This window comes from Anopheles arabiensis, chromosome 3 (genome assembly GCF_016920715.1).
Source record: "Anopheles arabiensis isolate DONGOLA chromosome 3, AaraD3, whole genome shotgun sequence".
Classification (NCBI taxonomy): Eukaryota; Metazoa; Arthropoda; class Insecta; order Diptera; family Culicidae; genus Anopheles; species Anopheles arabiensis.
Window position 1 is genome coordinate 62,960,528 of NC_053518.1, and position 60,948 is coordinate 63,021,475.

Consider the following 60,948-nt stretch of genomic DNA (forward strand, 5'->3'; position numbering starts at 1 on the left):
TTTTAGTACCTCTGCATAACACTTTTACTCACGTTATTTGCCAACAATTGCCTGCGAGAACGTAGTTTCGATTCAGCAACACTCCATTGCAAGGGACGTACTCTGTTGTGGTCGGATTTGCCAGTATCGCCATCCAAGGATATTGGTTTAAGATGGGTTTGCGATTCTCATCTAACTCCTCCATATGCTCATTCCGTCCACAGCTCCCTTGGTTGATAAGTCGTATGTTGGGGTGTCTAAGTATCGGATCATCAATACCACTGATTGGTGTATTATCGTACACCCAATCGATGTACTGTGATGCGTCAGTAAATCCGATATATTGTTTTAAATTGCACACTCCAGAATAATCGTTTGTATTGCTAAATGAAACCACTCCCTTGAGATACCAACGATTTTGAAAGTGGAAAAACATTCCACCACCGCTGTCTCCATTGCAAACACCAGTTCCTGTAAGTGAAGAATGCAAGCAAATGTTAGCATCTGTTCTACGCTCACAGCCCCACAAAATGTCTTACCATTTTTGTATCCTGCACAGAATGCTTTCGACTGTATGAATTTTCCAAAAAACGCTCGATCACTCGCCAAACACGTCCACGAATCGACCACCGGCATGCGTGCTTCATTCAGGGTCGTGCCTATCGTATTATCTTCCGAAAGTCCCCATCCAACTACCGTACCCGGTTGGTTGTAAAACCACGGTAAGACAACCCCATCGTCCCGCTTCCATAGGCACACTGGTTGAATGTAATCATTGAAGATTATTGGAATTTTCACCCGCAGAATGGCGATATCGTTCTCGAACGTTGTTGGACGATATCCCTCATGCACTATTGCCTCGATCACATCGACCTCTTCGGCATACTCCTCCTCATTGTTCATAAGATTAAACCGGCCCAACCTTAGCTGCATATTGTCAGCCGGAATTTTTCGACGGCTGGTTGCAAGCGTGACGCAGTGTGCAGCCGTCACCACCATATATCGGTGCACAATGCTTCCACCACATGCATACTCAAACCCAGCACTATTGATGCCCCGATGATAGAGCGCCACATGCCACGGCCAGTCGCCCGGTTGCGTAGAATATCCACCCTTCACTAGCCCTTTACGTTTGACCATCCGTTCCCCACACTCGTTATCATTATAATCGTTGATGTGTAGCTCGTCCTGTGCAAAACTGTAACGCACATTATGTAGTAACAGTATAGAAAATAAACCAGCAAAACAAACATGCCACGGTCCCGTGCCGTGGACCATGATGTGATCTTCTCGGACGCACGTTCCAGTTCGTACTGCCAGTTCCATTCGATCAGCAGTTTGGTTGTCGGTTTAATATTTAGTAGGTTAAGAACCTCGGGGAAATCCTACATTAACTTTCGGTGTTGATTCTTAAATAAGGGTAAATCGTAAAGAGTCTTACAAACAAAAAACGCTAACATTTTTATTTTTCAAGGCATTTTACATTTGCTTAGGTTCAAATATTGTGTAGCTGAAAATGTGCACAGACTCAGATAATTAATTATTACAAGGTGTACTTCGAGATGTCGGAATGTACGTCAAGAGAACAGGAACAGATACTTTTCGTGCAACCTATTCAAGTTCTTCACCTGTAGCTTCTTCAGAAACTGATGCTCTGTTTTGTTTGAAACCATCTCAATTTCCTAGAGAGTGCTAAACAGGTTTGGGTACATCTTTTACACAAAGGGTTTTTGGCACGATGAACAGCAGCGACCTTGAACCTTTTCTGTGCTGTGTGTGCGTGGTGGCACAGTGCTACTTGATCCATCACTACGATAGGACGTTACGCCAAATAGAAGGTCTAGGTCTACATAATCATAAGGTCTCTATCAGCTGAACGGGGTGCATAACCATTTAAATCATTATTTGGACCTGCTGCTCTCCAACTCTGCTGCAGCTGCTTGTTGTTCTGTGTATCCTGCTTCGTCACTGCTCCTGCCCCAGGATGCCCATCATCCTGCTCTAGAAATTGCGTTACCGTCTTCTTTATTTAGGGCTAGTAGGGTTAGGAATGAATTGCCTTCTGCTCCTAATTCATTGAGTGTTCGTTATAATTTTCGTCTTACAGACTATCGTAAACTTAATTCTATTCTATCTCGTGCCGACTGGTCTTTTTTTTTATCAATGTACATCGGTCGACGAGGCTGTCCAATCGTTTAATGCTTTGTTAACCTCTGCACTCCTTTCATGTACACCTATTTTTCGTTCCCCTCCTAATCCTCCCTGGTCCAATCGTACTCTTCGCAACCTGAAAAAGGATAGAATGAAATATCTTAGGAGGTATCGTCTGAACCGATCTGCATTCAACTTTCGTTTATTTAAGTACGCTGCCTCTGCGCATCGACTATACAACAGGGCTCGTTTTGAGGCCTATTCGAGTAGACTGCAATCGCGTTTCCGTTCTGATCCAGCATCCTTCTGGCAATTTGTTAGGATTCGAAGAGGGTGCAATACGTTACCTAATGAAATGGTACTTGATTCTCGAACTGCCTCTACGCCTGTTGAGATCTGTGAGCTATTCTCTGCACATTTTTCCCAAATGTTTGAGCCACCGGTTAGTGACCCTAACCTTATTGAGGGTGGGCTACTCTACACGCCTGAGAACTTAATTAATCTCTCCGATATTTCGGTTAGCTCTGAAACAGTTGTACAGGTCTTATTTGGGTTGAAACGTTCTTTTACTCCTGGTCCAGATGGCATTCCTGCCTCTGTTTTAATAAACTGTAAGGACGTGCTTGCTCCACATCTTGCTAAAATTTTCAACCTTTCACTTTCTCTTGGGGTTTTTCCTGCTCTTTGGAAATCCTGTTGGCTTTTTCCGGTACACAAAAAGGGATGCCGTAGCATTGTTTCTAATTATCGTGGGATAACCCAAACTTGCGCCACAGCCAAAACTTTTGAGCTATGTATCCTTCCAACCATACTTCATAGTTGTAGTTCAGCTATTAGCCCTAAACAGCATGGGTTTATGCCTGGTAGGTCTACTTCAACTAATCTCATGTCTTTTATTTCCAATATTTTTAGATCTTTTGAGGCCGGTACCCAACTTGATGCAATATACACCGACTTTCATGCTGCTTTTGATAGTTTACCTCACTCTTTATTATTAGCTAAATTGTCTAAACTTGGTTTTGGTGATGGCATTATTAGCTGGCTGTCCTCATATTTAAGTAATCGATCATGCAGGGTTAAAACCGGGTCGTACTTATCTGAGGAGTTTTTTTGTACGTCAGGTGTCCCTCAGGGTTGTGTGCTAAGTCCACTTCTGTTTTCTTTGTTCATCAATGATGTTTGTAATGTTTTACCTCCTGATGGTCATCTCCTTTATGCGGATGATATCAAAATCTTTTTACCTGTGTCTTCTTCTTCTGATTGTCTGAGACTTCAGCATTACCTCAATGCATTTGCTCATTGGTGTTCATCCAATTTACTTCGCCTGTGTCCCGAAAAATGTTCTGTTATTTCTTTCTCTCACTCTCTTTCTCCTATTTTATTTAACTATACTCTCTCTAGCGCTCCCTTTCTCGTGTTATGTCCATCCGTGACCTTGGTATTATACTTGACTGTCGTCTTAACTTTAAACTGCAGCTTGATGAGGTTCTACTAAAAGCTAATCGAACCCTTGGGTTTATCTTACGTTTTACCTCTATTTTTAGAGATCAAAGCATCCTAAGAATCCTTTATTGTGCTTTGGTAAGGCCTATTCTTGAATATGCTAGTATCATCTGGAATCCTCCCACTATTGATGGCTGTTCGAGAATTGAAAGCATTCAGCGCCTCTTTACCAGGATTGCCTTTCGTCGTTTGTTCGGTGCTGCCTCACTACCTCCCTATGAAACGCGATTGCAGTTATTCAATCTTCACTCCTTAAGCTTCCGCCGCCAAGTGTTTCAGGCTTGTTTTATTGGTGGCTTATTACTTTCTGCTACTGATGCTCCTGATTTACTCTCGTCCATCTCGTTGTATGTTCCCTCTCGTTCTCTTCGTCCACGTGATCCTCTGTCAATTGAAACACGTCATACTCTTTATACTTTCAATGACCCTTTTCTGTCCTGTTTCAGGTTGTTTAACCACTTTTACTATCTCTTTGATTTCGACTCCTCTCTTAACTCTTTCCGTAACCGTATTTTTTCTTCTAATTCCCTTTAATTATTCTCCTTAGTTTTCTATTACTCTCTTATTTTTTTTTTTGTTAAGTTTATGATAGTCTCTACGCACTACTCTGGTTTTTTTTTCTTTTCTTTTTGCTAGGTCAAGACTAGGTTAGTTAGGCTTAGTTTTTCATGAATTATTTTGTTTATTTGTTAGTATTAAATTAGTTTTAAGTCTATTATATTTAGCCTTGATGGCGGATATTGTATTAAATAAATGAAATGAAATGAAATGAAATAATACCTATGGATGATTTCCTCTACCGGGGTACGGGCTCAGAACCTGGACTGGAATAAAACTGATAGCAGTTCCTCGAACGATAAGGGCATTTGATCAGTCCCAGAACCGATATGGGCCTATTATCACATAATCTCGGTACCACGATGCATATTTTTATAATTCTTCTTTTTTTTTTGGTTTGCCGTAATTGTCTCGTTTCTCTAAACTCTTTTTTCGCTGCTCTCTCTTACCTATTCTTTGCTACTCTCAATCGATTTACCTCATCATCGTTAATGTTAGACATACTTGAGGGGATGTCTGTTTCGCAAAGAGCCACCTACATGACTGTGATCTTTGTATATAAGCTATTAAACGGCCAATTGCCAGATTATCTGACGCAGCACATCCAAAAAGACTCGTATATTCGTAACCATAAAACATGCAGTGCCACTATTCCTAGATTACCATACCAGGCAGTAATCCGCTGTAGCATATCTGTTAAACAGAACTTATTATAAACCACACTATCAACTATAGACTCATTGTAACACACTTCGGAAAGCCAAACCACACTATTGCAACACATTCATTATAACACACTCAGCAAATCAGATCACACCATAACAAAGCAACCGGAAGAATTCAGGGCACACCGTTAATAAAAACAATTGTGACACACTTCTTGAAAATACCCGAAAGACGCATAATAAGCAAATCAGGCGTTACTGCAGGCAAACTAGGTGAACCGAGAACGCATAGCAAGTAGTGATGGGAATATTTCCGAAAATTGAGAAACGGAACGAACCTGCCAATCTGGAGAAAAAGAACGGAACGCGGAACGCAGGTTTAAGATGACCTGCGATGGTTACGCTTTTTCAGTTGCTCACTTTATATTTGGTTAACTTGAAAGTATTGAATATTGTGTAATATATTTTTTGTGCAGTAATCACACAGTTTCAATTAAACAAAGCTAAGAAGATCTCAGGTAATAATTCAAACGAATTCATTGGAGATGCATGCGCAACGAAGCAGCTTAGCACCCAACACATAGCAATTCATTGACTACCACAATACAGTCCAAATAACGCACCTATACTGATAACATCCATATGGCAGAAGAGAGACATTTCATTCATTGCGCTTATCGCTAGTGCAGGATTGTCTCTTTAAATTTTGGCGATTAGCTTCCCACCAATCACAAATCTCTATCCTTCTCTGGCTTCACGGCTCAGGTGTTGTACCGTTATCTCTTGGACTGAGAGAGTATGGCTTGCGCTGTTATCACTCATATAGACAGAATGTGTGTGTGTGTCCATACTAGAAAGAAGCAAAGAGAAGAGAACGCCGTTCTTTAACGGAACGAAAAGAACGCTGAGAGAAACAGGTTCAGACTTTACCTGCTTTCTTTGTACGTACCAAATCGGCCCATCGTATGAAAGAGAGCAGATGATCGTGCGTTCCAGACCGGATCGAAAAGAACACTGAGAGAAACAGGTTTAAATTGAACCTGGATGATTTGTTTACAGCAAACCGGCTCATCAATACAAAGAGAGTAGAATGTCGTGCGTTCTAGGCCGGATCGCAAAGAGCACTGAGAGCAACCGGCCCAGCACAGATCACAGAGAACGCTGAGAGCAGCCGGTTCAGATCGGATCGATATGATCGTTGATAACAGCCGGTTCAGGTCGGATCGCAAAGAACGGTGGGAGCAACAGGTTCAGTTTGAACCTGCTTGGGTTAAAAATAAGGATCGCGGTCCGGATGCTTGCATGCTGGAACGGATCGCACCTGGCAGGTTCGGAACGCAACGCGCATCACTAAAAAGCAAGTCATAAGCTCAACGACGAAAAAATCCATTCTGTAGCAACAATAGTTGAAACCTTCTTTCACAATACAGTAAAACCGAAGCATAGGCACACATCGACAAACACCCCACACCATTTCAATTGATAAATTGTTACAAATAACAATAACATTTAATTAGGACAAAAACATATTCCAAAACCAAATGTACGAAACCCATATCTTGAGTATAAATAAAACCAATTCCGACCATGGCAAGTCAGATTCGTTCGGATGGCCAAGATAGGACGTTACGCTTCCTGATACTTCGCCTTCCAACTTATTTCAAGAGTTTAATTATGTCCCCCTACCCAAGGTAAGGCTTCTAAACTCCAACGTTTCCAGTAAGAGAAACCTCCTAAAGGTTTCTATGATCGCCTGGATGATCGAGTGTCGAAAAGTCCGCTCGATCGATGTTTTATTCCACCTGGGCTCAGGCTAGTAAAAACTGACCTACAGCGACGTTGATCGATGTACAGTATGTACCGTATGTACGCTCATCACATTACATGGCGACCGTAGCTATCTTCAAAGTAGGCTGCACACTGTTCACATTGTCTCATTGCTATACTAAATAAATACAAAGTTCCTAGCATCGTATTATTTTGCTTCAACGCCCCTCAAATGATGATTTTTTTTCGGGGAGGAGGGGGAGGATTTTTGATCAAAATTTCGCAAAATACTATGGGTTTCCACGCTCTCCCTCCACTCATCAACTTGTGAGTGGAGAATGAAATCCTACATGCACACTACATAGGGGAAAAGCTGCAAAAGGTTGAAAATCTTTTATTTAAAAAATAAAGCAGTCAAAGGCACCTTAGAACGATCCACTAGATCACAGGGACCAAAGAATAGTAACAAGACCGATAATTGGACGCACTCGACGCACGCATACCTATAGACTAAAAAAAGGAATCGCCTTTAATCTGCCCGTTGTATGGATGTGATACTACTGTAGGGCACATTATTATGGATTTTGTGACATTCTGTCGAAAGGAAAAAGCACAAGCTGGAAGAGCATTTGGACATTGTTCTGTCAAAAAATAACAATGATATTGAAAAACTTAATGGATACGAATCTCTAAAAACAATTTAAGAAAGTATACGGTTGAATATATATTTACTACTGTGTCCAAAAAGTAAGGTGACATTGGACGTAAAATTTAACGCGCCAAAAGTAGCCCCATGTTTTTATTTTTCATTTGTAAATATGTATGTTTTTTACATATCTGCCAAATTTCAAGTCACTACATCATCCCGGCTAGGAGTGACAAATTGTTTTCGGAGCTGCGTCAAGTACCAGTGTCGTCGGTCGGTCGGTGGATGGTCTCCCCGAACGGACGGTCGCCAAAGCCGGTCGAAAATCAATTTTTCGCAAAAATCGCAAAAACTAGCACCCATATTGAAAGATTTGGCTCCAGACGACTTCTGGCTATTCAACAAGCTAAAATTGGGTGCTAGTTTTTGCGATTTTTGCGAAAAATTGATTTTCGACCGGCTTTGGCGACCGTCCGTTCGGGGAGACCATGCAGCGGAAGCAATGCAGCGCAGGTCCTAGGGGAAGGCAGGTAAAGACGGACACTGCGGGTAAGATGGACACTTCTCATAAATGCATCAAAATGGTAGTTTTCGAAAAAATCAACAATGCAGCATCCTAACTTAAAGTTAAACAACACATTTGAGAACATTTTTGGCATAATATATGCAAAATTGGTTAAATCCACGAACAAAATAAATTTTCAATCATGAGCATCCTTGTGGATCTAATTTGACTACTACGGATCTTAAGCTCTACAACTTGTATTGTTTATATTTCAGGAAGTTTTATTTCATGAATGAAAGTTGTCGTGATCATTAATGAAAAAACTGGCGAAAGATCGAGAATGAAAGCAATAAACGTTTGACGTTTAATTGTTCGGCCGCATTTCCGTCGCGCTCCGTGATTTTTCAGTAATTTTCTTGTGTTTTCTGCGTCGCATCGCATTATTGCCTATTCTACGGACTATTAAACTGTTTAACATCATCGTTTCGTCTTTGCGAATTGTTTAGTTGCATCACAACTGTGGTTTCCTGCTGTTTTTTCCTGCTCGGCTTAGCAGTGTTGTGCTGTGATTACGCGTGATTTCGCGATGGCGGCTATTTGCTTCTCGTGTGCTGAACCGCTAGAGGCCACCGGCTGCATCATCAGTTGTGCATATTGTGACGCTACGTTCCACCGCGGCTGTTGCAAATTGCCCCCCGAGCTGATTGACGCAGTATTGTCCAATGTCGACCTGCACTGGAGCTGCATTGGCTGCACTAACATGCTTAAAAATCCGCGCTGCCGTTCGGTAAAAGAAATAGGCGCCCAGGTCGGTTTCCAAGCCGCCCTCAACTCAGCTGTAGCAGCTATTGGCAAGCTCGTTGAGCCTATTGTCGCCGAAGTTCGCAGTGGTTTTACCCTCCTTCAAACTGCATCCACGCCTCACAATCGGAACTCTGATCCTCGACCAGCTACTGGTAGAAAGCGGAGGCGCATAATCGAGGATTCGGCATCTCCTGGTGTAAACAGAATTGTAAACAGTAGCGGTAACATCCTTTGTGCCGCGTCATCGCCAAACGCATACACCAACACCACGATTGCCATCCAGCCGGCACCTACACAACCGCATGAGCTGGTGGGAACCGATCCGTTATCATCACCGCTTCAAGCTGCACCTCGTGAGCCATCCACAGATAGGATCTGGATCCGCCTATCCCGCTTATCAACGGCCGTCACTGTGGAACAAGTGGTCGCTTCTGTAAAGCGTCGCTTAGCCACCGATGACGTTATAGCGTATTGCCTGCTGAGAAGAGGGGTTAGTGTGGACAGCATGAATTGGCTTTCATTCAAAGTGAGGGTCCCGGCTATCCTTCGAGATGCGGCACTCACACCATCCACCTGGCCCGTCGGTATCGGTGTACGTGAGTTTTTTCAATCCCGTCAACACGACCACCAAACCTCATCTCCTATAGCCACCCCAAACCGCAACACGCACACCAGCTACTAGTACTGATCACCGCTACACCACACGCACACCAACAACGACTCACCGTTTAGCCGCACGCAAGTCTACTCCACCTGGTCCTGAAACAACATCATCACATCAGTGTCACCCCCCGGTGAATGATACCTTGGAAGCACCCAACTCAACACTTGTTTCTGGACCGCCCCAAAACCACCGTGCTTCATCTCCGCACCTACCCCAGTCTACAATCGATCGCTTTTTTCTCAACTAGACGAAGTTCCGCTCATTGCACGCAACAAACACGCCAAGCCTCATGCTCTGACAACACAGCTCAATTGACTTCCCGTATACCCGCTTTATCCAACCGCCACAATGACAACGCTACCGCTGAGTATTTAAGCTGCTATTATCAAAACGTTAGAGGTTTGCGTACTAAAACAAAAGAATTTCACTTAGCTGTATCGGAGGCTGACTTCGACAAAATCATGCCAAAGACCTGAGCGTTCTGCTTGACTCTAGTTTGAACTTTAAACAGCCTATCGATGACGTTGTAGCCAGAGGAAATCAATTACTTGGCGTGGTTATCCGGACAACTAATGAATTCCGCAACCCCATGTGCATCAAAGCTGTCTACAACTGTATCGTTCGTTCGGTTCTGGAATATTCGTGCGTAGTCTGGAGCCCAACTACCGCTTCTTCAATTGCTCGACTTGAGGCGATTCAACGTAAACTCACGCGATATGCCCTACGCCTACTTCCCTGGCAGGTTCGCAATAATCTTCCTCCGTATGCTGCGCGGTGCCGTCTTCTAGGCCTTGAACCTCTTTCGGTTAGAAGACGCAATGCACAGTGTTCTTTCATCGCTGGATTGCTAAATGGCTCTATCGACTCATTGCCTTTGTTGCATCGAGTCGATATCTATGCACCATCCCAAACACTTAGGACTAGAGAAACTCTACGGCTCGCTCAACCCCGTTCCAGCGCTGGTCGGTCTGACCCTAAGTTCCGCATGTCGGCTGTCTCCAATACTGTCTCGGATTGCTTCGACTTCGACATCTCGACTCAGTGCTTCAAGGAACGTCTCCGGCTTTTGCCGTGGCCGCAGTGAATTGCGATGCAAATCTTGTTTTTGCTATGTATTTTTTTTTTTTTAATGAACTGTTACATCTTAATTAGGCCATAGGGCCCGTTGAAGATTAATAAATAAATAACAATAATAATAATAATAATAATAACAATAATACAAAATATTGTTTTCTGGTGGTTTAAACATCCTGACACCAAAGCGGGAAAGACGGACACTTTGTTGTAGGGAAAGATGGACACCAAATTTATCGATTTATTTTACTTCTTATATCAATTAGTGATAAATAGATTTCTTCAAATACCTTAAATATGGGTATTCCGAAGCTATAAACCAATCAGCAACTAGAAAAAGTATTAAAATAAGCGAGAAATGAAACACCGGTCAAAATAGTTGTCATGCGTTATGCTATGACTCGCTCGACGCTGATGAGGCGCTTCACGAAATCCAATATCTTGTCACGACTTGGACAACTTTAAACAAGAAAAAGATGAGGCATTGATACGATTTTGTTCAGGAATAGATGAGAAATTCTATGGGATTACAAATATCAAATGTTGAATTTTGACATAGTGGAAAATGGATTAAACTATTAACAAGTCCCTCAAAAAATACTGGGGTCGTGGTCTTTTCGCGTAGTAATTTCCTTAAAGGTAGTTCTAGACTGTTGTTCTGTAAGCTGGAGCAACGTCAGCTGTAAGTGCGTGATATTTCAATAATGCTTTAGATCCTGCATTCTACGATACATTAGAAGCGGTGCCTACAATTCCTAAATCCACGGCTGAATGAATCGTCGTTGCAATAGGCCAAGAATTGGTTTATAAACGTACCAGGACGTGAAAAGCGATAGAATTTGTTAAAATACTGTAAAACTCTTAACTTTCCAACGTTTTCTACAGGTGTCCATCTTATCCTTCATGGTGTCCATCTTTCTCATATCAGGTGTCCGTCTTACCCGAACATTTCAAAACCACACGAAAAAAACCATGTTTTTCATTTATGAAAAAAAACGCAAAAATCGATGGAAACTTAAAAGTTTTAACACATTTTCTGATAAAATATGAGTGTAAGATAATGTATGCACATTTTCATGGTCATTGCAGTTATATATCCCTAGATTTTTACCATTTCCCTTAACGTGTCCGTCTTTACCTGCCTTCCCCTACTAGCGAACATAGACGAACTTTTTGCATTGAAGGCCAAATTGACTCACTCGGAAAGGAAAAAAAAATGAGTTATCATGAAGAGGTTATTGTTAGGATACTGTCTATAAAAGGTATCAAGTCCGTAATTCGGTTTGTTATTGATGTGTGCAGTGATGCTGTTGCTACGGATGTAGCTATCTATTTATTATGAGTAGCTTGGTAGAAGTTTTTAGAACTGGCTTATTTGGACTTTATTGCGCAGTTTAAAAATTCGTCTGTTCTTTCTGACTAAACTTTTGCTCCATCTATTCGAGCTGTCCTTGACAGCTCGTTGTTGTTATCAACACTCGCTTGGCTAATCCACACGAGGTCGATATCGTGCCAACACTCCACCCCGTAAATCCTTAGTGAAGCAGGATTTGCTTAAAATACTTACTTACTTATCCGGCGCTACAACCGCTTTGCGGTCTTGGCCTGCCTCAGGAGTGTCCGAAACCGCTCACGGTCTCGCGCCTTCGTCTGCCAGTCCGTTATCCCGGCCTTAATGGCGGACGCCTCCACGCCATCTTGCCACCTCAATTTGGGCCTACCACGCCTCCTCTTTCCTTGTGGACGGCCTAAAAAGATTTTACGGGCTGGGTCGTCCGCTTCCATACGTACAACATGGCCAGCCCACCGGAGCCAGGCGAGCTTGATACGCTGCACGACAGTGAGTTCGCCGTACAGCTCGTATAGTTCGTCATTATAGCGGCTCCTCCATTGTCCTTCCACACATACGGGGCCAAGTATCCTTCTGAGCATCTTCTTCTCGAACGCTGCTAAGAGGGTTTCGTCAGATTTGGACAGTGTCCATGTCTCAGAGGCGTATGTGAGTACTGGTACTATATTAGTACTATATAGTCCCAGCTTCGTCCGTCGCGACAGGTTCTTTGAGGTAAACTGTTTTTTCAGGCTGTAGAATGACCGGTTGGCAGCCAGCATCCTTGCGCGCAACTCAACTTCCATACTGTTGTCGTTGCTGACCTTTGACCCAAGATAGGTGAATTCTGGGACGACTTCAAAAGTGCGTTCACCTATCTGTACATCACGCCTACGTAGATTTGGATTATTTGTTGGTAGGTCCGCTGATGTTGCCACCATCAGTTTGGTCTTTGCCTCGTTTATCTGCAATCCGAGGTTCTCTGCCGCCTGCTCAATCCCTTGGTAGGCTTCTGCTACATAGGAGAGCCGCAGACCAATGATGTCTATATCATCAGCGTATGCCAGGATCTGGGTTGACTTATAGAAGATGGTTCCCGTAGTCTCCACCCTCGAGTCGCGGATGGCCCTCTCTAGCGCCAAGTTGAACAGGAGACAGGCAAGCCCGTCCCCCTGGCGCAGACCCTTGGTGGTAGCAAAAGGTCCTGAGAGTTTTCCATCCACCCTCACCTGGCATGTGACGTTGGTCATAGTCATTCTAACTAGCCTTATCAGTTTGGCCGGGATTCCAAATGAGCTCATAGCGTCGTACAGTTTTACCCTGGCTATGCTATCGTATGCGGCTTTGAAATCTATGAAGAGATGGTATGTGTCGTTTCTGTATTCAGCCATCTTCTCCAAGATCTGCCGCATGGTGAAGATCTGATCAGTGGTTGATTTTCCGTTTCGGAATCCTCTTTGATAGTTTCCTACTATCTCTTCGACGTGCGGGACAAGGCGATCCTGAAGGATCAGGGAGAATATTTTATAGGCAGTATTCAACACCGTAATACCCCTGTAGTTGTTGCAGTCCAACCTGTCTCCCTTCTTGTATATGGGGTAGATGATGCCGAGATTCCAATCACAAGGCATCGATTCGCTATCCCACACCTCAGTAACAATTTGATGAATCTCGTTTTCTAGTCGTGCACCTCCATTCTTGACCAGTTCGGCCGCAATTCCGTCGGTTCCGGGTGCCTTGTTATTTTTCAGCCGACGGATAGCCTTTCGTGTTTCTTCTATGCTAGGTGGCAGTAGCATGACATTATCTGCTAGTGGCGCTTCTAGCTGTTCGCTAAATTGGTCATTGAGTAATTCATCAAAGTATTGAGCCCACCGCGAGAGGACCTCTGGCTGGTTACTGCCCAGATCTCCATCCTTGTTGCGACAGCAGGTTACCTTAGGTACAACGTTGTTTCGGTGACCTGCTATCGCTTGGTAAAACTTTCGTGTCGGTCCGTACGCCTCTCTGGTTTGCTCGAGTTCCCGCATGTTTTGCTCTTCCAAAGCATGCTTCTTGGAGCGGTGAACTCGTTTCTCTTCGCGCCTGAGCCGTGAATATTCCTCTGCGCATGCCCGCGTTCTATGCCGTTGCTGCATTGCTCGGTATGCAGTATTCTTACGTTCGGTCACTAGTCTGCATTCATCGTCGAACCAGCCAGATTTGGTGTTGCCACGACTTGGTGGGAGTATATTTCTTGCACAGTTTATTATTTTTGTTTTTAGAGCGTTCCACCTCTCGCTCGTAGTTTCATATCTGTTTTCTGGTAGTAGAGACTCGTCTAAAGCGGCTTTGAATTCCTGTTGGACAGTAATGTCCCTTAGAGAGTCCGTGTTGAGCCGAGGCTGCGTGTTTTCTCCGCCCCCATTGGCGCGGGGGCGGGCGATTCTACAACGTATCACTAAGCCAACCAAGTAGTGATCGGAATCGATATTGGCTCCTCGATAAGTTCTGACGTTTAACAGGCTCGACTGTCGTCGGCGGCTTATTAACACGTGGTCGATCTGGTTGAAGGATTCGCCATCCGGGTGCGCACACGTCATTTTGTGGATGTCCCTCCGCGCAAATTTGGTACTTCCTACAACCAGATTGTTCGCTGCGGCGAACTGGACCAATCTAATACCATTATCGTTACTGTGCTCATGCAGACTGTGACAGCCAGTGTATTGGCGGTACATTGGCTCCCTACCGACTTTTGCGTTGAAGTCCCCCAGGATGATTTTGAGGTCATGCCTGGGGCACGCATCTATAGTTCTAGCGAGGCGGCCGTAAAAAAGGTCCTTCTCCTCTTCCTCTTTATCTTCGGTAGGGGCGTGAACGTTTATGAGGCTTATATTAAAGAATTTGCCTCGCATACGCAGGGTGCATAGCCTATCGTTTATAGCCTTGAAATCTATGATTACGGATTTCAGCCGGGGACCTACGGCGAAACCCGTTCCGAGCACGTGGTGGCGGTCGTGGCAGCTGTAGTAAATGTCGTAGCATTGCTTACCACGCCCGTTGTGCACACCGTTCCCTAGCCACCGAATCTCTTGTAGAGCTACGAGGTCCATGCTCAGTGTGGCTAGGGCGTCATCAAGTTGTTTCAAGGCTCCGGCTTTGCTAAGAGTGCGTACGTTCCATGAGCCCATTTTTATCGTTGTCCGGGGGCATTGCGTTGGGTCGGTATCGTTAAGTCCGTTTCGTATCCTTCTGATGCTTTCTGTAGTCAGTTGTTACGTGAGACTGGGTGACTGGCCCTGCGCCCACGTGGCCGTTTTATTTTTCGTCGGGTTGCCCCCCGACGTTCAGGCACCAGTTTCCCGGGATACCCACCCCCTCCTGGTTCGCCATATGCCACCATCCGCCCAAGGGGTTGGATCTAGCCCGTGTACCCAAGCTAGGATATATGGAGGCACATGTTACCACTCTGCTTAAAATAAGCACGATATAAAAATCTCCTGCTTTCGTTAAGGCCTTCAAATACCTCATAAGGTTTCGTATTTCACCGGGCTCCTCCGCGTTTCGCCGGTATAGAAATTGTTTTGAGGGTAACCTATCTTCTTTTTCTAGGTGTGCTTTGTGCCTTTCGTATTGCACATATATAGGATAACGCTTGCGCTTCCCTACATTCAACCTGTCGATCAACCTTCGTCGATCTGGACATGATCCAACGTTTTGCAGCTTTTCTCTACCACTTGCTTGTGGGATACAAAAACGTAGATCAATTCGACCTGGGGTACACCTGTCTCGCAACGCGCATGGTGTAATCATAACCTTATTTGTGATCGTGTCGGTGAGTGTGTGTGTCGTTTGATCCCTAACTTGCACTTTCTTCTGTTTTAGATTTGTTTCAACAACAAATTGTACTGTGCTGCTAATGGATTGTATTCGGCTTTTACGGTTTTCACTGCCGATACTGCAAGCTGTCCATCTCAATCTGTTTCTCTCCGTCGTGTGCTTGGCGATGCTGTCGATCTTGGGTGGTGCCGTCAATTCGGTGGGATGTGTTCCGGTCAACAACTTCAACTCCCCTTTCAGGGAAGGCAGAGTCAACATTCCCTGAAAGTGAGTAAAAGTTTGGGTTAATGATATAACGGAAAGTTCTTGAGACGGCAAACTTAGCTTTATGTTGCTACGAGTGTGGATGCTGAGTTGCTGCTGAGGATGACGAGTTGCTGGATGTGTTCCGAAAAGTTTATTAAATTTATGGAAACAAATGATTTCGTCCATGAAATGAACAGGTTATAACCACTCTTAAAGAAGGTATGAAAAAGTATGTGGTAAAATTAATGATATAATTGCTTGACAATAACATTCCCCACGAATTTTACCATCTCGTCTCATACATGAAACCTACAAAGGTTTTCTCCATTAAAGCAGAGGAAAAAATGTTGAAACTAGCTTAAAATGTTGATTTTAAACTCGACAATGTTCGTGTCTTTGAAGAAATTGTGGTACTAAAAAATTTGAAGCATTCCCTTCCATTTTATAATGATTATTTGGAGTTTTATGCTGTTCTTTTCCGGCAGCATAATTTCATTGAACTCAAAAACTGTTCCAAATTGTCATCACTATTTCCCATTCCAATGCTGAGGCTGAACGACGCTTCTCGTCTTACAAATTGGTGATGACAGAAAAAAGCTCATGTATGTCAAAAGAACTCTTCAACCATCGAAAAAACATAATCAATGGAATGCATTTTTTACAATATGCTATAGAAAAGTTTATTCCACCAAAAGAATTATTATTAAAAGCAAAAATGGCTAGGCAGACACACAACAAAAAAATTGAAAAAGAAAAACAAAAAAAGAAGAATGCAGATTTACGATTGAGCAGCATGAAAAAGAAAGTTGAAGAACAGAAAAATGTAGTTAAAAAGAAACGTGAAGCAAGTGAGGAGTTAACTAATATTATAACTGCTCAGTTGAAAAAACTGAAAAATGACAACCCTCAAGTTGTTGTTGTTGTTTTAATTTTTTACGAGGCTTTTTAGCATTCGCCTCTCAAAAACAACCCTCAAGTGGCTTGTTTAAAAATAATGGTGGAACAACGTGAAAAGTTACTGAGTGAAGAGGCAGATGCGCAGAAAAAACTAGTTGAATTGAAGAAAGATAAGTGATGTAATTGACTTTTTTTGTAGTGGCAAGCACAGATTATGAAATAAGTATTAGTTAGGCATAGTACGTAACATTGAACTTCTACCAAATATTTTGTTTAATAATTATGTGAATTCGAGAAATAAGCAGAATAGATCTCTTCAGTAATACAACATTCATAAGTAACGAGTTGTTGTCACATAAGCAAGGCGTTTTTTTAAATTAACAAGTGTGAACAGTTAATTTACTACATTTTGTTACAAAGGCTCTAACCTCGCAAAACATTAAACACCAAAGGTTTTGTTCTATATTGTTGAGTTTATTTTATATTATCAATACCTTGATTTAGCAATACGACCAGGCCCTCCGTTATGAATAAAAAAACCCTAATTCAACAATTCTGCCGGTCTCGTAGTACAGTCGTCAACTCGTACGACTTAACAACATGCCCGTCATGGGTTCAAATAGACCGCGCCGCCATACGTAGCATTGACTATCCTGCTATAGGGGGGAATCACTAAGTCACTGAAAGCCAAGCCCACAAGTGGGTACAGGCAGGCCTTGACCGACATCGGTTGTTGAGCTAAAGAACAAGAAGAAGAATAATTCAACAATTCTATGTGTTGCTTTCGTATAGGCGCGGATTTTACATTTTGGCGCGGATGAATTTGCTTGCCCTACGTGATAAATTCATTGATCTGATTGACCTCTGATCTGATTGACGGATGAACCACCCACCAAGTGAACCAAAACAAAAGCGAAAAATATGTTCCATTAGTCTTCCGATCAAAGAACCACAAGAACCACCGTGCAAAAATTTGTCACATCACTTTCCAGCCTCCGATCCCGCAACCGAACCGATGCTTATCCTGCGTAATAACTTATGAGGGTTTATTACTTTATCTCACCAGTGAAGGTATTACATTTCTTTCTTTTTCCGGATCAAACGGATGAGTCTCATCCAGACTCGCCAGAAATTTTCACGAGATGGCAGAGTCGAGTTTGGTTAGGGTACGGAGTCTGGCTCAGTTGGGTACGACTGACCGGCGGATTACAAGAAAGATGTTAGTCATTTCACGAGAATGTTTTAATCAAATAACACTGTGCAGCATTTATTTTTTAATACATTTTAAATCCCCGCATATGTTTTAATAAATGACCGAATGGTAGGAGCTGAAACTTTAGCAAAAACGGTAGGTGGACTACTGTCACAGGGTATTCCACCAAAAGAAATGACACCTGTTAGCTTGCCTTTGCAGATGGGCCTCCACTATCGCCGTTACATAAATCTCCGTCTGTGCCTTGCTTAGTGCAAATGTTCCTAAAAGTAAAACAATTGGATAGAAAAAACTTAATGTTACATTACAAAAATAAACAATAAACTAAAATAATAATCTCAACATACGCGGACATAATTGAACCAGGCCAAGCAGCAGAGCATTGTTGTTGTGACACTGTTAGTTGGGTGGCATATTGTAGATTATCTGGATTAGTCTTTAAATTATAGCCCCATCCAGCTACGTAACATTAAGTATTGCTAGGAAATTCAGCGTCTTGCAGTGGTATGCGAGCAATGTTTTTGTATCCTTCTAGAGATTTTTTCACTTGAAGTATTGCTACGTCGTAATAGTTTGTCTTTGGATTATATAAAGGATGATTTACGATTTTACTGAGATAAAACACGATCCCACCTTTGCTCAGCGACGCACTGCCTCCGTACAACGCAAACTGTAGAGAAGCAGCAATGTTAGAAGCAAATGAACACAGCTACATAACGATGCCATTCTTACCTTAGAAATGTTCGGATTGGGGTACACACAGTGAGCTGCAGTCAACCCGTGATAGTACGTAATAACACTAGCTCCACATTCACAAGATTTGTTCTCAAGTAGACACACTACGTAACGGTATGATGCGATATTAGCATTCTTTCCATTAAAAATTCGTCCTGAATGGGAATAATTGCTGGTTTCAAGCTGTAGTGAAGTTGTGAACGCTTTTTGAACTGCTTCTTCAGTATGGTTTTTCATATTAATGTCACTAGCAAACACATGACTTGGGCACGACACCAAAACCACGGCACAAAGGACCTTTACCAGTGATACCATCTTGATACTGCAGCAACTGTGGTACTGTGGTGAAGCTCTCATGGTATTTAAAGCACATCAGGATTGTCTTCTTATGTTCTTTGGCATTTATTTGCGTGTCAGCTTACAACAGTCGCACGCCCAGACACTCTTTTAAACAAGTGTTGTATCTCATCGCACAGTGAGATATGGCAAACATTAATGACTTGTTTTTAAGACAGATAAGCATATAACAAACAGTAGCACCAAACTCCTGGACAGTTCATATGTTCACCGATCGGGTGGTCCTATGACTTCCTGGACTGCTCATTGAAACAGTTTTCAGAGTTTCTTTTATCACACATCGATGAGGATACTCTTTAGTTATGGTCTTACATCCATCTAATTCAGATCGAAAGTGCAATACACTTTCTGTGTAAGTGCCTTCAAGATAATAAATGGCTAATTTGGCTTTTTATTTAAACTATTCCATTTACTTTATAACAAACATCTGACACTCAAATATTTAGCAGAAGCTATAAAAATAATCAAAAGCATGCAGACCCTCCCTGATGTACTTCGATAAAAAACATTTTTCTACGAAACTTCATGATCTTAATGTTAGTTGTTGCTTAGTTCAAACATTTGTTTGAATTATTTGTAATATTCTTGGGATTCTGCATACTCTTATTTGATTCAACCAGTTTTAGTAAGCCATAGTCTCACTGTGTATGTAATCAGTTTTAGTCAGAGTTCCAAGGTGAACGTTAAATCTGACAGACATTATGCATTGACGTCAGATATTTTGTATTTGTTGTTGTACGTTCCGGAAATTTTCGTATATTTACACAGCTGTACAGCTGTTTCGTAATGCAACATTCGCTTTTACATTTCATATGTTTTGGAGCAAGAGTCGGACAAAATCTTCATAAATTGTTGTAGTTCTATTTTTAATAACCTATTATAATAATTGTTTAAGAATTTTGGTCTAGAGTTACACGATGTAATCGTTTTGCAAACACTAGTTACGCCGGTTACAGGGCCTCGCTGAATCGAATTTGCACACGCAAAAATCAAACCATTTGATATTTAATTTCGTAAAGAGTGTTTTCCCGTATTGTTTCATTGTTCCTGTTTCTTAGGTTAAGTCTTCAACAATAGGTCACACAGTACCAGGTCCGGTTTCGCGCCTTAGTTTGCCAGTCCGCTATCCCGGCCTTAATGGCGTACGCTCCACGCCATCTTACCACCTCAATTTAGCCCTACCACGCCTCCTCTGTCCTTGTGGACGGCCTAAAAAGACTTTACCGCTAATGTTACCACCATCAGTTTGGTCTTTGCCTCGTTTATCTGTAATCCAAGGTTCTCTGCCCCCTGCTTGATCTCTTGGTAGGCTTCTGCTACAAAGGAGAGCCGCATACCAATGATGTCTATATCATCAGGCCAGGATCTGGGTTGACTTATAGAAGATGATTCTCGTAGTCTCCATCCTAGAGTCACGGATGACACTCTCTAGCGCCAGTTTAAATAGGAGACATATAAGCCTATCTCCCTAGCGCAGACCATTGGTGGTAGCAAAAGGCCTGGAGAGTTTGGCCGGGATTACAAAAGAGCTCATAGCGTCATACAATTTTACCCTGGTTATGCTATCATATGCGGCTTGGAAGTCAATAAAGAGATGGTTTGTGTTGTGTCTGTATTCAGCCATCTTCTCCAAGATCTGCCGCTTGGTGAAGATCTGATCAGTGGTTGATTTTTCGTTTTAGAATCCTCTTTGATAGTTTCGGATCTCTTCGACGTGCGGAACAAGACGATCCTGAAGGATCAGGAAGAATATTTTATAGGCGGTATACGACACCGTAATATATTATTAACCGTAATTTAGTATTTTAGTACCGTATTAAGCACAGAACAACCTGTTATCCCGAATTCAATTTATACCAAATACTCTAATCATGCTTAATTTCATTTCTGACCATTTTATTTGCCAGGTTACACTTTTTGGTGTTTTCCAAATTTTGCTACATAATATGGTCCGGAGACCTTGTTGTATGGTTTTATTGAACACATCTACGTTCATGTACGCGTATACTAATATTGCTATTTTTGCTTTTTATAGAATACTTTTACATACAAACACAAAACATACTAATATTGCTTTTATTGCTTTGAAATTCTGGATCATCTTGCTCTCTTTATCCCGTTAAAATTGCCTATCCCTCCAGATCCATGTTTGACTTCTGGTGACTGACTCGATGACGAAAGACTACTGTTATTATGCGTCCCTGGCTTGTTGCTTGTGTTGTACTTTTGAAAATCTGAATATAAAATTGGGAAACATACCCAGAATGATAAAAAGGATAATGATTCTGCTCTTCTAAGCTCATCAGTGTAACACCAAAAATTAGACAAATTTGCTCTACTCTACTTTAAGTTTGATGGAAACTTAAAAGTTTTAACACATTTTCTGATAAAATATGAGTGTAAGATAATGTATGCACATTTTCATGGTCATTGCAGTTATATATCCCTAGATTTTTACCATTTCCCTTAACGTGTCCGTCTTTACCTGCCTTCCCCTACTAGCGAACATAGACGAACTTTTTGCATTGAAGGCCAAATTGACTCACTCGGAAAGGAAAAAAAATGAGTTATCATGAAGAGGTTATTGTTAGGATACTGTCTATAAAAGGTATCAAGTCCGTAATTCGGTTTGTTATTGATGTGTGCAGTGATGCTGTTGCTACGGATGTAGCTATCTATTTATTATGAGTAGCTTGGTAGAAGTTTTTAGAACTGGCTTATTTGGACTTTATTGCGCAGTTTAAAAATTCGTCTGTTCTTTCTGGCTAAACTTTTGCTCCATCTATTCGAGCTGTCCTTGACAGCTCGTTGTTGTTATCAACACTCGCTTGGCTAATCCACACGAGGTCGATATCGTGCCAACACTCCACCCCGTAAATCCTTAGTGAAGCAGGATTTGCTTAAAATAAGCACGATATAAAAATCTCCTGCTTTCGTTAAGGCCTTCAAATACCTCATAAGGTTTCCGGTATAGAAATTGTTTTGAGGGTAACCTATCTTCTTTTTCTAGGTGTGCTTTGTGCCTTTCGTATTGCACATATATAGGATAACGCTTGCGCTTCCCTACATTCAACCTGTCGATCAACCTTCGTCGATCTGGACATGATCCAACGTTTTGCAGCTTTTCTCTACCACTTGCTTGTGGGATACAAAAACGTAGATCAATTCGACCTGGGGTACACCTGTCTCGCAACGCGCATGGTGTAATCATAACCTTATTTGTGATCGTGTCGGTGAGTGTGTGTGTCGTTTGATCCCTAACTTGCACTTTCTTCTGTTTTAGATTTGTTTCAACAACAAATTGTACTGTGCTGCTAATGGATTGTATTCGGCTTTTACGGTTTTCACTGCCGATACCGCAAGCTGTCCATCTCAATCTGTTTCTCTCCGTCGTGTGCTTGGCGATGCTGTCGATCTTGGGTGGTGCCGTCAATTCGGTGGGATGTGTTCCGGTCAACAACTTCAACTCCCCCTTTCAGGGAAGGCAGAGTCAACATTCCCTGAAAGTGAGTAAAAGTTTGGGTTAATGATATAACGGAAAGTTCTTGAGACGGCAAACTTAGCTTTATGTTGCTACGAGTGTGGATGCTGAGTTGCTGCTGAGGATGACGAGTTGCTGGATGTGTTCCGAAAAGTTTATTAAATTTATGGAAACAAATGATTTCGTCCATGAAATGAACAGGTTATAACCACTCTTAAAGAAGGTATGAAAAAGTATGTGGTAAAATTAATAATATATTTGCTTGACAATAACATTCCCCACGAATTTTACCATCTCGTCTCATACATGAAACCTACAAAGGTTTTCTCCATTAAAGCAGAGGAAAAAATGTTGAAACTAGCTTAAAATGTTGATTTTAAACTCGACAATGTTCGTGTCTTTGAAGAAATTGTGGTACTAAAAAATTTGAAGCATTCCCTTCCATTTTATAATGATTATTTGGAGTTTTATGCTGTTCTTTTCCGGCAGCATAATTTCATTGAACTCAAAAAACTGTTCCAAATTGTCATCACTATTTCCCATTCCAATGCTGAGGCTGAACGACGCTTCTCGTCTTACAAATTGGTGATGACAGAAAAAAGCTCATGTATGTCAAAAGAACTCTTCAACCATCGAAAAAACATAATCAATGGAATGCATTTTTTACAATATGCTATAGAAAAGTTTATTCCACCAAAAGAATTATTATTAAAAGCAAAAATGGCTAGGCAGACACACAACAAAAAAAATTGAAAAAGAAAAAACAAAAAAAGAAGAATGCAGATTTACGATTGAGCAGCATGAAAAGAAAGTTGAAGAACAGAAAAATGTAGTTAAAAAGAAACGTGAAGCAAGTGAGGAGTTAACTAATATTATAACTGCTCAGTTGAAAAAACTGAAAAATGACAACCCTCAAGTTGTTGTTGTTGTTTTAATTTTTTACGAGGCTTTTTAGCATTCGCCTCTCAAAAACAACCCTCAAGTGGCTTGTTTAAAAATAATGGTGGAACAACGTGAAAAGTTACTGAGTGAAGAGGCAGATGCGCAGAAAAAACTAGTTGAATTGAAGAAAGATAAGTGATGTAATTGACTTTTTTTGTAGTGGCAAGCACAGATTATGAAATAAGTATTAGTTAGGCATAGTACGTAACATTGAACTTCTACCAAATATTTTGTTTAATAATTATGTGAATTCGAGAAATAAGCAGAATAGATCTCTTCAGTAATACAACATTCATAAGTAACGAGTTGTTGTCACATAAGCAAGGCGTTTTTTTAAATTAACAAGTGTGAACAGTTAATTTACTACATTTTGTTACAAAGGCTCTAACCTCGCAAAACATTAAACACCAAAGGTTTTGTTCTATATTGTTGAGTTTATTTTATATTATCAATACCTTGATTTAGCAATACGACCAGGCCCTCCGTTATGAATAAAAAAAAACCCTAATTCAACAATTCTGCCGGTCTCGTAGTACAGTCGTCAACTCGTACGACTTAACAACATGCCCGTCATGGGTTCAATCCCCAAATAGACCGCGCCGCCATACGTAGCATTGACTATCCTGCTATAGGGGGGAATCACTAAGTCACTGAAAGCCAAGCCCACAAGTGGGTACAGGCAGGCCTTGACCGACATCGGTTGTTGAGCTAAAGAACAAGAAGAAGAATAATTCAACAATTCTATGTGTTGCTTTCGTATAGGCGCGGATTTTACATTTTGGCGCGGATGAATTTGCTTGCCCTACGTGATAAATTCATTGATCTGATTGACCTCTGATCTGATTGACGGATGAACCACCCACCAAGTGAACCAAAACAAAAGCGAAAAATATGTTCCATTAGTCTTCCGATCAAAGAACCACAAGAACCACCGTGCAAAAATTTGTCACATCACTTTCCAGCCTCCGATCCCGCAACCGAACCGATGCTTATCCTGCGTAATAACTTATGAGGGTTTATTACTTTATCTCACCAGTGAAGGTATTACATTTCTTTCTTTTTCCGGATCAAACGGATGAGTCTCATCCAGACTCGCCAGAAATTTTCACGAGATGGCAGAGTCGAGTTTGGTTAGGGTACGGAGTCTGGCTCAGTTGGGTACGACTGACCGGCGGATTACAAGAAAGATGTTAGTCATTTCACGAGAATGTTTTAATCAAATAACACTGTGCAGCATTTATTTTTTAATACATTTTAAATCCCCGCATATGTTTTAATAAATGACCGAATGGTAGGAGCTGAAACTTTAGCAAAAACGGTAGGTGGACTACTGTCACAGGGTATTCCACCAAAAGAAATGACACCTGTTAGCTTGCCTTTGCAGATGGGCCTCCACTATCGCCGTTACATAAATCTCCGTCTGTGCCTTGCTTAGTGCAAATGTTCCTAAAAGTAAAACAATTGGATAGAAAAAACTTAATGTTACATTACAAAAATAAACAATAAACTAAAATAATAATCTCAACATACGCGGACATAATTGAACCAGGCCAAGCAGCAGAGCATTGTTGTTGTGACACTGTTAGTTGGGTGGCATATTGTAGATTATCTGGATTAGTCTTTAAATTATAGCCCCATCCAGCTACGTAACATAAAGTATTGCTAGGAACTTCAGCGTCTTGCAGTGATATGCGAGCAATGTTTTTGTATCCTTCTAGAGATTTTTTCACTTGAAGTATTGCTACGTCGTAATAGTTTGTCTTTGGATTATATAAAGGATGATTTACGATTTTACTGAGATAAAACACGATCCCACCTTTGCTCAGCGACGCACTGCCTCCGTACAACGCAAACTGTAGAGAAGCAGCAATGTTAGAAGCAAATGAACACAGCTACATAACGATGCCATTCTTACCTTAGAAATGTTCGGATTGGGGTACACACAGTGAGCTGCAGTCAACCCGTGATAGTACGTAATAACACTAGCTCCACATTCACAAGATTTGTTCTCAAGTAGACACTGTTGCGTCCAGCAACAAAGCTCTTTCTTTCGCGAATTTAAAGTTGAAACATCAGTTTTCTTAATTCACTTAATTTCATTAAACTGTATTAAAAATTCACTGAACTTTCTTCTCTTGGCGCGATGGTAGAAAGAGGTCGATTTTCGTCTTCGTGCCCGTTTTAAAACTTCACGCAAACCCGATTGCGGTCATTCCACTTAATTTGCGCAGGTTCATCCGTTGCACGCGAAGCTCCTTCGGGATGAACCATTCCTACTCTCTCTATTTCGCCCGTGTTTGTTTCGCCTGTGCTACCTGTCCCTCTCTCTCACTTCACCACAACGCAGCTGTCAAACTAGAACCGCTGTTGGTAAACAACAGACACACTACGTAACGGTATGATGCGATATTAGCATTCTTTCCATTAAAAATTCGTCCTGAATGGGAATAATTGCTGGTTTCAAGCTGTAGTGAAGTTGTGAACGCTTTTTGAACTGCTTCTTCAGTATGGTTTTTCATATTAATGTCACTAGCAAACACATGACTTGGGCACGACACCAAAACCACGGCACAAAGGACCTTTACCAGTGATACCATCTTGATACTGCAGCAACTGTGGTACTGTGGTGAAGCTCTCATGGTATTTAAAGCACATCAGGATTGTCTTCTTATGTTCTTTGGCATTTATTTGCGTGTCAGCTTACAACAGTCGCACGCCCAGACACTCTTTTAAACAAGTGTTGTATCTCATCGCACAGTGAGATATGGCAAACATTAATGACTTGTTTTTAAGACAGATAAGCATATAACAAACAGTAGCACCAAACTCCTGGACAGTTCATATGTTCACCGATCGGGTGGTCCTATGACTTCCTGGACTGCTCATTGAAACAGTTTTCAGAGTTTCTTTTATCACACATCGATGAGGATACTCTTTAGTTATGGTCTTACATCCATCTAATTCAGATCGAAAGTGCAATACACTTTCTGTGTAAGTGCCTTCAAGATAATAAATGGCTAATTTGGCTTTTTATATAAACTATTCCATTTACTTTATAACAAACATCTGACACTCAAATATTTAGCAGAAGCTATAAAAATAATCAAAAGCATGCAGACCCTCCCTGATGTACTTCGATAAAAAACATTTTTCTACGAAACTTCATGATCTTAATGTTAGTTGTTGCTTAGTTCAAACATTTGTTTGAATTATTTGTAATATTCTTGGGATTCTGCATACTCTTATTTGATTCAACCAGTTTTAGTAAGCCATAGTCTCACTGTGTATGTAATCAGTTTTAGTCAGAGTTCCAAGGTGAACGTTAAATCTGACAGACATTATGCATTGACGTCAGATATTTTGTATTTGTTGTTGTACGTTCCGGAAATTTTCGTATATTTACACAGCTGTACAGCTGTTTCGTAATGCAACATTCGCTTTTACATTTCATATGTTTTGGAGCAAGAGTCGGACAAAATCTTCATAAATTGTTGTAGTTCTATTTTTAATAACCTATTATAATAATTGTTTAAGAATTTTGGTCTAGAGTTACACGATGTAATCGTTTTGCAAACACTAGTTACGCCGGTTACAGGGCCTCGCTGAATCGAATTTGCACACGCAAAAATCAAACCATTTGATATTTAATTTCGTAAAGAGTGTTTTCCCGTATTGTTTCATTGTTCCTGTTTCTTAGGTTAAGTCTTCAACAATAGGTCACACAGTACCAGGTCCGGTTTCGCGCCTTAGTTTGCCAGTCCGCTATCCCGGCCTTAATGGCGTACGCTCCACGCCATCTTACCACCTCAATTTAGCCCTACCACGCCTCCTCTGTCCTTGTGGACGGCCTAAAAAGACTTTACCGCTAATGTTACCACCATCAGTTTGGTCTTTGCCTCGTTTATCTGCAATCCAAGGTTCTCTGCCCCCTGCTTGATCTCTTGGTAGGCTTCTGCTACAAAGGAGAGCCGCATACCAATGATGTCTATATCATCAGGCCAGGATCTGGGTTGACTTATAGAAGATGATTCTCGTAGTCTCCATCCTAGAGTCACGGATGACACTCTCTAGCGCCAGTTTAAATAGGAGACATATAAGCCTATCTCCCTAGCGCAGACCATTGGTGGTAGCAAAAGGCCTGGAGAGTTTGGCCGGGATTACAAAAGAGCTCATAGCGTCATACAATTTTACCCTGGTTATGCTATCATATGCGGCTTGGAAGTCAATAAAGAGATGGTTTGTGTTGTGTCTGTATTCAGCCATCTTCTCCAAGATCTGCCGCTTGGTGAAGATCTGATCAGTGGTTGATTTTTCGTTTTAGAATCCTCTTTGATAGTTTCGGATCTCTTCGACGTGCGGAACAAGACGATCCTGAAGGATCAGGAAGAATATTTTATAGGCGGTATACGACACCGTAATATATTATTAACCGTAATTTAGTATTTTAGTACCGTATTAAGCACAGAACAACCTGTTATCCCGAATTCAATTTATACCAAATACTCTAATCATGCTTAATTTCATTTCTGACCATTTTATTTGCCAGGTTACACTTTTTGGTGTTTTCCAAATTTTGCTACATAATATGGTCCGGAGACCTTGTTGTATGGTTTTATTGAACACATCTACGTTCATGTACGCGTATACTAATATTGCTATTTTTGCTTTTTATAGAATACTTTTACATACAAACACAAAACATACTAATATTGCTTTTATTGCTTTGAAATTCTGGATCATCTTGCTCTCTTTATCCCGTTAAAATTGCCTATCCCTCCAGATCCATGTTTGACTTCTGGTGACTGACTCGATGACGAAAGACTACTGTTATTATGCGTCCCTGGCTTGTTGCTTGTGTTGTACTTTTGAAAATCTGAATATAAAATTGGGAAACATACCCAGAATGATAAAAAGGATAATGATTCTGCTCTTCTAAGCTCATCAGTGTAACACCAAAAATTAGACAAATTTGCTCTACTTTTTCATAGTTTGCACACCCTGCAATAGTAGTTTGCTTTTCAAGCGAAACGGTCCAAGAAGTCCTGAAAGTAACGCAGGAATAGAAGCATGAGAAGTATCTCAAATTCCCGCATAAGTCTTAATAAAAAGCCTAATGGCAGGAGCCGTAATTTTAGTGAAAACTGACGGTAATTCACTCCGGCAACCTTCTCCACCATACGAAGTGACACCTGTTAGCTTTCCGTTACAGACCAATGGACCTCCGCTATCGCCAGTACACAAATCCCCGTTTTTGCCTCGCTGAGCACAAATATTTCTAAAATTAAAGCAGGTGAATGTATAAAAACAACAATAAAACAATACTAAAAATCGTATTTCCAACTCACTCGGGTGTAGTTAAGCCAAACCATGCTTCTGAGCATTGCCGTTGTGATATTGCTAGCAGGGCGGCATATTGCAGATTGTCTGGATATGTTTGTCCATTATAACCCCATCCAGCCACGCAGCATAAAGTATTGCTAGGAACTTCCGCGTTTTGGAGAGGTATGCGAGCAATTTTTTTGTATCCTTGGAAGGAGTTTTTCACCTGGATTATTGCTGCGTCGTAATCAGCTGTTTCAACGTTAAACAATGGATGAATTACGATTTTGCTGGCGTAAAACACAATTCCACCTTTGCTCAGCGACGCACTGCCACCGTATAGCGTGATCTGTAGAGGTAGACTGTGAGAAGCAGAATCAAATGAAGACAGATACGTAAGGATGCCTTCCTACCTCAGAAATGTTTTGATTGAAGTATACACAGTGAGCAGCAGTCAAAGCGTGCCAGTATGTAATAACACTAGCTCCACACACACAAACGTTTTTCACGCGCAAACCCACTATGTACGGGAATGATGTGATATCCGCAGCCTTTCCGTTAACAATTCGTCCAGAATGAGAATAATTGCTGGTCACATGCGGCTGTGCGCTTGCGGACACTTGTGGGATTGCTTTCTCAGTTTGGTTATCCATATTAGTATCACTGGCAAACGCATTGCTTAGGCACAGCACCAACACCACGATACAGTTTACGTTTAACAGTGATTTCATCTTACTTACGAATGATGGTAAACCGATTTAATTTTCCTAGCGATTTAAGCACAAGAGGACAGTCCTCTTGTGTTGTAATTCTTTGCACAATGGGTTCTCCACCAAACAATTGATGGGGAAAAAATAAACGCTACATGTAAAGCAATTACAGTCGTTGCCACCAAATTTGGACTCTAAGGCATCAATTTTTTACTCTAACGCACCTAGTTTTGTCTGCAACTCATCAATTATCTACTCTTGTAAGAATCATGATATTTTTACAGGGTATTTCAGCACTTTTTTCTACAATTGTCATTAAACATCACATAAACCATACAAAACCCGTGCAATTTGATTATCTTTTGAGCAACAAATAATGAAATTTTATAAATTCTAAAGCCATTGCTTATTCCTAAAAATAAAATTTTTCATTAAAATTTCCAAAACTGGTATAACAATTGTTATACTTTGAATCTATCATAGAAATTAATAACTACTTTACTTAATTTCAAGAATTTTGGAACATACAGTTTGGAGTTTTGTAAATGAAGCGGTTGACTCAAAGTAAAAAAATGCCTTAGAGACATATATTTGGTATTTCTTAATTTTCCTATCTGCTTACCGATAATAAATTTTGCATTTATTTATAATGGGACTATAATCTTATAGTGCAAATGACAACGACAGATTTTTTTTTGTATAGCGGTTTTTAATTATGTGTTTGTAATTGTACTGAAACGTTTCGGACATTTTCTTGTGTATACTCAGCTGAACAGTTGTTACTCAACGCAATATTCGCCTGTACAATGTGTGCGATTTTAGAAACAGCTGGGGAAAAAATATGTTATCAGAAGTTTGTTTCATCTATATTTTATGCAGCCTCAATAATAACGTTTGAGCGGATATTGTGGTTATGCCGACTCCCACTCTTAAAAAAATTAAAATGCTTGACACATCCATGACTGACGTCTATGAAAACATCAACAAACCAATTCAAGTAAGAAGAATAAGCATATTATTTTATGATGTTTAATGTACATCTTTTTCTAGCTGAATTCTTGGAGTTGGAAAGGTTCTGTGAATTTTAAATCTTTAAGAATTATGCCCCATCCGTTTTCAGTAAAGTAAAGTTAAGTAAAGTTCTACATTAGCATCTACTGTAGCATATCTGCAGAACAGAACTTATTATAAACCACACTATCAGCTATAAATAGATTGTAAAACACTTCGGAAAGCCAAATCACACTATTGCAACACATTTTAATAATACATCAGCAAATCAATCCCCACCATAGCAACATACCCAGACCATACCGTCCATAGATAAAAACCATTGAGACACATTTATCGAAAACAGCCGAAACGTTACTACAGCAAAGTAGGTAAACAGAGAACGGGAAAGATCGACGAACGCACCCGTTTTTTTTTCTAGAACAGTTTAAACTTTCTAGAACCTTCTTAAAATTAATAAAAGCGCAGCATAGGCACAAAATGACATATACCTCACTCCGATACAATGTATAAATTGCAACTCATATCAGTAACCTTTAATTGGAACAAAAAAAATTCCAAAACCAAATGTACGAAACCCATTGTGTATAAATAATACCAATTCCAACCGTGCAAGTCAGATTCGTTCGGACTGTCAAGATAGGACGTTACGCTGCCCAAAAATTTCGCCTTCCAACTTATTTCAAGAGTTTAGTTATGCCCCCCTTCCCAAGGTAAGGCTTCTAAACTCCAACGTTTCCAGTAAGGGAAACCCCTGCAGGGTTTTTATGATCGCCTGGACGATCTAGTATCGAAAAGTTCGTTTCAAGCAAACAAACGCTGACCTACCGCGACGGTACTCGATCGTAAAGTTGTATGATCATCACATTATCACATGGTGACTGTAACTATCTCCGTATTAACTACATTACATTTTAGGTTGGATATTTAAAGTTTAAGCTTAAAGACACTGTCGATCTTACCCGCACTGCAGTCGTGACGCAACAAAAAACACACTTTTTCATTTTTATCAAAATGTTATCAAAATCAATCCAGGAACCGTAGTTTCTCGTAAGATGGTACATAATACATCAAAAAAGCTATTTCCATGTCTACTAGTAAGTTTACATTGGCAAAAGTATTGCAATCAGGGGAAAACCTTAAGGTGTCGAAACTACCCCCAGTTCCCCTAATACAATCGTTTCCAATTCGTACTTAGTGTAAACGAAATAATGGTAATATATACACTTATAAATATGCTGCTCTGTCTGGAGTTACTTGTACTTATATTGATTAACATCCTCGATAGTATAGTGGTCAGTATCCCCGCCTGTCACGCGGGAGACCGGGGTTCGATTCCCCGTCGGGGAGAATATTTGTTTTGTTTCTTTTTTATAAATCATGATTAATTGTGATTAAATTTAATCGTTATTCTTGTTATTTCATTATTGATTAAATTATGCATTATCTGATAATAATTATATATGTAATCTAAATTTATATAGACGTTATATAGTTTTAATTGTTGACTTCTTTCAAGAAGAAGAAGAAGAATTGTTGACTTCAATCAATAAAAAGTGGTATCTGGCAGAAGAATGCTATACTCTGTTAACGAATCACACGGTTTTCGACTGATGCGGATTCGGAGATGCACGGATTTCTTAATTTAAAACACATCAAATGTCAAATCTTTACAATTTGCTTCAAGAATTGTCCACTGCAGCATAAATTGCCTTTTCCTAAAAAAATATCCTTTTAAAAGCCAGAAATATCGGAATTTTTTGCACAAACCTTGAAAATCGAGTTTAATTTAAAAAACGGGCAGACCCCGAGATACGCGATACCTCATATATGCGGATAAGTAGATATGCGTTTTTCGCAATTTGACAGTTTATTGAGCAAATTTTACGGATTTAACATATCAATTGTCAGATGTAAAGTTCCCATTCGGCCGAATATTAAAAATCATTCAAAAAGATTCAAATTTTAATTTTTATTATATTAAATAATCAATTTACACAACAATTCGTGAACATTTATACGGAAATCATGAAATTCAACCTATACGTATCTCGGCCACAACCTGTATATTAGTAAGCCTCATCGAACTCCTTGCAGGCTTATTAAAACAGTCAAAATAATTGATGCGTTAAATTATAGCGGAATTTTACGATATAATAACGATATAATTCAAATCATTGTGTAAGGGTACTTTATACGTAAACGTTGTTAAAGGTAAATTTATTAGGTTTTTTTATGTTAAAATATTATTGTTGTATTAATTTTTGTTATGATTTATGTTATATTTTATCGTTGTAACATTTTTTGTTGGTTTAAATTTTTCACAATTTCCGTATTTTATTGTATCTCCTTTTTATTTTCTCTTGCACTTGTACTATAGTTGGTTTTGTATCTCTGATTTAACTTATTTTATTTTTCTTGAAAAAATAGCACTTTAAATATTTCATCGAAAATTTTGTCCATTTTTACTTTTCAGCATCTTTTACATGAATTCGTTAAAATTACTAGTTTCAACTAACAGAGTTAGTCGTTTTAAACAAGTTTAGTTAAATTTTAGTTTGAACGAATTTTTAATCATATTCTGCAAAATTGAACAAGCGTTCAAATCTTTAGATGTGAATCTTTAGAACAATGTAAGATATTCCGATGTTTCGAATAAAAATGGTCATTCTTTATTCACTACTTGTTGCACTATTGCTTTTTTGAAAAAAAAAAAAACAAATTAAGAGAATGCGCTATACATGCCGCCACCATAAATACATCTTGTTATGCAGATCAAACAGTCGTTGCCCAACGTAATTTCTTAATATTGCCTATTACAAAAATTTCCACCATATCAAGAATATCAAGACAGAACAAAACTTAGAGCTACAGTTTCTGTTTGTATGAACCTAAAATTTAAATTAAACAATTCAATCCCTCACATTCATTTTTAATCAATTTGTCCGGTAAAAATAGATTAGACACGACCATAGACATGATAGCTGTAAGAGTCTTTGCTACTATGCTGTTCATGCATGGTGTAATTAAACAAGTTGATTATAACTTCCTCGATAGTATAGTGGTCAGTATCCCCGCCTGTCACGCGGGAGACCGGGGTTCGATTCCCCGTCGGGGAGAAAATTGTTTATTTTATAAATATAGAATTTGTTGTGTACTTTCGGATGAGAGTAAATAAAATAAAGCAAGCAAAACTTGTTTCTTTGCTTTCTTTATCTAGAATTACTGGAATTTGTCAGAAGCATGCTATTGTTATACAATTGGTGGTAGTTTTGCCTTCTTCTATACAAAGCTTCATTATTTATCTAACTCTTGAAAAATTTAATTGAAACTATGAAAGACAAAAATATTTTTTGCAATAAATTTAATGCGAATTTGAGAACTATTTAAAAATAATTTAAGATAATTTATTCTCAAAAATCATTATATTGCATAAGAGTTCCATATTCAACAGAGGATCCATGGATCATGCAAATTTAAAAGCAACAAAGAGTAACAACGATTGAGCTCTAGATAAATAGTTATTTCATTTGTTTGGAATGGAATATGGAATAGTATTAATGGCCAAAATTATTTTTACCGAAATTTTCATTTATTTAGAGTGTAAATAAAATAATTTTTTACTAGCATTTTCTTCATCATCGAACTAACGATTCTAACTATCAAGTGACAAATTGTCAAAATAAATTCTTGTTTTGTATACTAACATTTATCAAAAACAAAACAAATTAAGTAAGAATCATATCGAATAACGATTTTTATTCGCTAAACTTGATATTATATCTGAGTGTCGCGAAATTTTACTCACAAGGAAATTAAAAATACAGTTTATCCGCGGTCCTCATTACAGGGTTTTCCAGGAGTTCTAATAGCTGTGGGACACTTTATTGACTATTTCTGAAGTGAAATGAACTTAATGTAATGGGAACTTTGTCCACTTCCCAAAAGTAAAAGTCAAGGAACTGTCCCACAACTATGAGAACCTCTGGAAACCCCTGTAATGGTGTATCTAATGAACAACCTGTTTTATGTAGTAACTAGGGCTTCCCATAATGAGAGTTTTTCCTATTGAGAGAGATTGATTGAGAGTTTATCATAACTGAGATCTCAGTCGTGTGGATATTGACTTTGGAGATCCAGGGCTCCGCAAATAATTTTGAGAGTGGCGTTATTTGTAAAGTAAAAATTATGCACTACCAAACATGCTGCTGACCAGTCCTCTAAATACGCGGCAATTATTTAACATCCTCGATAGTATAGTGGTCAGTATCCCCGCCTGTCACGCGGGAGACCGGGGTTCGATTCCCCGTCGGGGAGGAGAAATTTCATATTTTGTCGTATAATTAACATGTGCATTTATATAGTTTAACAATAATGAAAATAGACACTTTTGTAAATATTAGCAATTACATTGAACAAGAAAGTAAGACAACAAAGTGTTTTTAGTTGGTTTATAACAATAACATTAATTGACAATTTGGGATTAGTTCCGATCGTTTTTCCTCTATTCAATAACAGTCCAATGGAACGAAAACATATGTATATTCATTCGGTCATTTTGATACGATACAATATAATGTAATGATCGGTTTTAGAATAAGCAAAGCAATTGTTAATTACCACTCAAAGTGAGAAGAAATACCACACGAGTAAAATAAAATTAATTTGTGCAACTCAAAATGCACTGTTAATCCCCAAACTAAAACACTAAAAACCATGAAAATATACACTGCCATCCCTTTCCAGCAAAACCAAACTGACAGTTAAGTTAAAGCCCACGTAAATTTGAAAGAAATATCAATCTTAATTTACACTTGTTAGATAAACTGGTTTTCCTACAAGCTGACATAAATTTTAATCACATTTTAATATCACTTTTGTAAGGGAGGTGTTCAACAACCACTCGCTTCATTTTCAAAACCGGTAGCTGCTGTCATAGGAATGGGTTTAGAGATTTTGTCAAAAAATGCGTTACTGTTCTTATGTAACAGTGGCCGGTAAATTTTGCAGCATACATAGCAAAAACTGTAAAAATACCGATATAGCTCACAATCATCGCCACAATGTTACATGAGGCTTTATGATTCATCCCAAGGCCTCGAGACGCTTTTGCGATTCCATGACAGCGGCACCATGCTTGAAACGATTGTGATAAACGGATATCACGGATACAAAACTTCATTTTAACTTTTCTTCTTATTCTACTTCTGCCTAAGCACTAATGAGCTTAACGATCCGTTACTTATAGATTACTCATATCTAGCAAGATAAACAATCCTACGTATGAGGTGCACACGAGCAGAGTCCATACGAGACTTGAACCCATGTCGTACGAGTTGACGACTTTACAGTGAAACCCAATACGTCGTACTAAGAACTGTTGAACATACACTGTTTTCAAGACCAAGCAACCAATGTGAAGAAGCTCTTGAACAGAGTTCAACTATAAATAAACATTTAACGACCAACTGAATTGCTGATGCCTTGCTGAACATTGTTCAATCAAGGACAGAGTATCGCCCAGCGCAACGGCGCAGGACAGTACGCCTAAATAAAACAAAGTTCATGGACATTTACAGTTGATTTTAGTTTGTCAGTGTTTTCAACAAGATTTCATTGCTGTAGAGATGGCTGTTAGTTTTATTTCATAAATAAAATATTACACCATCCATAATTGATGTAAAATCATCAGGCCTAATTAAATTACTTAATGAGAAACAGAACAAAATTGGCAATGTGGCTGTAATGAAACGTCTTCTCGTATTTGAGATCGCTTTAAGATTTGGTATGTGTATGTTTGCCGTTGCCGTTTACCACGACGAATATGTAGAACAAAATGCGTGCTATGCCTTTTCTCATGGCTCAGAGGCATCAGAGGCGGCTGATCTGTTGTTTAGATGGGTCTCCAAAATTAATTGACATTAAGAATTAGAATACGCATAATTGTCTCAGAGAGGACAAGCTTGTTCCAACAAATTAAATTGTATGGGCAGTACATGTCATCTGACAGCACAAATCCTTTGCAGCTGTATTATCAGTAAGCCACTATATGTACAAACTGTCATTCTTCTATAAATTAATTATAACTAATTGTAAGATTTTATATTACACTTTACGCTTATCACTACTTAAATCGAATGCTCTTAGTGCCGTAAATGACATGCCAACTGCATGCTCGATTCACTATATTATCTCTATCTCTATATTTAGCTGGAGTGAAAATAAATGAGATTTTTTTTTATTTGATAGGAGGCGTCATGATGATCGGCAAATTTAATTTATCCACCGAAGCCATGCGCATGTTGTCGGTTGTCTGCACATCCTTCGGCCGACGCTTACGAGGCATGGCGTAGTGCAGCTTATCCCAGAACCACGGATCATCCCAGCGGACATACGTGTTGGTCTTGAGGTACGCTCGAAGCTGTGGATCGAGTTGATTAATATCTCCAATGTCTTGATAAATGATGGGAATAACACGGTTGTGCTTGTCTACCAACGACTGTAAGTACGCCGTGCTGAATTCCATTTGGCTCCACATGGACTCGATATAATTGAGCGAGAGGATAATAATTGTGCGACGCGATTCTTCAACAGCTTTCGCTATCTGGAAGGAGTAATATAACAGCTACAGATAAATATAAAACGCCAATCATTACTGTAGGGAATGAGAGTGAGAGTTGAACGGGGTGTGTAAAAATGTATGGAATAAGTGAGTTATGAATTGAAAAATAGGAAACAATCAAGGCCCACAAATTACTACAGGTTCGTCCATTGTACTTTGACAAATTTTCATTTGACAGCTAGGGAGTTACTCCCAATCTGCCAATCTCCATCCATCATAGCTTCCAAAAACAGAGCTAAGGATCCACCTGTACTATATCTAGGCACCTTGTAAACAATAGAAAAGATGGTTCAAATTATTGAAGAGAACGATCTAGTATAAATAGGAACAGGCTCATGGGGAAGATCGCGGTATGAGACGATTCAGTCTATTATTAAATCGATGATGGGAAGGTTGACAAAAAATATTTGAACTTGAATAACTTGGAACAAATATGGAAGATCAAGACAATCACTAACCTCGTTGGCGATCATCTCCCCCGGCACAAAGTCACGCACGTGCCAGCAGATTTTGAAGTTGAGCTCTTCGCTCTCAAGCCTCGGCAACAGTTCCTTCGTGACGAAATCCTCATCCTTGTGCGAGTATGAGATGAATGCGTCGTATCTCTTATTCATATCAGTATGCTCCTCCGTAACCAACCACTGCAGCAAGTTATGCCTAAAAAGCCACACTTTGATCGCCAAGTTGAATTTTGCATACAACCATATGCAGAGCAAACAGCCAACCGACGCCATTGAAACTGCCACGCTTATATACAAACGAGACAAAATTATCGTACCACACAGCTCTTTCAAAGTAGCCAGATTGATCGGTTTACCGTCGATACACTGGAGGGTGTAGTAATCGGTTATGCGCGCTACATTATCGACTACAAAGGTAAGCAGTTGATTTTCACAATAACAATCCCATGGATTCAACGCAAGGCTTATGTTATGCAGGGTGGATTGATTTAATTTGACTATGAGGGCGGCATCGATATCGGTTAATTGATTGCTAGAGACATCGAGCAGCTCAAGCATTTCGGGTAGACTTTCTGCAGACAAAGTGCCAAGGCTGTTGTTTGATACGTTAAGCCAACGAACGAAATTCCATCCCTCACCCGCGTTGGATAGATAATGCAGTTTATTCTGTGCCAGATGCAGCTCGATAAAATTGCACCCGATGTTAGAGGGGCTGTGGATGATGGGCACACGGGTAAGGTTCGCTGCGTTACAGTTTACTATGGCACATTGATCTACGGCCCGTTTGTAGCATTTACACTCGGCCGGACAGAATTCCGAAAAGGTATCAATTTCGCAAACCAAATCCTCCAGTTGCACGTCTTGCGGTTGGAGTCCAAACAGTTTGGACGGCTGAGCACATTGAAGTCCCTTTAGTAGGAACGATTTACTGGAGTCTGGTTCCGCTTTTAGATATGTTACTAACTGGTAGGACATGCAGTCACAGTTGAGTGGATTATTAGCAAGAAGAATTTCCTTCGGTAAGCGATGGCGCGTTTCAATCCGGCTACGGTCGAAGTCGAGATGGGCAATCTTGTTTGACTCCAAATTAACTAGATCGATATTGGGTAATGGAAATAGCAAGTCTTTATAGCCAATGTGTGTGATCAGGTTGTGAGATAGGTCGAGCGTACGAAGGCCTTTCATAGAATTAAAGGAATCTAATATTTTTACAATTGCATTAAACGAAAGATCCAGGTACTGAACTTTGTTCAAAGTGTTGAAAATAATCCCGGATGTAATGTTGATTTCCTCATTGCTGTAGAATACATCTCTATCATCTTCATTTAGCGTAATGCTGTTGTGACTGAGATTGAGCGTTATTAGGGACTCTGTCTGTGACGTGAACGCATCCACATCGATCATATGTAGCTGGTTATGTTCGAGATGTAACTTTTCCAAAGGTCTTAGAGATTTCAGTAGATGTCTAAAAGAATTGGACGAGATAGAATTAAATTATTTGGATTTTTTGTCCGCGAAGGTGGTATGAAGAGACCTTACTTGTTCAGCATGGTTAGTTTGTTATAGCAAAGGTGAAGAACACGCAAATTGATTGCATCCTGCAGCAGGGTGTCTGGTAGCATTCTCATTAGCTCGTTGTCCTGTAAATAAAGCCACCGCAAGTTGGACAAACCACGAAACAAATGTTCTGGAAGGCTTTGCAGCTTGTTGCTGCTGAAGTCGATAAATGTTATCCCGGTAGCTCCAGCGAAGAGACATTCCGGTAGCGCTGTTATTTTACAGTTGGACACAGATACTTTTATAAGCCTTCTTAGATCGGCGAACAGTTTATCTTCTAGTACAAGTCCAGAACCATTCTGATTATCTGCGATAAAGTTGTTCAGGTTCTTGTTCATCCGGAACAATTTGGCGGATAGTCTGGTTAGTTTATTTGACGACAGGTCAATAAATGTGAGGTTTGGAAGTCCATAGAACATGTCATCGTGTAGTGACATCAGTTGATTCGAACTGATGTTAAAATAAGTCAAGCTCGGTAGCTTCGTAAAGTGTTCAATTCAATGTTCAATATTCATTTCCCAATCACCTTCAGCAATGGAATGGCGGTGCTGTTTTTGCTGGAGCTGGTGTAAAATTGAACCCGAAAAGCGATTAACACCGCTTGGCAGTTGTTGGAGCGGCAGTGGTTTGTCGAACGATACAGCATAATTATCGATCACAAGAGTTTGTAGTTTGTGGAGTCCGGCAAATAGCGGCGGATCAAGCGTTACATTCGCTGATAGGTCTGCATTGTTTATTAAAATCAACTCAACAATATATGATAGTTGGGTGTGATCGAGAAAGGCTGAAAGGAACTCCAGAAGCGACTGATAACCAACCGGAAGTGGGCACTCTTGATAGATCAGCTGGTTAAAAGTGAGGCTCCGTAGATTGGGTTGGTCCCGAAGCAGCTCAAAGTTTGGTTTGTCGAAACATGTCACATTAAGTTTGCGATTTTTAACGTTGATCGAGAGATGAACATTTGAACCTGGGCATTCAACTATCCAGCATACTCTAGACCTATTTGTTATGGTACAGTCATTGCCGGTACTGGTGTCTGCTACCAGTAAAACCGTCAGGCAGACACAGTACATCCAAACGAGGATCATTGCAAAGGATGGGAGATGTGTTGGTAGAAATCTGGAAAGAACAACACAAGATTAGTTATCGAAAGAATTGTGTTAAAAGGAGGTCATAGATAACATAAGAACGCGTGGAGATTAGTAAAAAAGGCATAAAGTATTAATAATAATACTGCCATCATTTACTTAAAACATGTATTGCCATACCCTTTCACAATGATAGTGTAAAGGTGCTTTTTATGAATTGCCTTATACGATTGAGTAATAGCTATAATTAATCAGTAAGAGCCAATAATTGCAAACTACTGAACCATTTTTTTAAGCATTGAAGATTGTGATCTCATACCTGCATGAGAAATTGGCCTAATTTTTTTACAAGCGCATATTCTCACGATCCCGAAGAAAACCATGCGTACACTCGAACTGCTGAGAGTATGCGTGAGTTTACATCATAACATAAAATGTAGCACTCAATATCGCAAAATTTTACAATAAAGAGTTAATATAGTACAAAAATGGTCACGTTGGACAGGTTACACAATTTCACAATCTCAATCCAAAGTAACAATCCTTGGGTCGGTCTTATGGTACAGTCATGCGTTTAACACGTTAAGCGACGTGTCATATAAATTCGCATGACGGTTTTGCTCGCCGTTCAGCTTTGCATCTGACGCTCAGTAAATCTCTTGAGAACGAAAGAGGTAGGAAAGAGAGAACGAGAACGACATGTGCTACGCCGCTTATCGAAATGAAACAAAAGAGTGATAACAATTGCACGAAAAACTGTCGCTCTCATCGCTCTCTTGCCATGCGCTACGTGCTCACTTAAAAACTGTGACGTCAGGCCGGCGGTCAAAGTGTTAAGTCCCGAATGGACCGTGGCCCATACGCAGGACTGACTATCCTGCTAATGGTAAATCAATAAGTCACTGAAAACCAAGCCCACAAAAGCGCACAAGCAGGCCTTAACCGACAACGGGTGTTGTTGAACATCATCGCACTTTCCGTCAAATCCATCTTCAAATTATCAACAGCTGGCTTCTACCAAAACTACTCTACGGCATCAAAATAATAATGGTGGTGCGCGTCGAAGTGTTTGGCGCAAGCCGGCATGAAGCCGCCACTGGCACAGATCTTGGTGGTAGTAGCAAGACTGGCAATGTGAACATTTCCAAAAACAATAGCACTAATTCACCATACCGCCATCCGCTGTGCTACCACCATCTGATCTACATCGACAGATAAGTACAAATGATTACAATAGTTGTGGAAACTACAGGTGTGCAAGTGTCCTTAAAGCACTTGAATCTGGAACCACCCGTGACCCGAACATCCATCAACTATGCAATATACCGAATTCACCCCAAGTCGCATTCTACTGGATTGCTGGTCACACAAGTATTCACACAAACAAAACAGCAGATCGACTAGCCAACGCAGGACGTAATAAAACCGGCCAACGCCGTGAGACGCGAGACTCAAAGTCGCTATTAATAAAACAATCTACTTCATTTGCCTTAGCAAAACTAATATCGCCAATAGTTGCAACGGTGATTGGTTTAGCAGCGGTCGCTCTGTCCTAAGAACGATCAAAACCATAAGATCACCATGACGAGACATACCAAGATCAGAGAGTGCTATCACGTCTTCGGATTGGACAGACCCGGCTCTACCATATCTTTTTCTACAACTTGCGAATCGAATCAAGATTGCTCCACACGTAGCAACATAATGTTAAGCAGTAACTATGGTTCTTATGGAGCTAGTGTTGGAGTTTAGTTTAACCGGTAACTATCGGTGTATTCAAAGTTCAATTTATACACGGGGTCCCCGAGACATACGGTTAATGGGGATCGAAATCAGTCGCAAAATACCGCGTATCTCGAATTTCGTATGTTGAATTTTAGGGTTTTCCGACAAAATATCACTTATTTTCGTATAATTTTGCTTCGTGTGATAAGTTTTAGAAATTATTATATATAATTCTGACTGTATATAACAACGTAAAACCTTCTTAAATTATTACATAGTTCGACCAGAAGAAAATTTATTTCTTTATTTGACAATGCATGAGTCGTATCAGTTCAATTTGCCAGTCAAATTTAGACAACCACGTATCCCCGAATACGCGTATAAGAGGTACCGTATATCTCGAGGACCGCATGTAGGGGAAAGCGGGGCAAAATGGGCATGTGGGGCAAAATGGGCACGCTCTATTTAAGCATTATTTGACTACAAAGATACTGTCCAAAGCTCAAGTTTAGTAGCATATTGATGTAATTTTTGCCACTTCAAAAATAAGCTTAAACCAGTGCCACAGAGATGCGTTAAAGTTTTACATGATATGTTTTTAAAGATATGATATTTATATACAATTTGTCTGAAGAAAGCAAGGCGATTGAATGCGTATTTTTACTAATGTAATAAAAAATACAAAAATGCTTCACGTGGGGCAAAATGGGCAGCTCCGTTTGGGACAAAATGGGCAGATGCTTTTGACATACGGCGCTTGGTGAGGTTATGGTGTTGTATTTGTCGCCTCAATAATGATATCAGGCACTAATGATGTGCTGTATGGAGCGCACCCACGGCTCCGATCCGACTCCGACTATTGTTAGTTCGATTCCGACTCCGGCAAAATCGAACCACTAGATCCGCCCGGAGTCGGAGTCGTTCGGAGACGAACGACTCCGAACGACTCCGAACGACTCCGAACGACTCCGGACGACTCCGAACAACTCCGGACGACTTCGGACGACTCCGGTGACTCCGGACGACTCTGGACGACTCCGGACGAATCCGAACGACTCCGGACGACTCCGGACGACTCAGAACGACTCCGAACGACTCCGACTCCGAACGACTCCGAACGACTCCGAACGACTCCGAACGACTCCGAACGACTCCGAACGTCTCCGGATGACTCCGAACGACTCCGGACGACTCCGACTCCAGGCGACTCCGGACGACTCCGGACGACTCCGAACGACTCCGGACGACTCCGAACAATTCCGATCGACTCCGGATGACTCCGGATGACTCCGATTCCGGGCGACTCCGGGCGACTCCGTACGACTCCGGACGATTCCAAATGACTCCGGATATTGCAGCGCGGACCTACCTTCTGGCGTCGATTCCGAATTTATCGGAGTCGGATCGGAGTCGACTCCGGAGTTTTGCTCACTTTACCCATCACTATCAGGCACAGATTCAAAACATTCGATTTTGTAGATTAAAACGTGTAAAAACTGTTTTAATTTTGATAACATATTTTAAGGGCTTTTCTGACCAGCAAAATAAAAGATAGAACGTAAATACATTTCACGAAACGTGCGCAAAAGCATAGACCATTACCTAAGCGCAGTTGTTGTGACCCATATTGCCCCAGTGTTTTGACGTTTCACAGTTTGTTTACATATAGCCATTTTGCCCCAGGGCTATGCTCATTTTACCCCGTGTGTCAAAGTAGCTTCTCGTAAAACATCAACTTTTATTTTACACTGTTTTCATGATTTTAAGTTGTTTTCATTCTATTTGGCAATTTTAATCCATAGATAAAGGGTGGAGGCATACAATAGTGAAAGAAAAATTGTGTTTTGTGGCATATTCAAAGGAATATTCAGTAAACTGCTTGACATGTCCATTTTGCCCCGCTTTCCCCTACTTCCATCCAATCAAGATACAGTGCTGATAGCATATTGAGCTTTCTGTGTATGATACCAGAACTAATATAAATCACTTGTCTTTCACTGTAGGCAAGATTCTGTGAAATCGGCTGACTGGAGCAATTGCGTAGATTTGGTACAGAACACAAAACACAAGCACAGTTATGATAAGCATTTACAGGTTTTTTTGAGCAACTTTCTGCTGACAAAGGCATTATTCTCTGCCCTCGGAATGTTTGCTGTTGCTGTTTTCAACAGCTATCAGATTTTTTATTTACACAAAAATAATATATTTTATTTTAATACAAATAGAATATTTGAAAGCTGCTGAAAAACATCAAGCGAGCAAAGGACAAATATGTTCACATTTGAAAGCCACTCGGTAAACCCTGTATTGTGGTCAAACGACTCGCACGAAACTCCGTCCGTTCTCGCTAACTGCTCAAAGCTTACTGCGATGCTGCGCCAGAGTGTCAGTGCTTGAGCATATCAGTTGGTTCGCAGACCCTAATGGGGTGGCGCTATGTGTTTCCCCCCTTCCATATGCGCATGATTACATCTCGTACATGCAAACAAATTGAGCCAAATCACGAAGTTTTGGATTGGTATGAGGGACATTCAGCAACATCTGCAGAACACTTTGGAAGCAAATTCTATATGAAACCTTCATGTTAGCTACAACCTATACAAAAGACACCTAATACAGGCAAAATGGAAATAGATTAAATATAAGGGCCAATTATGTGACTGTTAGAGAAAAAGTGTCAAAATACTGATTTTATATAATGATCCGTGTCAGACATCTCGGCTTATCTCTCGTTTGACGTATCTGAAGAATATATCAGCCGTACCGGCGAACTCGTTAGACGAGAAACATTCGTCGCTCATGAGTGTACAGGGTTGTACTACTAGGTTGGCCAGAACAAAATCTATACGGTTTTCTAATTTTTGATCTAGAGGGCTATGAAATGAGTGAAAATGAGCGTCGCGGCGAACGTTCCCAGGAACGAACGAGTTCGCCGGTACGGCTGTATATTGCATTAGTGATGAGCGAGTCGACCCGAACCTACCGGGTCGGAGTCGCTTATGCTTTCTCGTACCTAAACATCCGGGTCGACCCGAACTCGTTGCACCCATGGGTCAGATTTGATTCCGACTCCGACCCGCTGCACCCTCAGCTCGGAATTGATTCCACCTGGCTCGCTTCCGACTCCTGGTCGGGTCGTGAAATGAATCGTATGACCCACCACTAATTTCCATTACCTAACTCAAACGGAGACCGTTTTTTCATATACAGCTTAAAGGATATTCGTCTTCGAGAGACATTCATCTTGAAGAGACATAAAATGTATGGAATATGACGGGACCGACAAGGTGTTTATTTTAAAGAAGCAATTAAAAAGACTGTATCTTAGAGAGATTTCACTGTATTACATTCAGATTGGATTTTTTTATCATGTATCACTGTAAAAAGTGTGGTAATAACAAAATACACAAAGAGTAGATAAACCAATAATAAAACTGCTTGGGTTTTTTTCTTTGGTCCACAAAGGCTTCTGAACATTTTTGTATGTTTCCCTTTTATTCATCACAATCGGGGTATGTCAAACAACTCAACTATCAATTGTGAACTCACTACTTAACACACAATCGTATCTCAACCAATGAGGTCATACTGTATAAACCAATCAACCGTGACGTCGATGATGTCAGTCGACTACGCAGATCGTACTATAAATTAAACCAAACTAGCTGCTAGACATTGTCCATAGTACCAAGGGTCTTGCATCGCTTATCGGATAGTTATTTTGCTCTCTTACCCACCCCATTGCGCAGTGGCGGGTTTGCAGTGTCGAGGGCCCTAAGCAGTAAAAATAGTTGATGCTCGCTATACAAGATTCACACCTCTTGGATAATGGAACAGTTCAACTTAAAAAATTCTCAGGGTTCTCAGTGTTTATCGAGCTAGGAGCCCCAACGTCGATCACGCACGAGACCCTTCTTGGTAATACAGTGCCCCTCATAGACAGGGCTCCCGTAATTGCTTACTACGCTTATCGCCTCTGCCAATGCGCACTTCTTTCTGAATGCTTTCCGTTAATCTGAAAAAGAACAAAAATGCTAAGATCCGTCGGCTCTTTTTGCCCTGGAGCTAATAATAGCTCACTGGACATTTGGATACAGTGAATGGGTGTAGAACGAGCAGGGAAATCGTACGGAACGCAACGCCAATGCGTAAACATTCTTCGCGTATCGGTTACGTCACTCGTTCAAACTTATGTTGAGTTCAAAAGACAGGCGCAATGCTCTTGGTATGTCGGCATTTTGGATTCGGAATCGCGAGTTGGGTCGACCTTGCGCGTCGAGCTGATGATCGAGGCAGAATTTGAACACCGTGGGAGAACTTGGTGGAGTGCAAGAGTGCAAACTTGCACTTTAGTCAATGAGGGAGTATTGCAATCTATTGTACAACTGATAACTAAAAGTGGCTACCAATTAGGGCAGAGCTTTCGGCGCTTTAAATGCAGCGAAACACTAGTGCTCGGTTCGGTGGGCTGCGACGGGTGTAGGAGCGTTACCAAAAAGAATCAAACAACTCTCACAAACTCATACAGTAAATGCAAACGAAGTTTCGGAAATTGGACACTGTTAAACTATAAGCCATCGAGGTTTACTAGGGGGGAGGGGACACCATGGAATTACTTACACATTTTTCTTCTTTTACAACTACGATCTGACCAGCGCGACTCAACTATAAGAATGAATCTCAACGAGTGGGTGCTTCTGAGCTGAGCGAATGCGTGTTGAATCTCTTGGTGCGTGAGTGAGAGTGTGCTCTGGTCTTATCGTGCATCTTTATTTATACGATTATGTTTTGCGGTTTGCTAAATCCAAGTTTCGTGACACTTATGCTAAAATTGCATTAAACACTAGCGCCATCTCTATAATGATTCGCTTACTACACTGACACAGAGAAGAAACTGCTAAATCCCCTTTTTGTTTTTCTTCGCAAATTCCAATGCGTATTGTTTTATGTATTTGTGTGTTATTTTATGTATGGAAGTTGAGTTGCGCGCAAGGATGCTGGCTGCCAACCGGTCATTCTACAGCCTGAAAAAGCAGTTCACCTCAAAGAACCTGTCGCGACGGACGAAGCTGGGACTATATAGTACCTATATAGTACCAGTACTCACATACGCCTCTGAGACATGGACACTGTCCAAATCTGACGAAGCCCTCTTAGCCGCGTTCGAGAGGAAGATGCTCAGAAGGATACTTGGCCCCGTATGTGTGGAAGGACAATGGAGGAGCCGCTATAATGACGAGGTATACGAGATGTACGGCGACCTCACTGTCGTACAGCGTATAAAGCTCGCCAGGCTCCGGTGGGCTGGCCATGTTATACGCATGGAAACGGACGACCCAGCCCGTAAAGTCTTTTTAGGCCGTCCACAAGGACAGAGGAGGCGTGGTAGGCCCAAATTGAGGTGGCAAGATGGCGTGGAGGCGTCCGCCATTAAGGCCGGGATAACGGACTGGCAGACGAAGGCGCGAGACCGTGAGCGGTTTCGGACACTCCTGAGGCAGGCCAAGACCGCAAAGCGGTTGTAGCGCCGGATAAGTAAGTAAGTAATTGTTTTATGTACTTCTCACATCTTTTACATTGATTTGGAAACTTATAAAATGATTTTCCTGGGTGTTTTGTCCAATAATTCTCACAAAATCTTGCCTCACACTTCCTTCGCAATTTGTATTTAGAAAAGTTGTTAACATCGAAGCAGCAGTGAACAGCGCTTACTTTGACAGAAGTGATCGCCTCACTGGTAAATGGCAGTACTTTCGTGTGGGACACTTTTGTAACGCCAGTGTCACGTCGGTTTATCGGTGGTTAGACAGCATCAAAATTCCAGGTGGGTCTTTCAAACAGCGCTTAAGCAGCTTCCTTATGCCAGGGTACCGGGGATTATTTTTCTTTGTGTTTTATTTTCAAGCAAGCGTCATCGATGAAATAAACAACAAGATTTGTTTTGTTTGTGTACATTTGTATATTTTTAAATCCTTAATATTCATGAATTATACAAAATTTCACACAATTTACTGTACAATCACAATTACTTCACTCAATACTCCTCCTTCAATTAACTTAACTAGCTTGGACAGCAGCAACGAGATGATTGACGGCACCAGTCTTTGACACTTTGACAAGGGCCACCTCGTACCGATGTCATGCATTAAAAAGCTATAAAGTTTCACCAAGTTCGGTACGCTTTCTTAACAAGCCTTCAAGTTCCATCGTGAACCATACACATCAGGCTAATCAGCTACAAGGTTCCTGAGAGTACCATGTGCCTGTTAAAAAGCTCCATAGTTCCGCAAAGTACCGTCTATCTCTTAATAAGCTACAAAGTACGACATCGGAACGATTTTTTGTTAAACAGCCCCAAATCAGCTATAAACTACGAGCTGGCTATTTGGGGTGTCTCCTATTTCATAATTTATGAACTGACGGTTGCTGATTAGAACACGAAAATGTAAATTAATCAATTATTTTAACGAACTTTTTTTTATCTTTTACGGTGAAATTCAAATTCGAATTTAACACTTTAAGCGCCGTATCATATAAATTCGCATGACGGTTTTGCTCACCGTTCGGCATTGCATCTGCCGCTCAGTGATTCTCTTGAGAACGAATGAGGTAGGAAAGAGAGAACGAGAACGACATATGCTACGCCGCTTATCGCAATGAAACAAAAGAGTGATAACAGTCGCACGAGAAATTATCGCTCTCATCGCTCTCTTGCCATGCGCTACGTGCTCACTCAAAAACTGTGACGTCAGGCCGGCGGTCAAAGTGTTAAATGATTTTCTTTAACGACCAATTCTTGGAATCGACATGAAAGACATTTTCTTCTTTATCTTGAACATTTAATTTTAACGGATAAGATTATGAATTTAAAACGCGTGTAACATGTTTCAAGTGCCTGGCAAACAAACGTACATCAGCGCGATAAGCAACAAACGAGTACAGCGATCTTTGAAATAGCATAAGTCTAGAAATATATTACGCATCCAGTAAGGCCAGCTGGTCCTTCTTGACTTGCACGTTCTAGCAACTAGAAAATCAGAAACGAACCCTACAACGGTTCAACCTAGGATAACTGCATGCACATGGGACTGTCGTCAAGCGAGGACCGATTGTGGGAAGCGTTGGAAAATTTTACATTTATGTGACTTAACCGGGTAATAAATTCAAGAAAGCAGTAACTTTAGCTACTTGACAGTGCAGGGATAAATTCTAAACAAGTATAAAATTCAAGAGTTAGATACAGTTCTGCCAAAAAGAAAATTCCTATGCGATGCAACCAAGTCTTCGTCGAAGAAAGGCAATAAAAAAGGATCCCAATTCCACTCATAGTTCTTGCCATTAAACAGAACACTTGGGACACCTCATAGGAAGATAGGCGCGTAGGCTCGTCAAAAGTAAAGGCGTTAACAAAACGGAAAAATGCGTGGAATGGAGAGAACATATTCTTCCCACGTTAGAACATTAAGCCAATAGTATAAAAACTGTAATTGTGGATGCAAAGAAACACTTGCTATTTAGGTCTCAAACTGAAATGATCATGTGTGTTAGTGTCGGGAAATCTTACTCGTCTTCTAAAAGGTAGTACGGCCAGCGCGTTCGCAACAGTCTCGTTGATTCGTCTGATCGAACCATAAAGGTCTTGTAAACGCCTCGAAGTTTTACAGTTGCTATAATGCAATGCTATGTTTTTACGCTTTGAAGTGCGTTCTAATAGATTTTTGTGTTTGGTAATGTTTTTCTCACACTTGGAAAGGCGTGTTAATGTTTTATAAGTTGGTATAAATTTTCTTCAATTATTTTCTAAAGGTATTTTAAGGAATCCAGACAAAAAATTGAGGATGCTAAAGTATTTTGCACTCCCTAGCTGATGTTTTGTTTAATATTTTTGTTCAATTCCCTGAAATCTACTGCAAGTCGCCATTTGTTATTACCATCTGTAGCTTTTATTGGAGCAAGTATGATAGACGAGTTATATGGTGAAACTGAATGTTCAATTTGTTGTAGTGGTGGGGGCTTGGAATCGGACCTACCCGATTCTGTGCTCATAATCATTTTTGGAACCGATTCCGATGCTGGAACTGATTCCGATTCTAAAGTCGATTCTGGATTCAATCTCGGAGCCGATTCCGGGATCGGAATCGGCTCCGGAATCGGAATCAACCTGCGAATCGCAATTTGCCCCAGTAAAGAAATCAAGATTGACTTCAGACTTCGGAATCCAGAATTAGCTCCGGGATGAAAATTTCAATTCCTGAGCAAATTTCAGAACCAATTCCTGAGCTGATTCCGGAACAATTTCCGGAGCCAATTCCGGAACTAATGACCTTTTTGACCGGAACTTTTTGACGTTTGACGTTTAATTGTTCGGCCGCATTTCCGTCGCGCTCCGTGATTTTTCAATAATTCTCTTGTGTTTTCTGCGTCGCATCGCATTGTTGCCTTTTCTACGGACTATTAAACTGTTTAACATCATCGCTTCGTCTTGGCGAATTGTTTAGTTGCATCACAACTGTGGTTTCCTGCTGTTTTTTTCCTGCTTGGCTTAGCAGTGTTGTGCTGTGATTACGCGTGATTTCGCGATGGCGGCTATTTGCTTCTCGTGTGCTGAACCGCTAGAGGCCACCGGCTGCATCATCAGTTGTGCATATTGTGACGCTACGTTCCACCGCGGCTGTTGCAAATTGCCCCCGAGCTGATTGACGCAGTATTGTCCAATGTCGACCTGCACTGGAGCTGCATTGGCTGCACTAACATGCTTAAAAATCCGCGCTGCCGTTCGGTAAAAGAAATAGGCGCCCAGGTCGGTTTCCAAGCCGCCCTCAACTCAGCTGTAGCAGCTATTGGCAAGCTCGTTGAGCCTATTGTCGCCGAAGTTCGCAGTGGTTTTACCCTCCTTCAAACTGCATCCACGCCTCACAATCGGAACTCTGATCCTCGACCAGCTACTGGTAGAAAGCGGAGGCGTATAATCGAGGATTCGGCATCTCCTGGTGTAAACAAAATTGTAAACAGTCGCGGCAACACCCTTTGTGCCGCGTCATCGCCAAACGCATACACCAACACCACGATTGCCGTCCAGCCGGCACCTACACAACCGCATGAACTGGTGGGAACCGATCCGTTATCATCACCGCTTCAAGCTGCACCTCGTGAGCCATTCACAGATAGGATCTGGATCCGCCTATCCCGCTTATCAACGGCCGTCACTGTGGAACAAGTGGTCGCTTCTGTAAAGCGTCGCTTAGCCACCGATGACGTTATAGCGTATTGCCTGCTGAGAAGAGGGGTTAGTGTGGACAGCATGAATTGGCTTTCATTCAAAGTGAGGGTCCCGGCTATCCTTCGAGATGCAGCACTCACACCATCCACCTGGCCCGTCGGTATCGGTGTACGTGAGTTTTTTCAATCCCGTCAACACGACCACCAAACCTCATCTCCTATAGCCACCCGAAACCGCTTTACTACACGCACACCAGCTACTAGTACTGAACACCGCTACACCACACGCACACCAACAACGACTCACCGTTTAGCCGCACGCACGTCTACTCCACCTGATCCTGAAACAACATCATCACAACAGTGTCACCCCCCGGTGAATGATACCTTGGAAGCACCCAACTCAACACTTGTTTCTGGACCGCCCCAAAACCACCGTGCTTCATCTCCGCACCTACCCCAGTCTACAATCGATCGCTTTTTTCTCAACTAGACGAAGTTCCGCTCATTGCACGCAACAAACACGCCAAGCCTCATGCTCTGACAACGCAGCTCAATTGACTTACCGTTTACCCGCTTTATCCAACCGCCACAATGACAACGCTACCGCTGAGTATTTAAGCTGCTATTATCAAAACGTTAGAGGTTTGCGTACTAAAACAAAAGAATTTCACTTAGCTGTATCGGAGGCTGACTTCGATCTCATCGCACTCACGGAAACTTGGCTTGTTGACAACATTCCATCTGCTCTTCTCTTCAACAACAACTTCTCTGTTTACCGCTGTGATCGCTCTCTCAGCGGCTCTAGCTCTCGCGGTGGTGGTGTTTTGCTAGCCGTTTCTAACGCATACGAGTCGATAGAATTACCTTCCCGTGATCGTTCTCTCGAGTATATTTGTGGCGCGTCGCCTGTAATAACGCACATCTGTACGTCATGGTAGTATACATTCCACCGCAGCTTAGCTCCGAGATATCGACTCTTCGCTCTCTACATGATTGTATCAGCAGCTTCACTCTCACACTGAAGCCTTCGGATCTGCTGTTTGTTATTGGCGATTTCAATCAGCCTAGCATAAGCTGGTCCACAGCTGATCCTTCGTCCTCGCCAGCATACTCATCAATCACGCACTATGAACCAACTGCGCGCTCACTGGCCAACAACACCTTTGTGGATGGATTTAAATTTAACGGATTAGTGCAACTTAATCACATCAATAATTCGCACGGACGCATGCTTGACCTGCTCTACGCTAACAATGCTGCAGCTAAATTGTGTTCGCCTGTCTTTCCAAGTGTTGTTCCGCTTGTACCTCTTGACTCCTACCATCCGGCGTTAGACTTCAATATACGTATTAACTCGTCGACCCGACGCAATTCGACGACTCGACAAAACTCGACGACAACCGCATTTTATCGTTATAACTTTGCTAACGCTGACTATGTGAAACTGAACGACATGATATCAATGTTTAACAATAGCTTTAATTGTTCCAATTTTATTTCACTTGACGAAGCAGTATGTTCATTCTCGTCCTTCATGCTGCAAGCCTTTGTTGTATGCGTCCCAGTTCAGCGTCCTAAACCTAACCCCCCCTGGGCGGACCGCACACTCAAACGACTCAAACGTGTAAAAAGAGCTGCTTATCGTCACTACCAAACGCGCCGCTGCCAAAGATCTCGCTCGATCTACTTTGACACGCACTCTTTATACTGCAGCTATAACAGGTTTCGATATCGCAGATATTTGAGTAAAATTCAACGTAACCTCTGCAGGTGGCCTGACTCGTTTTGGCGCTTCTACAACAGCAAAACAAAATCCACGCATACACCGAAATCCATTACGTACAAAGGAGCAACAAGTGCCAACACTAATGAAATGTGCAATCTCTTCGCGGATAGCTTCGCAGATTGCTTTTCACCGGCCATGAATGATACCGATACCATTGATGCTGCTCTCGTCAACACTCCGGCTGGAGCAATTAACATGAGCACTCCTTTCATCGACAGTGAGATCGTTTTATCTGCCCTAGCACAACTAAAGCCTTCCTTCGCTCCTGGACCCGACGGAATTCCTTCTACCGTGCTGAAACGCTGTCAAACGACAGTAGCACCTATCCTTGCAAAATTGTTCAATGCATCGCTAGCCAATGGCTACTTTCCCAAAGCATGGAGGAAATCTTGGATGGTTCCTATTTACAAAAAGGGCGACAGGACAGATGCCATCAACTACCGGGGTATTACATCCTTGTGTGCCATTGCCAAGGTGTTCGAACTAGTGATATACAAAAATCTGCTTCATGCATGCCGCAGCTACCTAAGTCCGTATCAACATGGATTCGTGCCAAAAAAGTCGACTACCACGAACCTGGTTGAATTTGTAACCTATTGCACTAGTCAAATTGATGCCGGAGCTCAAGTCGATGCAATTTATACCGATCTAAAAGCAGCATTCGACTCTCTTCCGCACGCAATTCTTCTCGCTAAACTCGATAAGCTAGGAGTTCCCAGCCCGCTCGTACAGTGGCTTAAGTCGTACCTAATTAATCGCACATACATCGTGAAAATTGATAAGCACATGTCCAAAGAAATAGTCAGCAGCTCGGGTGTGCCACAAGGAAGCAACATTGGCCCGCTTCTCTTCATATTGTTTATCAACGATGTTACCCTCGCTTTACCTCCCGACAGTATCAGTCTGTTTGCCGACGACGCAAAAATTTTTGCGCCTATTAACAACACAGGTGATTGTACATTCCTGCAAGACTGCATCGAAATTTTCTTTTCGTGGTGCAAGTGTAATGGACTGACTATCTGCATCGAGAAATGCTACTGTGTGTCTTTTAGTCGATGCAGGAGCCCAGTGACTGGGACCTACTTCATGGACGGCACTGCAGTTAATCGACAGAATCATGCCAAAGACCTGGGCGTTCTGCTTGACTCTAGTTTGAACTTTAAACAGCATATCGATGACGTTGTAGCCAGAGGAAATCAATTACTTGGCGTGGTTATCCGGACAACTAATGAATTCCGCAACCCCATGTGCATCAAAGCTGTCTACAACTGTATCGTTCGTTCGGTTCTGGAATATTCGTGCGTAGTCTGGAGCCCAACTACCGCTTCTTCAATTGCTCGACTTGAGGCGATTCAACGTAAACTCACGCGATATGCCCTACGCCTACTTCCCTGGCAGGTTCGCAATAATCTTCCTCCGTATGCTGCGCGGTGCCGTCTTCTAGGCCTTGAACCTCTTTCGGTTAGAAGACGCAATGCACAGTGTTCTTTCATCGCTGGATTGCTAAATGGCTCTATCGACTCATCGCCATTGTTGCATCGAGTCGATATCTATGCACCATCCCGAACACTTAGGTCTAGAGAAACTCTACGGCTCGCTCAACCCCGTTCCAGTGCTGGTCGGTCAGACCCTATGTTCCGCATGTCGGCTGTCTTCAACACTGTCTCGGATTGCTTCGACTTCGACATCTCAACTCAGTGTTTCAAGGAACGTCTCCGGCTTTTGCCGTGGCCGCAGTGAATTGCGATGCAAATCTTGTTTTTGCTATGTATTTTTTTTTTTATTGAACTAAATGTCTAAACTAAATGTCAAACTCGCAACGTAAAAGACGCATTCGCATATAGCTCAGTGTATTTTCTTGAAAATCGCGCTGTTTATCATACTATTTTCCGGTTTCTGTCACACAGTATTTTGTAGTCACAGTATTTTGGAGCAGTCTGTAATCACAGTATTTTGGAACACGGTTCCATTATCGTTCAATAGTGCTTTTGTCTCTGCTGACCCAAAATACTCCCGTAAATTTCGTTTTTCGGATCGCATCTGAGTTCGCGCGTCCTGACCGCCATCGCTCTTGTTGCTGCAACGACAACCTGCATCGTTCCCGCAGAATGGCCCGTATTTGCAACGCCTGCACCATGGAAATTGCGGAGGCATCTATCAGCTGCTGCCTGTGCGACTCTCCATTTCATCAGCGCTGCACTTCGGTTCCTGCTGATCTGTTCCAGCGCATTTCGGAATATAAACAAATACACTGGTGCTGTGTTGGCTGCAACAACGTATTTATGAATCCGCGCACCAAGTTCGTAAAAGATGCAGCCATGCAATCTGGCTTCCAGGCGGCAATTACAACAGTAGCCGAAAGCATCAAGACCGTTATGGAGCCTTTGACTAGTGAAATCAAATCTGGGTTTGCACGGTTGAGCCAACTTGATCTAAAAACTCCACGTAGCAGTCACCCTCCCGCAAAAATTCGTCGCATAAATCCATCCAAACGTTTGTTTTCTGATGTCACTAAGGACAATCACGCATTGTTTACATTCGGTGCTACGAGCAATCAAAGAAATAGCCAAAACAACAATACGGAGCGAATTGTCGATATTCAACGCAAAACTCATGCACCACCTGTAATAACTGGCACAAAAAAGGATATAGCATCTTTTCCTATCAAAATAGTTCCCGCTCATTCAACGGTGCAAAAATGCGCGCTGTATATTTCCCGGCTCTCTCCCGATACAACCAGTGACCAAATTGTACAAATGGTCAAACAAGCTTTATCGATTGATGATGCTACTGCATACTGCCTTATTCGCCAGGGTACAAATACAGCGACACTCTCATTCCTGTCATTTAAAGTGTTAGTGCCTTTATCACTACGTGACAAGGCTCTTTCCCCCGACACCTGGCCCCTTGGCCTGTCAGTACGTGAATTCATTGACTACCGAAATCAACAACCGGGTGCAAATTTTTGTCTACAACCGCCAATGGGTCTCTCCACCCCTACAACTTTGCCTACGGTGCTAAATATTCGGTCACCGCCACTGCTGGACCACACAATTTTATCGGCACACACTCCACGCACTTCACCAACACCGTAGACCCACTAATATTTTCCGGTATTCATTTCACGCGCATTGCACACACTCACAGTCACACAAATAATCCTGACATGACTCATGAATCGAGGAACACTGGCGCTGAAACAACTTTAGTGAATGTTAATTGCACTTACCTGACGAATGTTCTTCCAGCAACAAACGATATTCTTTCTGCTGAGGCAGTGCTTGACGAAGGGCGCACGCAGCTTGATGATCGTGAGACCAAAACAAACCATCGCCATAGAACGGACACTACACTCACACAATCGCATGACTATCATGTCAATCCTACAGGGGTCGCCTGCCGTAATAATCAAGGACGAACAATGACGAATAATGACCTTAGCATTTATTACCAAAACGTTCATGGACTACGCACTAAACTTGAGGATGTGTACATTGCTTCTAGTGAGCTTGATCATGATATTATTGTTCTCACAGAAACATGGCTTGATGATACCATACTTTCGCAGCAAGTAATCTGTGACAAATACGCTATCTATAGAAGCGATAGAAATGCTAATAACAGTGCCAGACAGATAGGTGGTGGTGTCCTGATTGCTGTTTCCAAACGTCTCAAATGCCTTCCTGTGCACACCAATATAACGAGTATCGAACACTGCTGGGTTAAAATCCTGTTGCCTTCAAGTAAAATATTTGTCGGTGTAAGTTACATCCCTCCTGACCTTAGTACAAATACTGCAACTATGACTGCTCTCGACAAGGCTCTTGATAGTGTGAGTGTTTCTATGAACGACAACGATACGATGTGTCTGTTGGGTGACTTCAACCAACCAATGATCTCCTGGCGTGCTATCGATAGGCACTATGAACCCGCGTCATCCATGCCTGGTCAAAACCGCTTTTTGGATTTGATAAATTATCATTGCTTAAAACAAATCAGTGGCATAGTAAATGACCTAGGAAGGCAATTGGATCTTGTGTTTGTTTCAAATGATCTTGAAGATAGCGTGCCTGTGCAGTCAGTCTATGTCTCCCTTGTCGCGATTGTTCCGGTTGATAACCACCATCCACCATTGGAAATCAAGCTGCAGTTTTCCCACACTAGTTCAGACGATAATTCCGGCATAGTCTTGCCTGGTGCTGTATCTGCTTATAATTTTGCCAGAGCTGATTTTGTTAGCATAAAGCAAGCGTTGAGGGACACTGATTGGACTGGACTTCGAAACATGGATGTAGAAGCTGCTTCTGAATACCTTACGTCAGCAGTGTCAGACATTATTGAGCAATTCGTACCTAAACGAATATTTACAAATTCTCAACCATGGTGCACTAGATACCTTAAAAGGTTAGAAAGAATGCGTCGTTCTGCGTATCGTATATTCAGTCGTACACGCAATGAAGCCGATAGAAGCAATTTCCTGGAGGCTGCAAGAATCTTCAAGTTTCATAACCGAAAATTGTATGCTAATTACATTCGCCGTGTCCAGATATCCATTCGGGCATGTCCAAAATCATTTTGGAACTTTATGGACCGTAAGATGAAACGTACTTCCCTCCCATCATGCATGACACTTGATGGTCGATTGTTTACTGACACGCGAGAAATATGTAATGGTTTTGCTGAGCTGTTTGCGCGTAGCTGCACGAGCTTTCCCGAACAAAACCAGAAGGTAGAGGAAGCGTTACGTTTCGTGGCACAAGACTCCGTTGACATTTTATTGCCTTCTTTTACTATCGATGATGTTCGTTCAATGGCTTCAAAGCTGAAACCCTCCTTAGCCTCTGGACCCGATAACATTCCGGGAATAGTTATCGTATCATGCATCGATGAATTGGCTTCACCACTAGCATCCATTTTTAATAATTCACTTCGCACTGGTTTCTTCCCTGACCTATGGAAAAAGTCATGGATATTTCCCGTTTACAAAAAAGGCGACAGAACTTCCATCTCAAATTATCGAGCTATTTCGATGCTATGTGCTCCCAGTAAGCTGTTCGAATTATTAGTCCATAAACATATAATGCATGGTGCTATTAACATATTTACACCTTTGCAACATGGCTTCCTACCTGGACGCTCCACCGTCACAAACCTAGTGCAGTTCTTGCATTTTACTTACAAGCAGCTAGACAAAGGGTTCCAAGTAGATACTGTTTACACTGATTTTCACTCTGCTTTCGATAGCGTCAATATCCATACCTTGACTAGCAAACTTTTAAAACTTGGTTTTCATATCAGCATAGTTAGGTGGCTGAATTCGTATCTGTCGCGTCGTTCAGTACGTATTAAGATTGGAGATTGCATCTCTAGTGAATTTAGCAGGGTCTCTGGTGTTCCTCAAGGCAGCATTTTAGGGCCTCTATTATTTAATCTCTTTATTAATGACATTGTTTACGCTATACCTGACTGCCCGGTGCTACTGTACGCAGATGACCTTAAAATGTACTTTCCTGTGCGTAGTTCTATTGACTGTCTCCGATTACAAGGCTTTCTTTCTGTTTTTAACCTTTGGTGTTCCTTAAACTGTTTGTCACTCAATGTTAGTAGAGTGCTCGGTCATTTCGTTTACTCGTGCGAGAACTCCATTATGTTTTAATTATATTCTTTCTGACACTTTATTGCCTCGATCTGAAACTGTTAGGGACTTAGGCATTATATTAGACACGAAACTTGTTTTAGACAAACAATTTGACGACGTAATTGCTAGGGCTAACAGGACTCTTGGACACATAATTAGAAGTAGCAAAATGTTTCATGACCCTCTCTGTTTAAAATCACTTTACTGTTGCCTTGTTCGTCCTTTGATTGAGTACGCTTCAGTTGCTTGGTTTCCGGAGCAAGTCACTAGAATTGAGAGGCTTGAGAGGATCCAGCGAAAATTTACCCGGGTAGCTATTAAGCGGCTTCCGTGGAGACATAACGACGTGCTACCAGCTTATCATACGAGGTGTCAGTTGTTAGGGCTTGAAACTTTGGAAAAGAGAAGAATGGTTGCCCAAGGAATTTTTATGTTCAAACTATTAACTGGAAGAATCGATGCACCTCTATTGCTAAGTCATGTAAATTTGTATGTCCCTACTAGACCTTTAAGAACTCGACAATTTTTAATAACTGACTTTCGTTATCGTCTTTTCTGTGCTAGGGATCCGTTGTTATTAATGTCCAAGAATTTTAATTTATTTTCAAATTTTGTAGACCTGTCCTTTAGTGTACCGAAATGTACTAGCGTCATTCGAGATTGCATTACGTCTAATTTTAGGAACACATAGTTTATAAGACATTAGTTTTAATTGTGTATGTAGGCCATGGAGGCTCGATACTCTATAATAAATAAATAAATAAATAAACTGTTACATCTTAATTAGGCCATACGGCCCGTTGAAGATTAATAAATAATAATAATAATAATAATAATAATAATAATAATCCCGGAGCTGATTCCGGAATCGATTCCAGAAACTGGGTCCGGACCTACAATCCGGAATCGATTCCGGAGAAAACTTCGGGGCTAGCCGGAATCGATTCATCGAAAATCTTCGACGAAACGAAATCTTCATTTCTCCCATTACTAGTTTGTTGTGACGAGTAGAATACGCCCCTAGGCATTCAAGAGCTGTGCGGTGTTCGGGTCTAGCGAGTGGTCGTCAGAACACTCGCAAATAATCGGTTAAGCGAGTGGAAACACGAATAGGGAGCAACAATAAAATGTAACCTGTTAGCTAAATTAGTAAAACGTGTGTGTTAAATTAACCGTAGTACGAACCAATCAAAAATACAACACAATTATATCATTCTTCTTTATTTTACCTGCCTGGTCCTGCCTGAGCCTAATTTTTTTTTTATAGTTTGGTTTATACATAGGAATATTATCTTTTCAATCGGTTATTTTAGGGAAAAAGTTATTTATAGTGATTGGGTCTTCCTCTACGCAACATTTTCGGTATTAGCAAAACCCAGTTTAATTTGATTCATGTTAGTCTAAAAATATATTCTCCTCAACTTCTTGTACTTGAGCCGGTAGTTGTTATCAGGTTGTTGTCCTATTTCTCCATTCGTTATTGTCCTTAGATTTATGTTCTAAAAACTCAAATTGTAGTTGAATTTTTGATTATCATTTTTGTTTTATTGTATCTTTTATTATCGTTTCAATTATTATTTGTTTAAATGTTTTTAAGGCATTGCTGTTATTATTTCGGTTACTGAAATTGTGGTTATTTTTGTTGTTGTAACTGTTTAAGCATAATTGATTTAGACTCTGACGGTAATTATACTGTTTACTCCTATTCTGATGCCCATAATCATTGTATTTGTTAGTATTATGTGCATTCTTTATTCATATGTATTACATGCACATTGTCTGTGACATCTATCTTAGTGTTTCAAATTATCGTGTAACTGTTTTAAACTCTCTATTTACAATTATATTTTTTGTTTCATTATATTCTTCCATTGTAATCATATGTTTCTTTCTATTGTGATATTTGCACGATACCTTTTCAATATACATTGCGAGTTTGCGTTTTGGAGTCTGATGCTTGTAGTAATCTCCTTTGTTAACATCTGTTGTCCTCGGGGTTGGGAAAGGTCTATTCTCTCATGTCAATCCGTATTAGAAGAGCCTTGTTCCCGTTTTTCTTGTTCATACTGTAGCAGTTTCCGATGCTTTTCTCCTGTCCGTTTTATGCTTGTCCAAGTGTTTTGTGGACGGTTCTTCATCATCATCATCATCATCATTGTCCTTTTCGTCCACGTTGAAGCTGATCAATCCAGGGGTTGAACTGATTTTGGTAATATGGTTCATACACTTTCTTTTTGAAACAGTCAAGTTACAGATTTATATTTTGTTTTAAGCCATTTGTACCCAATTACTCATGCTAACAAAATTAATAAAATATTGATTTTTACATCCTGTGGCAAATGCTGCTCTGCGTCGATATTCTGCGTCTGAATAATTGTTAAATCTTTATTCCCTTTAATTTTTGCATCAGGCTTAGAATTGTCACTGCCCATTTTAAGCTAAATGGCACTTTCACTTTTTTTCACTAATAACG

The 60,948-nt window shown here is 41.0% G+C and overlaps 3 protein-coding genes, 2 long non-coding RNA genes and 3 other non-coding genes across 9 annotated transcripts in view; 4 read left to right on the forward strand and 4 right to left on the reverse strand.

Moving 5' to 3' along the window:
- The window catches only part of LOC120901136 (transmembrane protease serine 9-like), an 8,101-nt gene extending 6,811 nt beyond the window's left edge, over positions 1-1,290 (reverse strand). The window contains exons 1-2 of the mRNA XM_040308845.1: positions 519-1,290; positions 33-450 (exon numbers count right to left, since the gene is read on the reverse strand). Of these exons, the coding sequence (XP_040164779.1) occupies positions 33-450; positions 519-1,257 (1,157 nt within the window). The 5' untranslated portion in view covers positions 1,258-1,290. The remainder of the gene's footprint in view (positions 1-32; positions 451-518) is intronic.
- A 13,821-nt stretch (positions 1,291-15,111) lies between these two features.
- LOC120902239 lies at positions 15,112-15,835 on the forward strand. Its single transcript, XR_005739392.1, has 3 exons — positions 15,112-15,159; positions 15,238-15,430; positions 15,511-15,835. It is a non-coding gene; the product is annotated as an uncharacterized LOC120902239 (long non-coding RNA).
- A 2,018-nt stretch (positions 15,836-17,853) lies between these two features.
- LOC120902863 (trypsin 3A1-like) lies at positions 17,854-19,047 on the reverse strand. Its single transcript, XM_040311910.1, has 3 exons — positions 18,554-19,047; positions 18,169-18,491; positions 17,854-18,084 (listed from the first exon to the last, which is right to left on the reverse strand). The coding sequence occupies exons 1-2, from the start codon at positions 18,911-18,913 to the stop codon at positions 18,291-18,293; spliced, it is 561 nt and encodes a 186-aa protein (XP_040167844.1). The 5' UTR covers positions 18,914-19,047; the 3' UTR covers positions 17,854-18,084; positions 18,169-18,290.
- Positions 19,048-24,551: 5,504 nt separating this feature from the next.
- On the reverse strand, positions 24,552-26,109 carry LOC120902413. The gene is made up of 3 exons (XR_005739410.1): positions 25,252-26,109; positions 24,867-25,189; positions 24,552-24,782 (listed from the first exon to the last, which is right to left on the reverse strand). It is a non-coding gene; the product is annotated as an uncharacterized LOC120902413 (long non-coding RNA).
- A 5,545-nt stretch (positions 26,110-31,654) lies between these two features.
- Positions 31,655-31,726, forward strand: Trnad-guc. The gene has a single exon. It is a non-coding gene; the product is annotated as a tRNA-Asp (tRNA).
- A 607-nt stretch (positions 31,727-32,333) lies between these two features.
- Positions 32,334-56,149, reverse strand: LOC120902915 (protein toll-like). Of its 2 annotated transcripts, none has more exons than XM_040311999.1 (4): positions 56,067-56,149; positions 38,999-40,135; positions 37,457-38,924; positions 32,334-36,980 (listed from the first exon to the last, which is right to left on the reverse strand). In XM_040311999.1, exons 2-4 carry the CDS (start codon positions 39,451-39,453, stop codon positions 36,615-36,617), a joined length of 2,289 nt encoding a protein of 762 aa, XP_040167933.1. In that variant the 5' UTR covers positions 39,454-40,135; positions 56,067-56,149; the 3' UTR covers positions 32,334-36,614. The 2 variants fall into 2 exon arrangements, with proteins under 2 accessions (XP_040167933.1, XP_040167931.1); XM_040311997.1 differs by lacking the exon at positions 56,067-56,149 and adding an exon at positions 43,922-44,222.
- Positions 33,424-33,495, forward strand: Trnad-guc. Its single transcript has one exon. It is a non-coding gene; the product is annotated as a tRNA-Asp (tRNA).
- Positions 34,622-34,693, forward strand: Trnad-guc. Its single transcript has one exon. It is a non-coding gene; the product is annotated as a tRNA-Asp (tRNA).
- Positions 56,150-60,948: the final 4,799 nt, after the last annotated feature.

Bases quoted from the DNA above. Each gene is read 5' to 3' on its own strand.
- LOC120902863 (XM_040311910.1), bottom strand. From the start codon at position 18,913: ATGAGAGCTTCACCACAGTACCACAGTTGCTGCAGTATCAAGATGGTA. The intron at 18,492-18,553 runs GTAAGAATGGCA...GCTTCTCTACAG, and splicing joins CCAATCCGAACATTTCTAAG to TTTGCGTTGTACGGAGGCAG.
- LOC120902915 (XM_040311999.1), bottom strand. From the start codon at position 39,453: ATGTCACTACACGATGACATGTTCTATGGACTTCCAAACCTCACATTT. The intron at 38,925-38,998 runs GTAAGGTCTCTT...CAATTCTTTTAG, and splicing joins AAACTAACCATGCTGAACAA to ACATCTACTGAAATCTCTAA. The intron at 36,981-37,456 runs GTTAGTGATTGT...TACTCCTTCCAG, and splicing joins GGGAGATGATCGCCAACGAG to ATAGCGAAAGCTGTTGAAGA.